Below are 72,089 nucleotides of genomic sequence, written 5' to 3'. Positions count from 1 at the left end.
ATGATGTCAGAGAAGAGATTTTGTACTTTTTCAGGGATGGTAAAGTAAAAAGCTTTGCATTGCAGCAACTCTTAATGAAGACTGTGACATAATTGAAATATATTCACTATCTTCTTAGAGTTGAGAACAAAGTCACCTGAAACTGGTCTTCTATGATACTTGAAGTGATCAGAAGAAGATTCATGACAAAAGATGATAAATACAATGGTGATTATGTTCCTGAGTACAGAACTTATACTGGTCAAGAAATGCAGATGAAAAGGGGAGCTGCAGTGTTACAAGTTTTTCTCAACATTCCTCAGTTATCCTTCAGTTCTGATCATGAAGATGTAAGTTTGAGCTTCATATTGATTGATGATTTTGAGATAAAAAAAAAGCTCAATTTCTAAGTTAAGATCAGCTATCTATCAGCTTGGAGAAGACACTGAAGAGAAGAGAGAGTTGAAGAAAAAGCTTGTTAAAGTCCTACGAGACAAGGAGGAAGAATGATTGAAGAACTTTCTTGGAACAACTGTCAGTTACCTGAAGATACTGAAGTAAGCTTTACTCCTTGTACATTTTGTAGATTGGTTTTGGCATCATTGAGAAGAAATTTATGCTTCATTGCATTAAGCATAAATTGGGGGAGATTGTTACATATTGAATTCTCAATGATCAAAAGAAACTCAGGATCTGGCTGTTCGGATGTCATCAGGATCTGATTTCCGTCAGGATTTGGCATGTCATCAGTATTTGAATGTCATCAGTATTTGAAGACAGTCAGCATTAGAGGATTTGTTTTGTTCCTTATAATGTGGAGCAGATATCTGTTACATCTGAGTTATAGGACTTTATCTGTTTAGTTTAAGATATGTATCAGTTTCAGTTAGTTTTTGATGATGCATATCTTAGATTAATTTGTTGTAGCTGTGTAGTATATAAACACAGTTTAGGTCATCACTTAGTGTGTCACACTCGAGGATCATTCGACCTAGCAGCTCTCAAGAACATTAGTATTTCTTGAGAGGATTTTGTAACAGTTTTTATCAGAAATATAAAAAGCTGTTATATTTTATTAATTGTTAGAAACATTTATACAATTGTATCCAATCCCCTTAAACAATTGTATCTTTACTGGGCAATAATGGCTGGTCATCTTCTACTCATAATCTCGTTTAATTTTTGTCCCACTTGTATTTATAGTAATAACTAGATTAGTTCATGGGCATATGCCCGCTTATATTATTATTTTTATTAAATTTTATTTATTTAAAGTATAAACTAGATAAATTGACAATCGCAATATATAATTCTAGGTAGAACGTCACTTGATAGTTGCGTGTTGTTTAATTTGAAGTAATATATATCACCTGAATTAATAATATAAGGTATAATTTAGGTTTGATACATAATTTTAAAAATGGTTACAAAATTGAAAATTAAGGGGGAAAGAGAATTAGTGAGATGAGAGAGTTTAAATCTCGATGCCAAGTATCATGTTTTAACGATAGAGTGATATTTGGCGTATGTTGGACTCTCTTTTAGCATAGAGTACACTAGAAGATTAGTTCGAATGAAGATGTTCCGTTATATTTAGTATTAAATTAGGTAAATTAATAATTGTAATATGTGCAATTTAAGTAAGTAGTTTTTAGTATAATATGAATAGTTGTAGCTTGTGTAATTTTAAGTAGCGGGGGTCATTAGGTCTATATATATATATAATGTATATATATATAATGTAGAATTTAGAATTTAGATTTTATTGATATTTTTCAAAAAGTGTTTTCAAAAAAAGGTTAAAAATTTGAAAAAAAGGAGAAGAAGAGAGGGAATGTGTGAGATGAGAAAAAAAAGTATCATTAATAACAGTAATAACATTGTTATTAATGTTAACATGTCAACTAAATTAAAATTATATCTAAATTAATTAAAAAAATGACAAGTTTTCTTGGGAGAGTATGCTATGCTTTGTTTTGTTGTAGTATAGTTAGATTTTGTACTTTAAGATGTACCGTGTGTTTTGTTAATTGTAGATTTGTAGAAATTCATATGTAACTTTAACTATAATAACTAATTGTTAAAATCGAAATTTCTATTCACGTAAATCGAAATTTCTATTCACGTGGTAGGGAAAGTTTAATTATTGTACATGTTAATATGAAAGCTTAACTACAATCCTTTTCTAATTTGAAAAAAATATTTACTATGTTTGTATTCAAAGAGTGAACATTTTATAGCCAGTAAACTAAAATATTACAGAAGTCAAACAGTCCTAAATCACTCATATCTCTTTTTCTGTCTCCCTCACGGCCACACACATCAATTACTGTATTTTCCTTTTTATTCCGATCAACAAAATACACCCCCTTTATCTATTGACGTTGACGTGAAAGCAAAGATATACACTATAAGTCTTCTACTAAAAACAACTGGATAGGTCAACTAGAACCAAAAAAAATCATAAAATTTTAAGGCCAAAAATGACTATTTGATTCACAGACGAAATCCGCAAATGGCAAAATAATATGCGGATTAAGCTATTGACTTTTTTCTTAATCTAAATCATTATAGTAACCCCTTTTCCCCTAATTTTAAAAATGATGAAGAACAAGTATAAAACAAATAAAATAGTTTGGCTTACATTCAGTTGCATTTATTATTTTGTTATCAATTTTCTAAAAATAGCGAAAATAAGTGATAATTAATATAAATTTAACAAAATTTTATATTAAAATTTTTACTTAAAAAATTGGATAAAAATATTTTATCTTTATTATCACTTACTTTCTTTACTTTAAAAACTCAGAAATAAGCCCTAACTCATTCCGAAAGCGGTTCTTTTGTAATTAGAGCTAGTGTCCAGTTAAGTATCATTTTAGTTAAACCAATTAACCAATTACAAGCCCTACCCGGACCAATCTCTTTTTTTTTGTCAGACGGACCCATCTTTCTTGATTAAGAATTTTCTAGTTATCAGTATTTACTACGGTAGGCTCTTTCAAACGGCATATAATTAGGTTTGAATAGTTGATGCATTATACCCCATGACTTGGACAAAGACAATAAAAACAATTTTCTTTGTTAGATCTCGTTTGACAATGACTAATTTTAGTAGTGTAGAATTTAACGTTCTATGCTTCAAAAATAATTATATAATAATCAGTCATTTATCCTTCCAAACACGTCTCCAAAGAAACTAAAAAACCTAAATCAACTTCTATGCTGGCTAAATTAGATAAGAGAAATGTTAGATTTCTCAAAAAAATAATTCAAATGCTGACGTGTAATACACTAGATACCAACTTTCCTAAAAATAATATAAGATTCCATTGTGTATTAATATACTTGCATAAATTAAAATATATAATGTATTTGCAATGTTATTTCATAAAAATTTTAGAAAAGAATTTTGGGAAACCTAATACTACCCATTAGATAATAATTAATTATTGGGATTTTTTCAAAAATGTCTAGTGATGGTAACCTATTTTTCAAAATACCTTCTTTTTTCAAAACATTTTACAAAAAGGATAATTTTAAAAGAAAATTATAAAAGTTCTATATTTGGAAAGAAGATATTTGCAAAAATATATTTTACAGCTTTGCAATCATATTTGCAACTTAAATCAACCAAAATTTACTACAAATAATGCGTTACTTGTTGTCGCCGTGAAATTTACTAAAAAAAATTAATATTATTTTTGGTAAAATGGAAAAAGGAGTTGTACTTAGTTGTAAAATGTATTTTTACAAATGTTGAATAATGAATACAACACAAAGGGTGAATGTATTTTCTTGATTTTTAAGGTTTTTTAAACTATTTTGGACATGGTGAACAAAGCAGTATAATTTCTAGAGATATTGTGTTTAAACAAAATTAATAAAGCATGCATAACAAACACAGTATTTTCAAAACTCACTTAACTTTATATTAAAATTAAGTATGTCTTATTACAAATTTTTGGGTTCTTTGTAAATAAAGAACACAACTTCTATTTTCAAATAGTACAAGAAAAAATAGATCTGTTGGTTACTACTAAAACAAAGGACCAGTGTTTACTTTATAGATTAATAAACACAACTTTACATAACATGTAATAAGATGTACTAAACCCTTTTCTAAGTTGTTACTAATAATTTCCATTTCTGGCTTAGCAAATTGTTAGAAATATGTTGTAGGCTTGTTGATATTTTACCAAAATACCTTAGTAGATTTAATTAAGTGATTTTGTAACTATGAACGGATAACCACACTTGTTCATCTGTTGATAAAGTAGCTTATGTTTAAATAAGTTTTTGTAGCACATTCCTGTATACAATAATGTCTCTAAGAATTAGAAGTTATAGGATCTTCTAAGTCATATTGATTACTAGAATGATATGCAAAATATGTAATATTCGGGACATAGCGTGTAATTATTTTTATTGATAAATAATTATTATGTGATTATATTGTAATTTTTGGTGAATTATTAGATGATTGGTGTTCTTATGTGGATGTTTATATGTGGTAAGGTATAAGTATGTTAATTTTATTATGTCCAGAATAAAATATAGATAATTAAGCTATTTTTCTGGTAATTTTTGGACTGTTATATGATTTTATATTGATTTATGAATTTATTAATTATTTTCTGAATAATTACAAAACTATTTTATAAAGCCCCTCAACCGTTTTTACGTTTTTACAACCCGAAACTCTTCCGAAAACTCCTTCCTAACCTAATCTGGTAATTCCGGACATTTTCCGTGTTTGGCTTTTTCAATCCGGATTACGGTTTGACCCGTGCGCTGCTCGACGCAAAATTTTTGAAATGATAACCCTTTTTGATAACATTATCTTTGTACAAGGAGTTTTATAAAAGCCCGGTTTTGATAATTATCCAAAACAGGATAATGCTTATCCAAAACAGGATAATGCTTATCCAAAACAGGATAATATTTATCCAAAATGTTATCCGATATGATCGTTTTTATAGTTAATTAGCGGCTAAGAAATGTATTTATCGATCTAGAACATACTAATATTCCGTAAATATAAATAGCCAATACAATATTGTATTTTGTACAGATAATCATTTGTAAACAGTAAAACTATATAATTTCCAGAGAAAACCCATAAAATTCATCGCGTTCTTCATAATCAAATGCACAAACGAAGGCGTTAACGAACTCCGATTCGGGCGTGCAATATATCAAAACGAAACTCTTGAAAAGTTCTTTCATAATCAATCATCCATTTCAGTGCAGAAATCAAGGTGATTTTCTTATTTAATTAATTTAATTCGAATTATTTAGTAATTAACATAGGAATTTTTATTCTTGATGTTGTTTGTGGGATTCGATGTTAGAATCATGTAGATATTTTCTTCTTGGTCATTTTGGTATATTATATGACTAATTTGGAGTTCAATAACATGTTCAAATTGTTGTTTGATTCTCGAATTAAAGAATTAGTTTTTATAGCTATGAATATTTGCAATTGGAAATTGGGCGTTTCTCTGTTAGGGGTTATAGTTTGAAATTGATTGTACCAAGTTATAGATCGTCGAAAGACGATTCAAATGGTATATACGTGATAAACGGACGATAGCCGGAAGGGTTTCGACGGAAAATCGAACCCAGGCGGCGGCGTGTTTTTCCGGTTAAAATTCCGGCTGATTTATTGATGGTTTGGTCGACTTGTTGTTATATTCGAGTTCCTGGTGATTTATTCTCGAATTCTGCAATTTCTGGCATATTTCTGGGGGATTTCCGGCCGCCAGGAGGGTGGGGATGACAACAAAATTGCTGTTTGACCCCCTGGTACGCATAGTTTTATATTTTGGTCCCTGAAATCTTCAGAAAATTCAAAAACTAGATTTCTGTTTTAATTATTTACAAGAATTGTATTTTCTCTTTATAATATTTTCAGAAATTGATTTTTATTTATTTTAAAATTCAAAAATTCCTTATTTATTTTCTGAACATTATTTTTAAGTTAAAAATAAATCTTAATTATTTAATTAATTAATTTTAGCTGATAATTAATTATTTAATTAGTCAATTAATTTAAATATTAATTAATTAATTAATGAGTTATTAATTGATTATTTAATTAGATTTAATTATTTTTTTGGGTTTAAAAATTCTGAAAAATAGTTCGAGCTTTAAAATATTATTTTAAATTATTTTCAAGGCTCGATAATTATTATAAAATTATTTTAAAGTCAGATTCATGTGTTCGAACCCTATTATTTAATTATAAAATGATTCAGGGGCCCATTTTAATTCCGAAAAATGTTCAAAAATTCGTATTAAATACCTGGAAAATCATTTTGACCCAGAATCTTCTTTAAAAAATTATTTTAATCGAATATCTTACGTGCTATATGCTATGTGCTACTTGATTGACGAGTTATATGCCTATGTGGTTATTGTTTGGCGGTTTTTGCTGTAACTTTCAATCCGTAAATCGGATTTGGGTAGGACGAAGGGTAGATAAAAGCTTTTGACGTCTATGTGATGATTAGAATGATATGAGATTGAGTATTGATAGATAATTGTGATGCCTAGCAGAGTAAGAGAGGCATAGAAAAAGAAAGTCAGTGATCCGTAAATAGAATTGAAGCGTAGAAAGAGAAGGCAAGTGATTGACGAATAGAAGAAGGCATAAAAAAGAAGGAAAGTGATTGAAAAGTAAAACTGTTAGATGAGTACAAGTAAAGTTGGAAGTCATCTGTGATAAGGCAAGTCCTTCTGAACCTTTATTCAAGATATAATGCAAATATTTCTGAACTTTCTCATAACATGTTGCTAGTATTCAAAATAAACTTTTTTTACATTGAAAGTGCTTTAAACTATTCAACCTTGAACCCTGATCATATCATTGAACTTGAGTTGTAAGCTTTATTTCTTGTAAACCACCAACGGTTGATTTCTCCGATATTAAACCATACCAATACAATACTACTCTGCAAATACATACACACCATAAACCAAGTATTTCAACAAAATTTCTTGAGCATACAGAAACTTATACACCCTGGAATACCCTATCACATCAAAGATCAATACCCTGTATTATCATTGAACCATTGTTCTTCAGATACTTGATTCTTCATCAGGCTTGAAGCCGTTCTTCATATCTACATCTTGATACACCCTGGTGATACCTGTGAAATGTTTTATGCTCTGAGATAAATATTTTATCAATGTTAATCATGATTATGCTTTTATTGAATTGCAATGGTTATCATATTGAATCATTTTAGAATTGGATGGTTTTATAAATGTGGACCAGATTCTTGGTCAGACCAGATTCGTGGTCATATTAGGCCAATGCATGCCTTGGAACCAGTATATAGAGCAAAGCTGGGAGCTTTGCTCGGGGTTAGTGCGTGACTAATCAGCATCCTAACCTTGGTTTTTAAAATGAAAAGAGAATATCCAATTCTATTCATTGATTATCCGGAAACTTTATTCTTCTGAATTATTTCAACTGATAATTGTTGAACCTCAGATATTGCTATTATGACTTGCTGAGCTAGTTAGCTCACTCTTGCAAATCCGTTATGTTATTTTACAGTTGAAAAGGAAATTGTTGGTAACGAGGATTCTCAGTCCAGTGTGCGAGCTAGGATTCCAGGATAAGATGGACCGATTTAGCAGGAGCTTTATAATGTAGATGAGTTATGTAAGATTGTAAGAATGATATCATTATCAGTTGTAAGTGGAACTAGTTGGAATTTGGTATGATGTAATAAAAGTTAAGGTTGTGGCTTGTTTTCATACTTTAACCTGTTGCGATCCATGGTTATGGTAAGTAGGCTCTTTACATATATTACTTTCATAAGCAGGTATATATATATATTAAGTGTGTGTGTGTGTGTGTTGTGAACCCCAAACTTCTGACCCGGGTTCGGAAGGCATCACAGGTTTAGTATCAGAGCTACATGTTAAAGTCACTGAAACAAGCCTAGATTGTCGGGAATGGATATAGGGTTAAGATTAGGGGTAATAAATAGAAAGATGGGACATTGAGAGGTTGAGTGTGACGGTATAATAAGTTTTGATAGGATTTGTGATGAGATTCGAGATTCTTATCTAGCGACGCGATTGTCAGATAGCGGCGATGGCAGATTCTTTTATCTCAGGATCGTCTGATCATTCGGAGCCTTCAGTCGGAGGACCATCATTTGATTCGTACCCTGCTCGTCCGCCGGTGTTAGCCATATCACCTCATGTTGCGACTGTTGCACCTTTTCAAGCTAGTATCTCATCCCCTAATGCGAGACTACTTATTCGATAATTCCCCACATGTTGATTCTGGTTCTACCGGATATTCAGTTGTGAGCGCATCTTTTCTGTCTACCCTACGCCTTGTTCTATACCATCAGTTTAAAACTCGTCTTATGAAGTAATTGCACCTCAGAGGATGGATTCGAGAACTACAACATATGGTGAGTACGCGAGATATTAAGAAGGGTGAGAAGAAACCTAAAGAGAGGATTCGTGTTCCGGAGAATAACTGCTACCAGGTTATATGGAGCTACTAGTAAGTATGCCACCTATGATTATCTTGTGGAGTGAGCTAGATAGATTTTTAAAGGAGTTTGAAAAGATTGGAAATCGAGAGTTTTCTTAGAATTAGATGATGATGTTATGACCAAACATGATACGTATAGAAGTAATGTGATATGAATCGACCTTGTGTTATAAAATAGATCTGATGGTTACTGGATAGATTTGTTTTACTTAGTAATCGTAAGAGATAATGATAGGAATGTTACCAGTATGGAAGATTAGAAGTGAAGCAACGAATAAGATAATATGCAACGGTAACTGGAGTTTTTATTGACCAATGAAGATAAAATAGACCCAATAAGGAGTAGAAGACATATGGAAATGAATGGGCTTTTATCTGATTGCTTCCCTGATTTGATACCTTGAAATTATTAAAAATGACAACAACTAACTCATATAGTAATGACGACCAGGTGTATGAATTTCAAAATTTTAAACAGTTTTTAAAAGAGATTTTTCTTCACAAAATTTTCTAAAAGTCCTTTAAACAAAACAAGTTTTAAAAACTTGGTTGTCAAACTACAATTTGAGTTTCTTGTTTATTATAAGATTCAGTTTATCCAGAAGAATACTTTTCTAGAAGTTAGTATGGTTCATTTAAAAGGCTAAGTGGACCCGCTATTATGGAAAAGATTGGATTGTTCCTAACAGAAGAGTGCAAATATTGTTTGACAAGTTTAACGACAGAACCAATGTACGGAGAAACTATTCATCCAATTTTTCAGACGATTAGAGTTCAAAGAATACGTTGATTCACAAGAAACCGAGTATGAGCAAAGAAGATTGAGAAAATCTCTAGACTTTTCTAAAGGAAGAATGTTATTAGCAAAGGAGTTGATATGTTGAATAATCAGTAGCGTAAGCGAAATTTGAATTATGATTGTAAATCTCGTAAGAGTGCAAATAGGGTCGAATTATAAAAATATTGAACATGGAAGTGCGACGCTAAAGATACAAGACCTAATATATGGGAATTTATTCTAATGATCGATTGAAGAAGGCATTTCAGAGAACTTTTAAAAGTCAATATATGACCCAGAATGGGATATATTGATCGAACCAGACGTTGCAGCTATAAATAGATGAAATATGGATGGCGACCAATGTTATCATTCTTTTCTATAATACCATACATTCTTATGAATCTTGATTAAAGTATGAACTTCATTCACAATCAGCTCTATGAGGTGATAAGGAAATTGTTGTATTCATTTCAAAAATCATTTTTCCCTCAAGACTTATTTTTTGATTTAGACAAGCAGTGTTATGGTGTGACTCTTTGTCGGAATAACGAAGAGTCTGGGGGGACGTACCTAATCATAAGTTGTATGCCATTTAGTATGAAAGACTGGCCATCTTGAGTACAAATATGGTTGTCTCATTCATATCTACACCATTATTCATCCTTTCTTCTTCAATCATGATTTGTTGATTTATGGAATCCTTCCGATTGTTTCCTTGTACTCTTATTCTTTACAAAAGGTTTCGAATCAGAATCATATCTACAAATTCCCTTCTGGTGGAAGGTCCATTCTTTGAATATTTTAAAAGGAAGTGAAATGAACCCGTGTAGCAGATGGGGTTATATGATAAGTATAGTAAATTGTAAGCCAATAAATGGTGGACATATACGTGCAAAGAAGAACCCTTATACCAACACGTGGTTGTTACGAGGACATCAAATTAGAAGCGGAAATTTGTATACATGATACGTTTCAAGTCTGAGATTTTGGCGTGAATTGAAGTAATTAGTGAACCGTGTGAGGTAAATTAACTAGAGAAACAAGAAAGTAAAGTTGCGTATATCGGATAAGGCAAATGATTGATTGAACAACAGAAGCGAATGAAGAAATTCTTAATAATAACCAGATAATCGATTAATACATTGTGAAGATGAAGCATACCTCAATCATGTGAGAGATACTTGTCATGAAGGTTCAAGATCGAAGAAATGCTAGTCACGAAAAAACTTCAAAGGTGTTCTTCAAGGAATGGTTGGGTTTTCCCACTTAAGTAAATGAGTTATGGTAAATTTGATACTCGTAACTGAGCCAGTGAAAGAAGTTCAGTATGAAAAGACATAAGGGGAGATGAAGATATGGTGATTCAACTGAAAGGATTTTTAAGAAGTGATGCTTTTAAATCAAAGGAATTCTTTCACAAGATTATGAGAGTGTTGGTTGAGACCATATGTTGGTTATCAGAAGTTGAACGAGTTAACTAATAAGAACAAGTGTATATTGTCAAGGATAGACGAATTGTTAATGAGAGAGCTTGAATTAAAACATGAACTAGAAGAATTTTAGAATAATTTATAATAGTACTCAGTAGTGATATTCGGTTATATAATCAAAGGATATGAGAAATGGTAAGATATAATAAGAATTGTTCGCTATAATCTTAAGTTGAACTAAAATATGGGTTATATTGGTAGAAGATAGAAGTTGATTGGTCTACTTGTGAGTTGATTGTTGGTTGTTTGATTGATTGTTGGTGTCGGCTTGAGTCCGGCTAGTAGCCAATAATATAAAGGAGATGCTGCCCAAATTTTTGGAAAATACCCTACTTTTAAAGATAGAAAGTATACTTCCGTGTGTTATTGATATTCATGTTAATACTCCAAATGATTGTGATCTCGGTTCTTGAAAGAGGTTGTTACAGCCAATCCGACTATATATAATTGGTCTTTGATTTCATTTGGCTAGTCATCACTTGGTGTAATTGGTCAATTAAGTTAGTTAATTAGTTATTTTACCAATTAATGGTTAGTTAGATGGAAATCGATTCCAATTAGATTAAGTCGAAGTTTGATGTGACTTTCAAATCCGAAATCAAGGCAATGAGGAATTTGGAGAACGTAAGGACACCAGTAGAATTCAGAAATTGCTACAAGTGTGTGAAGCTTTACTCGGATGAATATGCCCTTAGTAATGGAAAAGAGAACTAGGAAGTTATTTATATGCACAGGTGAGAAGAATGCTTTTAAGAAATAAAGATTTAAGATAGAGCAAAGAGAAGAAAGGAAGGAAAGGAAGAAGGGATGTGGAATAAAGAAGAGATTAGTACCTACACCAATAAGGAATTTATTAGACAATCAAAGAGATTTTATCATCTTCAATAAAGTTTTATTGAAGGACGTCTTGTTTCCAAATTGTTTTGATAATCATACAATAAATGATTTATCAAGTATTTCTGTTTTGGATAAAATGTGAGATACAGTTTTGGTTCAGTTTCTAATTGATATTGATACTTAGGTTGTTGTTAAATATCAAAAGTGGTATTAATATAAATGATTGATGTTTAATTCGGTATGGGATGTTATGAGCATCAAAGTTCGTATTGATATCTAATTTGATATGACATCAAAATAAGTATTAATATCAAGAGTTCGGTTTTGAATGAGCTATGAGAATGAAGAGCAGAAATAGGAAAGAAAGGGGAATCAAGAGGATGATAAAGAAACTTTATAAAATGCCATGATATACGTATGATATGGGTAATATGAAGGAAAGAAGTAAGGTGAAAAATTTAGGAAACATTGGTAAATTGAGATAGGGAATGCATCCAAGGAGTACGATCAAGTACCGAGGGCTAAAAGAAAATATCTAGTGACCAGACATGAAGAGAAAATGGGGGGGGAACATGTAAATAAATGTTATACCTACCCAATAGTTAATGTTAGATATATTTGACAATGTCATGTGTAATATGATTTGTGTTTAGTTTTCAGATCTTACCTTACAGGATAAATCAATACTTAACTGGAAATCAGCACTTATACTGAAGACAGAACTTAAGATATCAGAACTTAAGGTTCAGAAGATATTTGTTAGGAGATAATATCAGGACCTAAGATGACTTTCAGATAAGGCAGGAGGCTGATTGAAAGGAAAGAAGATCGAGACTAAGACAGAAAGAATTGTGCATGAACAAGGATTTCTATGAAGAATATAATACTTGGAAGAAAAGATAACTGGTTGATATATTTTAGGAAGCAGAATTATATTCCATATCAATTAGAAGATTATCTTGTAACTGTGTAGTATATAAACACAGGCATAAAGTTTACACTATAAGTTTTACGATTATCGAAGTTATTATTCTTTGTAACTCTAGCAGATCTCATGATAATTTATTCATCACTGAGAGAGGACAGTTCCATATTGTAACAGAGTTTATTGTATTGAATAAAATCTATTTTCTGTTACTTGAGTTCTTATATTCGATTTGATTGTGCTAAACACTATATTCAACCCCCTTCTACAGTGTGTGTGACCTAACAAGTGGTATCAGAGCCTTCTGTTAACACACAAACAGTTTAAGATTCAAAATCAATCATGTCTGAAGAAGAAACTCCAACCAAGCCCACTAAAACTGAAGAACCTCCAAAAACAGTAACTCATAGTCGATATAAGACTATAAGAGTTCCCATGTTGAAACCTTCTGAGTATTTCATATTGAAAGTGAAGATGGCTATGTTTCTGGAAGCTACAGATCCTGAATATCTCGACAGGATTTAAGAAGGACCATATAAGCCAACCAAACTCTCTATGGAAGTTGCAGGACAGCCAGCAAAGTCTGTACCAAAGGAGAAAAGTGATTACACTGCTAAAGATATCTCATCGATTGCAAAGGATGCAAAGGTAAGACACTTGCTGCATAGTGCCATTGATAATGTCATGTTAAACAGGGTAATTAACTGCAAGACTGCAAAAGAGATATGGGATGCTTTGGAAACAAGGTGTCAGGGAACTGATTCAATCAAGAAGAACAGGAAGACGATACTCACTCAAGAGTATGAGCACTTTGACTCAATGCCTGATGAGTCATTAACTGATTTATATGACAGATTTGTCAAACTCTTGAATAATTTGTCACTAGTTTACAAAGAGTATGATATTGAAGATTCAAATCTTAAATTCCTGTTAGCTCTTCCTGAAAGATGGGATTTGAAGGCCACAATAATAAGAGACAACTATAATCTTGATGAAACAACTCTTGATGAAATTTATGGGATGCTCAAGACTCATGAACTTGAGATGGAACAAAGAAGCAAGAGGAATGGAAGAAAGTCAAGAACAGTTGCCATTGTGGCTGATGAGGAAAGTCCCAAAGAAGCTGCATCAAGGAAAGGCAAGGGAAAGGCTCTCATCACAAAGTCTGATACTGAGTCATCAATTTCTGATAGTGATGATGACTCAGAAACTAAAAGTATACCAGAGATGGACCCTGATGAGGAGATGATGAAGTTGTGTGCTCTTATGGTGAAAGGGATCACAAAGATTGCGTACAGAAAATTCAGGAGAGGAAAGAATTTTTCCAGGAAAGGTGCAAGTTCTGAAAAAAAAGGTTTCAGAAAATTTGAAGGCAACGGAGGAAAGTCTAACAGGGGAGATTACTCAAATGTTAAATGCTACAATTGTGGTGAGAAAGGCCACATATCTCCAGATTGTAGAAAAGGGAAGAGTGACAAAAGCAAGGCTTTTGTCACAAAGAAGAAAGGCTCTTGTCAAACTACTATTTGAGTTTCTTGTTTATTATAAATAAATAATTATCAGCCATTATTAATTAATTCCTCCACCATTAAATCATTCTCTTTTATGGTGTGACCCTGTAGGTTCAATATTAAGCCGGTAGTAGAAATAAATAATAATAAAACTATTTTATCATTATTTATATAAATTCTCTAATTCATTAAATATGATTAATTAATTAATCATATTTATTCTACATCGTGAGGGATACTTCTCAGCATATCGCGACTATCCGGATAATACGAATTCACTGCTTAGAATACCAAGAACCTATTCCGTGAGTAGTTACTGTACAATTAATTCCTTCTACCCTGCAATGTCACGATTAAATACAAGGCATGGAACTTGTGTCAAACCTATCTTATTTAATTACTTGCTTTCCCATTCACTATGCTTAGTTCTATTAAATGTAAATTAGAAACTCCTTTCTAATTTCATTCATTCTGGCCAGATATTCCTGAACTAACATAAGTGGATCACCATTGAACATTCTCTTCCTACACTGGAAGGGGTAGATCCTTTATTGATCATACACTATCTTCGTGTACAAATTCCTATACCCAGTAGAGCCCTTATAATTGTCCCTTGAGACTAAGAACTAAACCAAAGCATAGTTCATTGTACACAAGATGACTATGATGACCTCAAGTCTAAGGATACTTGTACAACTATCACTAAGTGAACAACTGCTGAAACGTGAGTGAACTCCATCAGTTGTTCAACTGTGTGAGTCATGTTCAGTGAACTTATTCTATAATACGCACCTACATACTAGCTATAGTGTCACCACACAAATGTCTATGAGAACAGACATCCTTCATAATGAAGCAAGCATAGTATGTAATGACCTTTGCGGATTATTAATTACCAGTTAGTAATCCTACGACCAGGAACTATTTAAGTTTAGAGTTATCATCTTTTAGGTCTCATTATAATGATCTCATCACAATCCATAAAAAGCTTTACTCTAAACTGTGGTATATCTTATTTAAACATTTAAATAGATAGAGCCCGTAATAAAAACAAAACAAGCCTTTTATTAATATCAATGAAATCAAAACAGATTACATAAAAGTTATTCCTAAATCCTCATACATGATTGGACTTAGGACATATCTCTTTCAATCTCCCACTTGTACTAAAGTCAATCACTCTGGTATCTAATACCCATCTTATCTTTATGACGATCAAAGTGACTCTGAGAAAGTGGCTTTATGAGTGGGTCTGCTACGTTGTTATGTGTGTCAACTCTCTCGACGTTGACATCTCCTCTTTCAATAATCTGAATTGCACCACCATTCAGAGTAAACACGTACCCTTACATGGATTTGCTATCACTTTCTGATTGAAAATTAGAGTCAGTATAACCCTCTATTTTCAACTCAGATTCACCACCAAAAATAAGAAAAATGTCCTGAGTCCTTCGTAAGTACTTAAGGATGTTTTTCACTGCTTTCCAGTGGTCTTCACCTGGATTGGACTGATATCTGCTCGTCACACTAATTGAATAAGCAACATCAGGCCTTGTACACAACATCGCGTACATGATAGATCCTATTACTGAAGCACAAGGAATCTTACTCATACGCTCTATTTCCTCAGGTGTCTTAGGAGACATTTTTTTGGAAAGGGACACTCCATGGCTCATCAGTATGAGACCTCTTTTGGAGTTTTCCATGCTAAACCTTTTAAGCACTTTCTGGATGTATGTACCCTGGGTAAGACCTATCATTCTTCTAGATCTATCTCTATAGATCTTCATACCGAGAATGTAGGATGCTTCTCCCAAGTCCTTCATGGTGAAGTTCTTTGATAGCCATACTTTGACTGATTGTAGCATCGGTATATCATTTCCTATAAGAAGTATGTCATCCACATACAATACAAGAAATGTTACCGCGCTCCCACTAACCTTCTTGTAGACACATGGTTCATCTATGTTTTTGATAAAACCAAACTCTTTGGTTGTCTCATCAAAATGGATGTTCCATCTACGAGAAGCTTTCCTTAAACTATATATGGTTCGCAGCAGCTTACACACTAGGTGTTCATATCCCTTGGAAAGAAAACCCTCTGGCCGTGTCATATACACTTCCTCCTCAAGTTCCCCATTGAGGAAGGCCGTTTTCACGTCCATTTGCCAGATCTCATAGTCGTAGTAAGCAGCAATCACAAGCTAAATCCGAATTGATTTTAACAGGGCTACAGGCAAAAAAGTTTCATCAAAGTCAATTCCTTGCCTTTGTTTGAATCCTTTTGCCACGAGCCTGGCCTTATAGGTCTCCACCTGGCCATCTGCTCCAATCTTTCTTTTGTATACCCACTTGCACCCAATAGGCTTAACACCTTCAGGCCCCTCAACTAGAGTCCATACTTGGTTGGTATACATAGATTCCATTTCGGATTTCATGGCACTATGCCATTTCTATGAGTAAACACTACTCATAGCCTCATTATAGGTCACAGGGTCGTCATCATCAATGATTGAGAACTCATTGCCATTCTCAATGACAAAGCCATAATACCTCTCAGGTTGGCGAGACACTGTCCCTGTCCTACGAATGGGCTATTCCACAGAAGGTTGTCCAGTCTGAACAGGTGTTTCCACTTGATCCGTAGTAGTTTGTGCTTCTTGAACTTCATCAAGTTCAATTTTGCTCCCACTGTTTCCTTCAAGGATAAACTCCTTTTCCAAGAAGGTAGCATGTCTGGAGACAAACACCCGATGATCGGTGTAAAAGTAATACCCTAAAGTCTCTTTAGGATATCCCACAAAATTACATTTTACGGATCGAGATTCCAGCTTATCTGGGTCAACTTTCTTGACATAAGCTTAACATCCCCAAATCTTAACGTGTTTAAGACTCGGTTTCCTTTCTTTCCATATCTCATATGGTGTTTGAGGAACAAATTTGGAAGGCACCTTATTCAGTAAATATGTTGAGGTTTCCAATGCATAACCCCATAGGAATACTGGAAGATTCGCATAGCTCATCATGGACCGAACCATGTCTAACAAAGTTCGATTTCTCCTTTCAGATACCCCATTTAACTGTGGAGTATATGGAGGAGTCCACTGGGAGACTATACCATTTTCTTTGAGATAATCTAGAAACTCTCCATTCAAGTATTCACCACCTCGATCTGATCGAAGAGTTATAATACTGTCTTTGGTTTATTTCTCCACTTCATGTTTATATTCTTTGAACTTTTCGAAGGCTTCAGACTTGTGTTTCATCAAATACACATATCCGAATCTAGATCTATCATCTATGAAAGTAATGAGGTACGAAAATCCACCCATGGATTGCGTAGACATTGGTCCACATACATCTGTGTGTACCAATCCTAGCAAATCTGCAGCCCTCTCTCCATGTCCACTAAATGGAGATTTGGTCATTTTACCCAATAGACAAGATTCGCATGATGGATATGATTCAAAATCAAAGGGGTCAAGTAACCCTTCCTTATGCAGTGTCCGCAGTCTATTTTCACTAATATGACCTAGCCTACAGTGCCATAAATAGGTCAGATTTTCATCATCTCATTTTCTTTTATTAGTTTGTTCAATCTGAAGTAAATCATGCTCTACGTCATATACATACAGACCATTATTTATAATACCACGTCCATAAAGAACATTATCTCTAAGGATAGAACATTCATTATTCTTAATAATAAATGAAAAACCATCCAAATCCAACATAGGGATAGAAACAATATTCCTCACAATAGAGGGAACGTAATAACAATTATTCAGAATAATAGTCTTGCCCGTAGGCATATGTAAACTAAATGATCCTACAGATATGGCCGCAACCCTTGCTCCATTGCCCATACGTAGAATCACCTCATCTTTTTCAAGAGTCCTACTTCCCTTTAGTCCTTGCAACGAATTGAAAATATGAGAACCATAGGCAGTATCTAATACCCAAGTAGAAATTTGACCTAGTGACATATTAACTTCGATCATGAACATGCCTGAATCAGAAGCGATAGTCTTACTACCCTTCTTCTTCTTCAATTCTGCAAGGTAAACCTTGCAGTTCCTCTTCCAGTGCCCCAACTTGTTACAGTGAAAACAAACAGCTAAATTAGGACCAGTAAACTTGTGAGCATCTAGTATGCTTCGGAGTGATAGTGCAGAAGACATGACGAATATAGTAAATCTGTAAATGATAAACACATAACAACACTTAAAAAATATTCAATTTCATTTCAAAACACTATATGAATCGGGTTTTTATTCATAAGTGTCTCCCACTAGTTTATCTAATTTATTTAACTCCCTAAGTGAAAATTAAGCATTCATAATGCTAGTGGGAATAGGGATCCTACATTCCATCACACAACCTCGGTTGTGGCACGAAACGTCATGTGATGTTCAATAGGCAGACAACTCTTGTCAATTACATCTTAAGTTATTCCCTAATATAACTTTAGCCTCTTGAATAATTGAGTCACGGCTGTGGCACGACAAATTCAATATTCTAAGTCAAGTCTAACCCAACATTTCATATAATTGAACTAGTCTCCAACGGCCCACGGCTGTGGCACATACCGACCTTTAGATTCTAATTCAATGTACACATCTCTATGTAATAGACAAGTATTTCTTATTTCGAAATCAAAGCCCTCGGCTGTAGCATGAAACGACAATAATTTAAAATAAGAACCACTTTCTACCATGTTGGAAGGCTATGACCGACACAAGCCCGTTGTGTCATTGGCCAATTACTACTTGATATTATTTAATTTTAGAGGGATTATATTACGTCAATCATAATCATATTATAAAGAGATTCTTCCTTTTAAATTAAATATTTCAAATCAATAATCGATAATCAGATGATTCCTAGATCGGGTGGAGCATTGTCAAGAGGCGTCACTTAATAACCCTTTCTTACAAATAGAAATCTGTTGTTGACAGAATCATCCTTTCTCTCAATATTGAAAATTCATATTCAATTACGTGTTTCATAAACACAAGAATCTCATGATCGTATTCATAATATTTATTGTTAAGGCAAGAAATGATTCCTATTCTAGATTTTCTAGAGCACGCCTTATATTGATTTAAGTTCACCTAAATCTATCATCGCATGGTAAACATAGGCATATATCTCATATATAAAATTAAATAAACAAGTAAATGTAAAGTGCAATAAAGTAAATGTGTTTGGTTATGGCCCCATCCTATGTGATCTTTATCAAGCTCATGATAAAGATCAAGGTCAATCTAATATGGTGATGGAAATAAATACAACTACTTATTACATAAGTCTTCTTGTATGCCTCGTCTTCTTCTTTGTATCACCTCCATTGGATAGCCTTCTTGAGTCTTCAATTACATTACATGATTGAAAGTAAAACTAATCTAATGAACTTACAAGAATAACTCGAGTTACATTCGAGATTTATGATTATAAAGATTGACGACATGCAAGTCGTATTTAAAACCAAAACCAAAACCATTACACTAAGGTCGAAAGGCCATAACCATCCACCATGCTCATACAACACATAAAAGCATGTTAAAACACATAATCTGATCTTAACATATCATATTATCCATGATCTAATCATACAAAGAAAATATGACAAAAAACAGAAAAATCAAAATCAAATCGGAATAACAAGAATCACTGTTTACGGGTAGTAAACAATGTCAAACGCCTTACATACGAGTCGTTGATAGCTTTGGCTATCAGTTTTGTTCAGACGCTCGTTTACCTATGGAATAGGGCATTCGTTTGCGTAAATCGGACACCAGACCAAGATTTCAGCAAATCTGCAGCAACCAATTCAGAATCCGTATCTAATATGATTCTCATAATTAGAACAAACATAAATCATGTATATATCAGTATATATACAGATGACATAATCATCTTATGATTATACAACTCACATGAATATCATATATTCAAAACTATACATATATAAGCATATTATATCAACATCAAATCATGGCGACTCACGTACATGCTCATATATCGAAAACAGTTAAACACATAAACGAATTAAAAACTTTTCGCAAGTAGCTCTGATGCCATTGAAGGGTTTTTAGTACATAAACGCAGCGAAAATGTAAATTTAATCTTAAAAAAACCGAAACCCTCCGCAGGATCCATCCGAAAAATAATATTTAATTCGTAGTTCAGTATGTTTACCTTAAGAAACTTTACGTTAATGGAAAGATGGAGGTCTTTAATAACGATCCAAGAACGATGAACGGAGATCCTTAGCAGCTGCTCCTCAAGTGTGAAGCACTCCACCGGTATCCACCAAGAAAACGATGTAATGAAGGAGGAGGAGATGGAGAGAATTAGGGTTTTGTAAATCTTTTTGGTTGAGGCAAAAATAGGGTCTATAATAGTATATTTATAGGCAAAATTTTCAGCTGAAAATTTTCCCATAAAATATTATTATTATTATTAACCCTTTATTATTCTCATTAATAATTAAAACACCTTTTAATTATTAATCCTTTTTCTAAACACTTTAGAAATAATTCTCTCTCATGATTTAATTTCCAAAAATTAAATTCTTAATTAATAATATTAAGAACCTTTTCTTAATTAATTTATAATCAATTAAATATCATTTAATTAATTATTAAATTTTCCAATTAATTATTTATTTCATAAATAAATAATTATCAGCCATTATTAATTAATTCCTCCACCATTAAATCATTCTCTTTTATGGTGTGACCTTGTAGGTTCAATATTAAGCCGGTAGTAGAAATAAATAATAATAAAACTATTTTATGATTATTTATATAAATTCTCTAATTAATCAAATATGATTAATTAATTAATCATATTTATTCTACATCGTGAGGGATACTTCTCAGCATATCGCGACTATCCGGATAATACGAATTCACTGCTTAGAATACCAAGAACCTATTCAGTGAGTAGTTACCGTACAATTAATTCCTTCTACCCTGCAATGTCATGATTAAATACAAGGCATGGAACTTGTGTCAAGCCTGTCTTATTTAATCACTTGCTTTCCCATTCACTATGCTTAGTTCTATTTAATGTAAATTAGAAACTCCTTTCTAATTTCATTCACTCTGGCCAGAGATTCCTGAACTGACATAAGTGGATCAGCATTGAACATTCTCTTCCTATATTGGAAGGGGTAGATCCTTTATTGATCATATACTATTTTCGTGTACAAATTCCTATACCCAGTAGAGCCCTTATAATTGTCCCTTGAGACTAAGAACTAAACCAAAGCATAGTTCAGTGTACACAAGATGACTATGATGACCTCAAGTCTAAGGATACTTGTACAATTATCACTATGTGAACAACTGCTGACACGTGAGTGAACTCCATCAGTTGTTCAGCTGTGTGAGTCATGTTCAGTGAACTTATTCTATAATAAGCACCTACATACTAGCTATAGTGTCACCACACAAATGTCTATGAGAACAGACATCCTTCATAATGAAGCAAACATAGTATGTACCGATCTTTGCGGATTATTAATTACCAGTTAGTAATCCTATGACCAGGAACTATTTAAGTTTAGAGTTATCATCTTTTAGGTCTCATTATTATGATCTCATCACAATCCATAAAAAGCTTTACTCTAAACTGTGGTATATCTTATTTAAACATTTAAATAGATAGAGCCCGCAATAAAAACAAAACAAGCCTTTTATTAATATTAATGAAATCAAAATAGATTACATAAAAATTATTCCTAAATCCTCATACATGATTGGACTTAGGACATATCTCTTTCACCAACTACATCTCAAGAAGCATCAGAACCTACAACAGGCTCTTCAAGTTCTGATGGGTCAAGTTCTGATAATTCTGGAAACTCATGTTCTGATATTTCTGGAAACTCAAATAATGAAGGATCCAACTCAGAGAGCATAATTTCAGGGGGAGCATCAGAAAATGTTGATGGAGACAGCATGGATCATGGGGGAGCATCCGGTTCAAGAGAAAACCTTCCATCTGCAAGGAAGTGGACTAAAGCACATACACCTGACTTAATTATTGGAAATCCTGATGCAGGTGTCAGAACTAGAACAACTACATCAAATGAATGTCTTTATTATTCTTTTCTCTCTAAGACTGAACCAAAAAAGTGGAAGAAGCTCTTCAAGATGCTAATTGGGTGCAAGAAATGCATGAATAGTTAAATGAATTTGAAAGAAATAAAGTCTGGACCCTAATGCCAAGACCAAGGAACAGATCAGTTGTTGGTACAAAATGGGTGTTCAGAAACAAAACTGACAGTGACGGCATAATTACAAAGAATAAAGCAAGGCTGGTTGCAAAAGGTTACTCTCAACAGGAGGGAATTGATTATGATGAAACATTTGCACCAGTTGCTAGATTGGAAGCCATAAGGATATTTTTGGCTTATGCTGCTCACAAGAAGTTTAAAGTCTTTCAAATGGATGTGAAAAGTGCTTTTCTTAATGGAGAATTGGAAGAGGAAGTATATGTTGAACAACCTCCAGGCTTTGTAGATCCCAAATTTCTCAGTCATGTCTACAGGCTTGATAAAGCACTTTATGGCCTTAAGCAAGCTCCAAGAGCATGGTATGAGACTTTAGCTCAGTTTCTTCTGGAAAGTGGATTTAACAGAGGAATTATTGACAAAACACTGTTCTACCTCAACCATGGAAAGGACTTACTTTTGGTGCAAATATATGTTGATGATATCATTTTTGGTTCTACAAATGATAGACTTTGTAAGAAGTTTGCCAAAATGATGCAGTCAGGATATGAAATGAGTATGATGGGAGAACTTAACTATTTTCTGGGCCTTCAAGTCAAGCAGAATGAAGAAGGAACTTTTATTTGTCAATCTAAGTACACCAGAAATTTGTTGAAGAAATTTGGAATGCAGGATTGTTCAAGTGCATCCACTCCTATGGCCACTGCAACTAAGTTGGATAAGGATACTGGTAAATCAGTAGATATTACTGATTACAGAGGTATGATTAGCTCTCTACTCTATCTAACTACAAGTAGACCTGATATCATGTATGCTACCTGTCTTTATGCAAGATTTCAAGCAGATCCAAGAGAACCTCACTTAACAGTTGTGAAAAGAATTTTCAAGTACCTTAAGGGTACAGCTGATCTGGGATTGTGGTATCCTAGAGAATCAGACTTTAAGCTAATAGGTTACTCAGATGCAGATTTTGCAGGATGCAAAATAGATAGGAAAAGCACAAGTGGAAGCTGCCAATTTCTTGGAGGCAGATTGGTTTCTTGGTTTAGCAAGAAACATAAGTCAATTTCCATATCAACTGCAGAAGCAGAAATCATTGCTGCAGGAAGCTGTTGTGCATAGATTATTTGGATGAAGAATCAGTTACTGGATTATGGGTTAGAATTTTCTAAAATCCCTATTTACTATGATAATCAAAGTGTTATTGCTATGACAGGTAATCCAGTTCAGCACTCAATGACAAAGCACATCAGCATTAGGTACCACTTCATAAGGGAACATGTTGATGAAGGTACAGTGGAATTGCATTTTGTTCCCACAGATCAACAACTAGCAGATATCTTCACAAAACCACTGTGTGAAGCTACTTTTACAAGATTGGTAAATGAACTTGGAATAGTTTCAGGTTCTTTCTATAAATTTGCTTAGTTTATGTTCTGATACATCAGACTTTATGATCAGTATTTATAGATATTACTATCTTTGTATATTCTGTGCTTAAATTGAAAATTACTTAAGTGTTGATTGCTGTCTGATGTGAATTTCTAAACTCTGATAGTGATATGAATATTTCTGTGACTATTCAATCCAATGAGGATAATTGTGCTAGATGCTGACCTAGTAATCTTTAATATACTAAAGATCCCATATTTGAAGTAATTATTTATGTGGAAATCTTTTAACACAAGCAAATTCTGATATTGAGCTTAGTTAAGTTTATTTTGTGTATCTTATTACCAAGTCAAAAACTAGAATAGTGCTTCTTATCTGTTAAGTTCTGATGTTAGTAAATCTGGTGGATGTACTAAGTGCTGATAAGCCTCACTTATCAAAAGAAAAAGAAAAGAAAAGTAATAAAAATCAGGTACTCCTTTGAGATCTAGAGTAAAAATGTGAAAGGGAAGACCCAAGTACATTGCTGAAATTAAGTAATATGCATTAGAAAAGCAAAACAAAATTTTCTTGGTGTCTTTTCACACTCTATGATTACTGGAGAAATACTCTGATAACAGTATAAATTCTGATAAGCAGTCGTGACTCACTTACACTGAGAAGCCACTGTAAAATAGAATTTCAAAAGATGCATAAAATGAGCATAAAACAGTTGAGGTGGACTCATGCACGAACTCATTCTAAAGTAGACTTCAGAATAATGACAGATTCTGAGCAAAATTCTTAGTTATGCCTTATTTCTCAGATGTACCGAAGTGAATCAGACTTTACTCTTTGTCTGATATTTAGCTAAATGCACAAACTTACACTCCATATGAATAATGAAAATTACTGTGGTGATCAATGTTATTTTAGATGAACAGTTTATTTGTCAGATTGCATAAATTCTAAGGACAAGTTTTGATGGAAGTTCTGATGATTAAGTTCTGATGAAACCATATCAGTATTTGTGTGAAGAATTACAGGAATACACATTCACTTTTCGAGTTAAGAAGCCATATTCTGATGACCTTTAAATCCTGATAATAATCAAGTTTTGATGCTTATGTGGCAGTATTTATTTACTTGGTTTATTTTTGGTCATTACTTGAACGATAATACTTTTACAGAATATTGGTTAATGTGAGATAAAACAGTCATAATCATTATGGGTTAGTAGTTAGCGTGTATGTCTTAAAAAAAATGCATGCGCACAGTAATTATTATCATATCTCGTGCCCATTAACTCTGGCTTTAGATCTTTTACTGACTGTTATTATTACACATCAGTCTAGGGAGTTGAGGGGTCATTATTTTTACTTGAACTGTTTAACCAGTCCTCGCGTCCCTTGGTATTCCATTGGCTATTTAAAAAAACCATTCATTCCAGCTAAAATATCTTTCATTTTCTCACAAACTCACTCTCTTTTCATTCATACCAACAAAAATGGTCCATTTCAACATATTTCTGAACTATGAAACCTTTCACATCGATTTGAGTTGTGATGAATGGCAACAGGAGTGGCATGTCACCGCCATTCCTGACGAACTTTGGAACTCATTTCCACAAGAGGTTCACACAGAACTCTTATTCTTATCAATGGAGTATCATCTCCATCTTGATAGGTTGGAAGAGGAAAGGAGAGAAGCTCTCCGACAGCAAGAACGGATCATCCGTCTTGCAGTACTCTTCGTCAGCAACAGAAGGAATTAGTCGATAGGGCTTCTTAGCTTAGGACTAAGGCTATTGATGTTAGGAATCGTAGAATAGGACTATCTTGTAATTTTTGCATGTAATTGATAAATTTCATCGAATGTAATCATCTGATATATTAGTGAAATTTTCTTTAAATTGCAAGATTTGTTCTTTGTTTCTCAAATTATGTGACTGTGCATGTTTAATTGCAATTATTAATCTTTACTTCATCGACTTTTAACTTTATTTTGTGATAAATGTTTTGATTAAATTCTGTTGATTTGAGAACACAACTGAGGAACAGGTTCCAATATTAGAACCTGTTATGGTAGAAGCTGAGAAGGTTTCTTATCAGAAAGATACTGTAACTGGGAGTTCTAGGCCCCTCAAAAGGCTTAGAAAATTAAATTCTGATGATAAAACTCCTACAGTGTCTCTACCTTTGAGGAAATGAAAGAAACATAGAGCTCATAGGGACATAGTTGAGTCATATTCAGATGTAGTGGAAGCAGCTAAGGAAGGGGATCAGGAATCTCTGATCTCAACAGACCCAGTTGTTATTGAATTACTTCCTTCTACACAAACAGAAACTTCACAACCAGAAACTGTTCAATCTAAGATACCTACACCTTCTATGTCACCTATAGTTGATCCAGTACATATTGAAGAACCAGGTACAAGTGCTGAAACTGATATTCATAACTTGATTGTACCTGAGGTTTTGTACTTGGAAGCTCCACCAATTCAACTCATTCCACCAACAACATCAATTTTGGATGTTGATCAGAACCTGGATGCAGATCATAATTTAGAGGAAAATGTTGAAGCCTTTATAGCCTCACATACTGCTATTTTATCAGAGGATACTGATACTGCAGGATCTACAAGTTCTGATGTTTCTAATAAAGAAACTACTAGTGAAGCTGCTGAAAATTTAGATGCTGATGTAGCTGGTCCATCAGGACATGCACCTCAACAAACTGTTCATAAAGCTGATTTAGTCAAGAAGTTTGTTACAGGGGAAGCACCAGTACCTTGGAGTGAAACTCCTAGAGGAAAGGAGTGGACTAAAGAATGGAACTTGGTTAGTTTTGTTCCTTTTGAAAAGATTCTTGCTGAGCATCTTGCAAAAGCTGATGAAATGCTGATAAATGATGATTTCAAGGCACAACTGAGAGTTACTGCATTGAGTACAAGGCACCTACAAGGTCAACACTCAATAACTCATGACAAGGTGAATAAAATTCAAGAAAACTTGATCCAGCAAGATATGAATCTGAAACTTGAAAAGAACAGATTTTTCAAGCCAGCATTTGACAGAATTGCCTACATTGAGAAAACTCAGGAGAAGCAACAAGCTCAAATTGAAGAAATTCTAAAAAATCAATCTTCTCACCAAAGTCAACTCAATGAGATCCAATCCTCGGTGGAATTTCCTGTCTCTCTTCTATTACCTGCTGATGCCAAAAAGGGGGAGAAAGTGATTAAGTCCAAATGCAAATCTATTCAGATACTGAAAGGAAAGGATGATGGAAATGATGACCAGGGAAACTCTGATAAGGGAAGCTCTGATAAGGGAAGCTCTGATAAGGGTAGAGGTAAAGGTCAAGGCAAAGGACTTTCGTTAAGTAAAGCTAGAATTACAAGTCAAGGAACAAGTTCTGATACTGGGAGAAGAATAAGTTCTGATACTGGTAAAAGGATAAGTTCTGGTGGATATCTAGAACTTGATGAAGAAATTTCAAAGCAGTTATTTCTTAAAGAAAATCCAGGAATGGACTTTGAGAGTCTAAAGGAAGAAGAAGCTAGACTCAAAGCAGAAGGTGTCAAGACAAAATCTGAAGCTTATATTGTTGAAAAGAAATTTCCAAAACCTAAGGGTATTGTGATAAAGGAAAGAACAAGTTTTGAGGCAACCAAGGCCAAATCACAAATGGAAATTGATCCAAGGTCCAAGAGCAAAGAAAAAGTTGATGAACCTGTAAAGGTTTATATGCTAGTTATGGATGAAAAAATAATTGATGAAGAAGCAGATGCTAATCTTACTCTGATGCATAAGAAGATTTTTCAAACAACCTCTGACATGGCTCATGTTGTTCAGAGTCAAGATATAGTAAGTTCTGATATGACAGTGAAGAGAGCAACCTTTGACATAGCTCAAGTTGGCTTGATACCAGAAGATAAGGAAAAGGAAACCTCTGACATTGCTCATGTTAAACCTTCAAAGATACTCCTACTAGGATTGACTAAAGCTAAACAGGCTCAAACTTTGAAGACTGCAAAAAGTGGTTTTGAAGCAAGAGTTGTTACAGGAAAGGAAGCAAGAGATAAATCTGGGTTGGGTAGTTCTGATGAAAGAAGAGTACATAACACTACCAATGATCCAACTTCCTTAAGTGAACCAGGTGTTAGAGCAACTCCTGAAAGATTGAATCGACTTGAATCTGTACAAATGATTTAGCATACCTTCTTGAAAGAACATATCTTGTTATATTTTATGACAGATGGAAGGGTATACCAGATTAAGAAGAATGTTATACCACTGAAGTATTTTGAAGAACTGGAACATGTTCTATTTCTACTTCAAGTGAAAGACAGATTAACAGATAGTGTTGCAGGATATTTAAAGTCTCAAATTCAAAGACAGAAGAAGCGTTATTCTATAAAGTCTGACATCACATACTGTCCCAAGTACAGAGATCACAAGGGTGATATTATCGATATGAAGCCTAACTTTGCTAGGATTATAACTACTTTTCTGGGTTATAAGGCTGTGGAATTCAATCTAGAGTCTGACAAGGCATATCTGATAAGACTAGATCAGGAGATAAGAAAAGCTAAGATAAATGATCTCGGTGTAGCTATTTTTCAAACTGGAGAAGATATAGCTGAATTGATAAATGCTAAAAGGAGGATGATCAATGAACTTGAATATGCAGAGAGATGTTTGCTGAAGAACTATCTCAAGACAACTCCTGATATCAAAGAGATCAGAAGAAATTGAAAATTGAATCCAAGTCAAAGATCTACAACTACTTAAATTCTGAAGTTTATGCAGACTAAAGCGGTTATCAAAAGTTAAAGATGGTAAAGCTGAAAGGACTGTAAGTTGTAGTTATCTAGTCAAATTCTCATGCATTTGTACTTAATGTTTTTGACATCATCAAATATCTGTTGAACTTGTATATTATGCTAATTTACAAGTTGGGGGAGATTGTTAGATATACTTGATAACGTCATGTGTAATATGATTTGTGTTTAGTTTTCAGATCTTACCTTACAGGACAAATCAATACTTAACTGGAAATCAGCACTTATACCGAAGACAGAACTTAAGATATCAGAACTTAAGTTATCAGAACTTAAGGTTCAGAAGATATTTATCAGGAGATAATATCAGGACTTAAGATGACTTTCAGATAAGGCAGGCGGCTGATTGAAAGGAAAAAAGATCGAGACTAAGACAGAAAGAATTGTGCATGAAGAAGGAATTCTATGAAGAATAGAATACTTGGAAGAAAAGTTAACTGGTTGATATATTTTAAGAAACAGAATTATATTCCATATCAATTAGAAGATAATCATGTAACTGTGTAGTATATAAACACAGGCATAGAGTTTACACTATAAGTGTTACGATTATCGAAGTTATTATTCTTTGTAACTCTAGCAGCTCTCGTGATAATTTGTTCATCACTGAGAGAGGACAGTTCCATATTGTAACATAGTTTATTGTATTGAATAAAATCTATTTTCTGTTACTTGAGTTCTTATATTCGATTTGATTGTGGTAAACACTATATTCAACCCCATTCTACAGTGTGTGTGACCTAACTGTTAAGGCGGGACATCAAAGACTAGATGGATACATTTCACCAGGAAACGTCGTAGTGAAGTCACCTGAGAACCAAAGTTCATCCAATAAGTGGGTTGGTTGCTGCTTGAAGAAATGGTGGTACGTCATCAGATCCAGAAATTGATTGTAGATGATCAATATTGTTTGATGTGAGATTTGACAGGAGTATTCAGAATACGATGAATTATGTCGAACCAGAATAGTATATATCACTCCTATATGAACGGGCATTAAGTAAGTTGGAACTAAAAGATAGGAATTTGGCTACGATAACTCAAGAGATTCCAGCTACTCCGAGAAAATGATACGAGACATAGATATCAAAGAAGACTTTCTGATAGTATGTTACAAAGAAAGAATAAGCGTTATATGTGACTAGAAATCAAGGAAGAGCATTGCAGTCAGTTCGTATGAGAACTCCCTAAAACTAAAAATGATAATATGGATTAGAATAAGTGGGTGATGCCTCCAGATTTGTATATTTTCTTTTAAGTAGTAAGAGAATTTCGCTCGGCAAATCTACTCGATTGTGATTCAAGGAAATTAAGGTATGATGATACGGTTGTGCGCCAATCATATCCGGTCGAGATTTTCTCATTAACTCTTAATTCTAAAGTAATTTTGAGAATGTTAGAAATCGAATACGCCCTGGTTTCAATATATCATTCGCAGATGGACAAGAAGATTAAGGGGACGATTAAAGAGCCTCGAATGCGATTGGGAGTGATTACGAACTAGGTTGATTGAACAGAGAAACATGTGGGAATGAGGTTCAATAACCAGTAACTATTGGAAACGTTCATGAGCACAAATTACTAAAATTAGAAAGAAAAGAGAATTAATAGGCATTATGCTGGTCCTTTTAAAATGGTAAAATATGCAAGATAAGTGTAAGTGAGTTGGCTTCACCGCCACACGTATAGATGGTTCATAAGGTGTTTATATGTGTATATTCAGGAAAAGTAACTAATCTCCATTATATATAAAATGGAGACTTGAGTTGAGTTATAGGAGCAACTAATAGAATATGATGTCAGCGGGAGGCTGTTAAGTAATGAGTGATGCTGCAAATAAAAGTTTATGAAAAGTTATAAGGTTGAGAGATCAACCTGAGAAAAATGGAAGTGAGATACTGAAATATATCATTATCTGATCCTTAGTGTGATTCTGAAGACAGAATCCTTTTAAGGGGGGAAGGATGTAATATTCGGGACATAGGGTGTAATTATTTTTATTGATAAATAATTATTATGAGATTATATTATGATTTTTGGTGAATTATCTGATGTTTGGTTTTGTTATTTGGATGTTTATATGTGGTAAAGTATAAGTATGTTAATTTTATTATGTCCAGAATAAAATATAGATAATTAAGATATTTTTCTGGTAATTTTTGGAGTGTTATACGATTTTATATTAATTTATGAATTTATAAATTATTTTCTGAATAATTACAAGACTATTTTATAAAGCCGGGAATCGTCCAACCTCAACCATTTTTACGTTTTTACAACCCGAAACTCTTCCGAAAACTCTTTCCTAACCTAATCTGGTAATTTCGGACATTTTCTGTGTTTTGACTTTTTCAATCCGGATTAAGGTTTATCCCGTGCGCGGCCCGGCGCAAAATTTTCGAAACGATAACCCTTTTCGATAACATTATCTTCGTACAAGGCATTTTATAAAAGTTTGGTTTTGATAGTTATCCAAAACAAAATAATGCTTATCCAAAACATGATAATGTTTATCCAAAACGTTATCTGATATGATCGTTTTTATAGTTACTTAGCGGCTAAGAAACATATTTATCGATCCAGAACGTACTAATATTCCGTAAATATAGATAGCCAATACAGTATTGTATTTTGTACAGATAATCATTTGCAAACAGTAAAACTATATAATTTCCAGAGAAAAACCATAAAATTCATCGCGTTCTTCATAATCAAATGCACAAACGAAGGCGTTAACGAACTCTGATTCGGGCGTGCAATATATCAAATCAAAGCTCTTGAAAAGTTCTTTCATAATCAATCATCCATTTCAGTGCAGAAATCAAAGTGATTTTCTTATTTAATTAATTTAATTCAAATTATTTAGTAATTAACATAGGAATTTTTATTCTTGATGTTGTTTGTGTGATTCGATGTTAGAATCATGTAGATCTTTTCTTCCTGGTTATTTTGGTATAATATATGACTAATTTGGAGTTCAATAACATGTTCAAATTGTTGTTTGATTCTCGAATTGAAGAACTAGGGTTTATAGCTATGAATATTTGCAATTGGAAATTGGGGGTTACTCTGTTAGGGGTTATAATTTGAAATTGATTGTACCAAGTTATAGATCATCGAAAGACGATTCGAATGGTATATACATGATAAACAGACGATAGCCGGAAGGGCTTCGCCGGAAAATCGAACCCAGGAGGCGGCGTGTTTTTCTGGTTAAAATTCCGGTTGATTTATTGATGGTTTGGTCGATTTGTTGTTATATTTGAGTTCCTGGTGATTTATTCTTGAATTCTGCAATTTCTGGAATGTTTCTGGGGAATTTCCGGCCGCCGGAAAAGCTCTATGGCGGCGACCATGGAGTCCGGCCGGCGGGAGGGTGGGGATGACAGCAAAATTGTTGTTTGACCCCCCTGATATGCATAGTTTTATATTTTGGTCCCTGGAATCTTCAAAAAATTCAAAAACTAGATTTTTGTTTTAATTATTTACAAGAATTGTATTTTCTTTTTATAATATTTTCAGAAATTGATTTTTATTTATTTTAAATTTGAAAAATTTATTTATTTTCTGAAAATCATTTTTAAGTTAAAAATATATCTTAATTATTTAATTAATTAATATTAGTTGATAATTAATTATTTAATTAGTCAATTAATTTGAATATTAATTGATTAATTCATTTAATTAGTTATTAATTAATTTTAATTGATTATTTTATTAGATTTAATTATTTATTTGGGTTTAAAAATTCCGAAAAACAGATTCCAACTTTAAAATATTATTTTAAATTATTTTCAAGGCTAGATAATTATTATAAAATTATTTTAAAGTCAGATTCGGGTGTTCGAACCCTATTATTTAATTATAAAATGATTTAGGGGCCCATTTTAATTCCGAAAAATATTTAAAAATTCGTATTAAATACGTGGAAAATTATTTTGACCCCGAATCTTCTTTGAAAAATTATTTTAATCGAATATCTTCTGTGCTATGTGTTATGTGCTATCTGATTGATGTGTTATATGCCTATGTGGTTATTTTTTGACGGTTTTTGCTGTAAGTTTCAATCCGTAAATCGGATTTAGGTAGAACGGAGGGTAGTTAAAAGCTTATGACGTCTATGTGACGATTATAATGATATGAGATTAAGTATTGATAGATACTTGTGATACCTAGCAGAGTAAGCGAGGCATAGAAAAAGAAAGTCAGTCATCCGTAAAAAGATTTGAAGCGTAGAAATAGAAGGCAAGTGATTGACGAATAGAAGCAAGACATAGAAAAAGAAGGAAAGTGATTAAAAAGTAAAACTGTTAGATGAGTACAAGTAAAGTTGGAAGTCATCTGTGATAAGGAAAGTCCTTCTGAACCTTTCTTCAAGATATATTGCAAATATTTCTGAACTTTCTCATAACATGTTGCTAGTATTCAAAATAAATCTTATTTTAAATTGCAAGCGCTTTAAACTATTCAACCTTGAACCCTGGTCATATCATTGAACTTGAGCTGTAAGATTTATTGCTTGTAAATCACCAACGGTTAATTTCCCCGATATTAAACCATACCAATACAATACTACTCTATAAATACATACACACCATAAACCAAGTATTTTAACAGAATTTCTTGAGCATATAGAAACTTATACACCCTGGAATACCCTATCACATCAAAGATTAATACCCCGTATTATCATTGAACCATTATTCTTCAGATACTTGATTCTTCATCAGGCTTGAAGCCGTTCTTCATATCTACACCTTAATACACCCTGGTGATACCTGTGAAATGTTTAATGCTCTGAGATAAATGCTTTATCAATGTTAATCATGAGTATGCTTTTATTGAATTGCAATGGTTATCATATTGAATTGTTTTAGAATTAGATGGTTTTATAAATGTGGACCAGATTCGTGGTCAGACCAGATTCGTGGTCATATTAGGCCAATGTGTGCCTTGGATCCAGTATATAGATCAAAGATGGGAGCTTTGCTTGGGGTTAGTGCGTGACTGATCAACAGCCTAACGTTGGTTTTAAAAATGAAAAGAGAATATCCAATTCTATTCATTGATTATCCGGAAACTTTATTTTTCTAAATCATTTCAACTGATCATTATTGAACCTCAGTTATTGCTATTATGACTTGCTGAGCTAGTTAGCTCACTCTTGCAAATCTGATATGTTATTTTTCAGTTGAAAAGGAAATTATTGGTAACGAGGATTCCCAGTCCAGTGTGCGAGCTAGGATTCCAGTATAAGATGGACCGAGTTAGCGAGAGCTTTATAATATAGATTAGTTATGTAAGATTGTAAGAATGATATCATTATCAGTTGTAAGCGGAACTAGTTGGAATTTGGTACGATGTAATTAAAGTTAAGGTTGTGGCTTATTTTCATACTTTAACCCATTGCGATATATGGTTATGGTAAGTAGGGTCTTTACATAAATTATTTTCATAAGAAGGTATATATATATTGAGTGTGTATGTGTGTATTGTGAACCCCAAACTTCTGACCCGGGTTTGGAGGGCGTCACAAAATATGTTGGCTAATTATAAATATTAGATGCCTTGTAAATTTGCATAAATGAAATTGAGTCAACTGCTATAAAAATAATTTCAACGGATGTTACTGCAAGGCTTCGACGGATGACCCAAGTCTCAATCAACGGATGATCCAAAAGAGTCTCAACGGATAAACTACAGAGTATCGATGGATAACAGATTCAAATAAGAGTTGATAGTGACTTGACAGTCACATGGGTTGATTATATACAAAGGAATGTGGCAGCATGTAATCAGGATTATAAAGATTAAGAAACATTTCCATTTTCATGCAAAACAGGGACGTTCAAAGATGCCATATCTATCTGGATTGCATTGGACAGAAAAATGAAGAAACATGTTATTAGACCTAGATAATAGACTTATGTTTTATCTTACTATACATGTAACTTGGTGATATATAAACCAAGCGTATGAAAGAGTTAATTATCGATTGACACAGTAAAAACAAGCCAGAACAAGAGAGCATTTGTAAGCTATATCTTAAAGAACTCTCTAGTTCAGTTTGTAAGAACTCGTGTAAGCAGCTGTGTGCTTTTACAACACAGAGATCTTCTATATATATATATATCTGGTGGAAATAACAATCCACCAAAAAGTTTTAAACATCCTTATTTATTTACTTTGTGTTTGAATACTTGAATATTTCTTATCCGTAATTAGCCTATTCACACATTTTTATATTCATATTTGTATGAAGTTTTAATTTCCAAAAGAAACCAGAATTCCATTCAACCCTCCTTCTGTAATTCTATAGTTAGCTTGTTTGGGAATAACACAAATCTTTCCATATCTTGTAGATCTGTGACCTTCATTTGTCAGATAATCTTTGCCCTTGATCTTGTACCCTTCAAGTTGCTTTTGTAGACTTTTCAATTCAGTGATTGAACTATTTGTTGATTGATAATCTTGGATCTTTAACTTGTCTGCATTCTGTACTTGAAAAGTATGTCGAGATCTCCAGTTTGATATGCAGAGTAGTGACATCTCGATAAGTATAATGACTTATCGAGATCTCTGAGTTCTTTATAGGTATACTTGACTTTTCAAGGTCTCTAAATACTTGCACTTGAATTGACTTGTCGATATGTCTGAGATCTCTACATATGGAACTGACTTGTCGATATCTCAAAGATCTCTATATACATTTTGACTTGTCGATATTTTTGATATCTATATGTGAGAAACTGACTTGTCGATATCTCTAATCTTCATATCTTCATTTTAACTTATCGATATCTCTTAGTTCTCGATATGTAGAAATAGCTTGTCGATACCTCCAATCTTCACATCTTCATTTTTAACTTGTCGATATCTCTTAGACTTCTCGATAAGCCATTCAGGACTTCTCGATAAGTCATTTTCGACTTCTTAAATGACTTCTCTATATGACTTGATTTGTGACTTGTTGATATCTTGACTTAGAATATTTTACATAAAACATATTTATTCAACTCTAAGCTTCTGTATCATTTCTCTGAGGCATAATTTGTCTTGATCTTCTTCCAGAGTTTATTCCTTATGCTTGAACTATTTACAAGAAAATACTCCAGTCTGATCTTTTAACCATTTTATAAACTCAAGTAATACAATACAGGATACAAATTTAATTACCAATACAACTGGATCTTAAGGTTGTCAATTTGACTTAGTCTTTTTATTGTATAGGCATATCTTGCACAACAATATCCTCCAATTTGTGAGAAGATCGCTTATCACAAATTCATGCCTGATAACAAGACTAACCCCAAGCTAAAATCGAATACATGAAAAATTGACAAACATTACAATTTACACATTTTCATTAAGTCAATACATTTGTTCAACAGTACAGAAACTAGTTGAAGTTTTCATAGCCTGGCTCTTTCCTAATGAGGTCTTTGAAATTTACAAGTACATTTAGCTCTTCAATAATTTGAGTCCCTCTTAAGGCTTCCACCATCTTGAGCCATTCATCCAGTATGTAGTTGTTTAAGTAATTTACCAAGAACCTTGAATGAGTGCAAATTTTTGTATTAAAAAGATCTCCATCCTTTGAAACTCTGCTCAGCCCCTTTGCCTTTAACTTATTTGATCTTTGTTCAAATATAGCAATTTCTTCTGCATACTTCCTATCCCTTTCTTCCTTTTTAGCCGTTCTTTTTACACTTATATCATCCCTTCTTCTCAACCAAACACACATTACAGCCCTCCATGCCCTTGTACTAGTATCCTTATCCTTCATTAAGCAAATCATCCTCTTGAAGTCTGTGGTTGAAATTGAATCCATTAAATCCCTGCCAAGTAGAGTGAATGATCCATCTTGATAGTAGATCCTGACATCTCTAAATGATTCAACACAAACTCTGACTATTTCTTCAGATAATTGTTGAAAGTAGTCCTCATCTGTTGTGAACCAGTTTAGAGGTAGAAAATCATTTTGATTAAAACAGTTCTAGATAGCCCACTCATTAAATTACAGTTTCTTTGGTTTTCTTCCAACATATTTGTAGTGAGTCTTGATTGGTGGCTTGAATTAGGGTAGATTTATGATTTTCTTTAAGTGGATTGACTAGATGTGATTGGTATTTTGAGTAGGGTGTTTACAATTGGCTTGTATAAAAACTTGGGCTTAGTGGTTAAAGGTGGTTGAATGTTTTAGTGTTTAGGATTAGGGGTATGATTAGTTTGAGTTTGGATTTGTTGGACTTGGACACCTTTCTTCTTAGAATCCCCTTCTCCCTCCTTCCTGTTTCTTTTCCTATCTCCCTTCTTATCATCTTGACATCTCCTCTTTTCATACACCTTGCTTCCATCTGCCTTAGAGGATTGACTTGGATTTGAGCCAGAAGGTTTTTGATCATCTTTCTTCTGCTCATCATCATCCAAATTATCCTTAGTGTTATTTTTATTTAAGGCAACATAGTTTCAGCATTTCTTAAGTATCTCCCCAAAATCTTTATCATCTCAATATCTTCAACTATCTTGTTCTTCTTAGTCTTCAAACCAGTCTCAATGATCATTATCAGCTTCTTATTTGCCATGACACATTGCTTTGGAATTTAGAAATATTTGCAATGTTTGATGGTTGGACAGATGTATGCCACTCCCTTGCATGGATGTAGATATGCTTCTGGAAAAGCATCTATTTGAGCATTCTCCAATTCAGTTAGCAAGAGAGTGTCTTCAGGAATCACTCTGTTTACTTTATTAATCAGAATGTCCAGCTCAAATTCCCTCCTAGATGTGAGAAAATTTATGGACACCTGTAAACATCTATCCACACCAGAGTCATTTATGTTAACCACAATTCTCTTTTCCCTGACACCATCTTTGGTTACTTTCTTAATCATCCTTAAGAAGTTAATAGTCATGTCCAAAGCTTTCTTGTATGTGAAGTGATAGTTGGATAGAGAGTCCCTGAGAGCCTTTAGCAGTTGTTCAAGTTCATTGCTCAGACTTGGCCCCTCAGCTGCATGGATTAGTCTCCATCCTAACATCAACTTGCAGTTATTGATCATTTCCCTTAGCTTTGGCTAGTTCCATTTCCTTAGCTTTCTTGAGTTGAAGTGATGATTTTAGCAACCTTTCATGTATTTCCCCCTTAGTTTTGGTAGCAGGCAAAATGAGAGGTGAAGGTATTTCAGGCCTCACAGCTTCAGGTAGGACTAGTAATGGAATGTTGAGTGCACCCATGATAGCTCCCAAAGAAACTGAATTCTGCATTTATAGATGTTTATGGGAGTCTACCAGGGTTTTAATGTCATCATGTTGACTCTGCACCAAAGCTATGAGTTGAGAGACTTGTTTTGTGAGTGAGTCATTGGAGTCTTGAAGAGTAGAGACTTGTTGTTGAAGAGATCGGATCTGTAGATTTGTAGAAGTGGAGGATGGCATGTGTGAGCTAGAAGGCATAGCAGCACGAAATGTGGCTTGTACAGACTCCTTGATACCCTTCATTAACAGAGATGAGGGCTCATATATGCTTTGATGGAGTTGATTCAACTTGATTCTGGTGTCATTTGAATTTGTAATATACTGTTGAACCACCTCATGCAGAGCCATAAATGATTGCCTTAGATTTTTTATACATGTATCCACTCCAGCTAGATCAAATCTTGCCATCTGTCTTGCAAAGGTGCTAAAAATTGATTTGATCTCTACTTGTCAAGGGATAATCTCATCCAGCTTCTACCTCATTTTTCTGATTTTGTCTGGATGACAAGTCAAAGTCACTTCTAGTGCTTTACCAAAGAGGTGAAAAGCTTTGATTTGAGCCTTGTAGACTTCATTAACTGCATCATATACTTCCTGTGGAGTGAGGGTCTTGACATTACTCCCTAGAATGGTGACATATTCCTCCCTGAACCTTGCCAAGACCTCATCCATTTCCAAAGTAAAGTCCTTGGAGAGCCAAGCATTCACATTGCCATCCTGCTCATCTTCATTCACTATCTTCTGCTTTTGCTTCTCAACATCTTCATTATAGGAGAGCAGAATGGTCTGATAGTCCTGATTGGATATATCTGTAGTGAGCAGGTGTTTTGCGATATTTGCAAGGCCAAAAAGTTGTTCAACCAGAAGGTCATCCATGGTGTTTGGGTGGGATTGAGCATTCTGTAGCCACTGTTGAATTAGGTGAGAGGGTTATTGTGTGGGGTTGGATGTTGAAGGAATGTTGGTAGGGTTTGAGGTGGAGGGTTGGGGTTCTTGAACATCACTTGTGACAGAAGCCACGGTTGGACTCACAATAGGAATTGTGCTTGTGACAGTGTGTTCACCAACTATGGGAACCTCCAATTGAATTGGAGGGGATTCGATCAGGTTACTGTCATGTACGATGGCCTCAAACCCTTTCTCATTTTGCAGTGAGCTTGCACCTGAATGTGCTAAACTTGCCTCCCCAATAGCAGGATCATTAGAAATTGAACTCCTAGCTTCAATTGTGAGTGCAATTTCAGCTAGGGTTTTGAGGGGAATTGTTCCTTCAAGAGGAACCTCCAATTGAATTGGAGAGGATTTGGATAGCTTCCCCTCGGGAGTACTACCCTCAAACCTTACAAGCTGTGCAGGTTGATTTGCACATGAAGGTGCATTAGTGACTACCATAGGGTCTTCCGTAAAAACTGATGGATCCCCCTTATATGTGATGGTGTCATCAAGGTCTATCCCAGCTAGTAGCCTCTCACCATCTAAATGTGGTGTCTGGGTTGTGATCACAGTCTCATGAACTATGTCACTTGAAATTGGAAATACTTGAGATGTAGATTCAAGTGTTTCATTGAAAGAAGAAGAAATTTTAGAAATGAGATTTGTGATTTCAGAATTGAGTTTTGGCAGCTCCCCTTGAATAGATGAGGGAGCTTGAAATGATGTGCTCTCAATTTGTGTGCCATCCTTATTTCTTCTTTTATACACTTGGGTTTGCTCAAGAGTTGGTTCAGACTCATTACTAGGTGCATTAGGGTAAATTCTATGTTTAATAGAGACATCCTGTTGAGAGGATGCTTCTAGAGTCTTTTTAATTCCCTGTTTTACAACTACATCCTGTTGGAAGGGTGCAGTGGTGGTCAATTGAGTGGTCAATTCAGCTTTCTTAACCTTCTTTGGTTTTCTGACCAGGTAAGACTCAGGTTCTGTTTTATCCTCACCACTCTCATTAACTACTTTCAAAGGTGCCAGCTTCATCTTCTTTTTACTCACTTCAGCCTTTTTAGAGGATGAAGTGGTTCGTTTCCTATATTCTAGTGGTACAGAATGAAGGGTTTCAGTTTGGGAAGGCCTCTGTTGGTTGTCCTGTGTTTGTTCTTCCATAGGGACATGAGCCATAACTGAATTAGATATTATAGCACTAGACCTCATGTCAGGCATAGGGTAAGGATAGATCCTAAATTTCTCAATCATAAATGGATTCATTTTAAGACCTAAATTTACCATGTTCTTTGTAATAAGTGAGCCAAATAAACTTTGGACACTTGTTTACAGTTGCCTATTAGTGTTCTATCGATACCATTAAGTAAATGAATATCCTTAACTTTATGATTTAAAGTAGACATTATAAACCTAGGAAAGAAGATTTTCTTACCTCTTGTAGCTAGGGGCATTGTGAGCCTGGTGCTAAGTTCTTCTAGGATCAATAAGCCCACATTCATGTGACTATTGTGAGCCATGTAGAACACCAGCTTCTTGACCATACTTGATATGTTGTCATACCCTGTCTTTCTGCAAGTGAAGACCCTTATGATGGAGTCAAATAAGAATGACCATTCCCTTCTCGGATTGTTCTTGTTCAGGATGGACAGGTTGATCTTCCCACTGTAATTGATGAAGTCCATGAACTCAGCCATCTCTTGTTGAGTAGGATTCTCCACCATTTTCTCAGTTGGAATGCCCAAATCCTGGTTCACATCTTCCTCATTAAACTCCACATGTTGGCCTTGAATGGAGTAGTTCACCACCAAAGAAACTGAATTTTTATGCACAACTGTCCTCACCACAGCTGGTGTCCAGAACTCATGCAGAACATCCAAGTAGAGGATTGGATTAGTAATTAGAGCTCCTGCAAGATAAGTCTCATACAAAAACATAACAAACCCCCTGAAACTGTCAGGAGCTTGATTAGCATCTGTAAAAGCGAGAAAGTTGGTTCCTTCCTTGAGGATTGTAGTTCTAACATTGTTTAGTGCTATTTTAGAGGAGTAGATTTGAATGGGTAAGAAAAATTAGGGAGAAAGAGTTTGAAACGAGAGAGAGCGGTTGAGAATTGGAGAAATTAGGTCAATTGAGATCTCGAAAGCGTAAAGAGTCACTCAATCGAGAAGTCTGGGTATTTATAGACTTGTGAGTATGACTTATCGAGAAGTGGATAAAATGTTTGTTATTTGTTTATCGAAAAGTCACGTGAATTACTGAAATACTTATCAATATGTCTCTATCTTGACTTTATTCGAGATCTAGATAGTGACTTATCGAGATGTCAAATAAATACCCCGTTTGTCTAGAATGGACTGAAATATTCTAAATTTTTATTGATTAAATTAATATAATCTTAGAACGAATTTATTTCAATAGTATCATACTGAAAATAATTTATTTAAATATAATTATTTCAGTCTGAGTTAAAGATCAGTTTAAATTGTACTTGTAGAGAACTCAAAATAATTCACTCAAGATCTCTACAATATTTATCGAGAAGTCATAGAGTGACTTATCAAGATATATATTCAGGAAGTCTAGTAATAACCTTATTCGAGAAGTAATTCAAGAAGTCATAATAACTTATCGAGATGTCCACGAGAAGTCTAACAAAGACTTATCGGGAAGTCAAAATAACTTATCGAGATGTCCACTCAAAAATTTCAAAACTGACTTATCGAGAATTACTTCGAGAAGTCTCAAAATGACTTATCGAGAACTCATTTATACTTATCGAGAACTCATTTCTCTATGTACTTTTGCTGCTTTTCAGGTCTGTCTTTTATTAACTTCATATATTGAAAATATGAATTAACAAATAGACAGTTTACTTAGAATTTGAAAATATCTAAGTTAACAAAAGTAAAATGAAAAATAAATATGCAGACAAATTTGAAATATTTATAATTCATATTCCAGTTAATTTCTAATTAAATAAATGAATTTTGATTTATCAGAAGTTAATCTACTGCAAAACATTAGCCGAGTTCTTGCCTTTGGGGTGACAAATTAAGCATACCAATTTCACCTACAAGTCTAGTGAAAGTAGCTTCATCCAAAGGTTAATAAATATGTCAGCTAATTATTTTTTTGGAACAAGGATTAGCTCAATGGTACCATTTGCAGCATGTTCTCTAATAAAATGGTACCTTACATTTATGTGCTTTGTCCTAGAATGATTTACTGGATTATCAACAATAGATATGGCACTAGTATTGTCACACATAATAGGAATTTTTTGTAACACTAGGCCATAATCCACTAGCTGATTTATAATCCAAAGCACTTGAGCACAACAACTTCCAGCAACCATGTATTCAGCCTCAGCTATGGAAGTTGACACAAATGGTTGTTCCTTACTGTACCAGGATACAAGTCTTTGACCATTGAATTGGCAGCTTCCACTAGTACTCTTTCTGTCAACCCTACATCCAACAAAATCTACATCTGTCTATCAAACATCTTCAAATTATGTTCCCTTAAGATACCATATTCCCAAATTTGGAGTTCCCTTCAAGTATCTGAAAATCCTTTTCACAACCATCAAATGTGATTCTTTAGGATTAGCTTGAAATATTGCACACAAACATGTTACAAACATGATGTCTGGCCTACTAGTAGTTAAGTACAACAAATATCCAATCATTCCTCTATACCCTGAAATGTTTACACTTTTCCCTTTATTATCTTCATCCAATTTGGTAGTTGTAGACATAGGTGTGGATGTAGGTGAACAGTCAACCATTCCAAATTTCTTCAATAAATCCTTGACATACTTGGTTTGGCTGATGAAGATTCCATTACTTCTTTGACTAACTTGAAGTTTAAGAAAGTAACTTAACTATCCCATCATCCTCATCTCATATTAACTCTGCATGAGTCTTGAGAATCTTTGGCATAGTTTTTCATTTATAGAACCAAAGATGATATCATCCACATAGATTTGCACTAGGATCATATCACCACCATGTTTCTTATAGAACAATGTTTTGTCAATTGTGCCTCTTGTGAATCCATGTTTGAGTAGAAAATCTGACAGTATGTCATACCAAGCTCTTGGTGCTTGCTTCAATCCATAGAGAGCCTTGAGTAACTTGTAAATAAAATTTGGAAACTATGGATCTTCAAAACGAGGTGGTTGTTGTACATAAACCTTATCTTTTAACTCGCCATTAAAGAATGCACCCTTTACATCCATTTGACATACTTTAAAATTTGAGTGTGCAGCAAATGCAATAAATATCCTTATAGCTTCAAGTATTGCAACTGGAGCAAAGGTTTCATCATAATCAATTCCTTCCTCCAATGAGTAGCCTTTTGCAACCAACCTTGCTTTGTTTCTTGTAACAATTCCATTTTTCATCCATTTTGTTCCTGAACACCCACTTTGTTCCAATTACACTTATGTTCTTTGGTGCAGGAACCAATTCCCAAACATTATTTCTCTCAAACTGATTAAGCTCCTCTTCATGGAAGATATCCAATCAGGATTAAGTAGAGCTTCATCAACTTTCTTAGGCTCAATCTGTGAAAGAAAGCATGCATGTAAACATTCATTTGTATTTGCACTTCTAGTCCTTACTTCAGCATTTGGGTCACCAATAATAGCATCTGTATTATGAATCCTATCCTATTTTCTGGTGTGAGTTTGTTGACTTGTGTTTTCTATATTTTCTTCACCATTGGCATGACTTACAGAATATTCTCTTATTTCCCCCCTGAGTCTGTGCCATCAAATTCTGGTATTTGAGATGAGTTTCCATTCTCATGATTCACTAGTTCGGTTGACTCTTCATCCATTCTGTTACTTGTGTTGACTTCAGCCTCATCATCAGAATCACTATCAATGTTAAGGTTTTTAAATTTTAGGGCTTCAGCTTCATCTTCATCATGGTATTCCAAGCCTGGACACTTGTCATCATCAAATGTCACATTTTTAATTTCCATAATTTTCTTCTGTTCCAGCACATAGACTCTGTAGGCAGTTCTTTCCAATGAATATCCCAGAAAATTGCCTCAAAAACCTTAGAGTCAAATTTTCCCACATATTCAGAGTTGTCTTTAGTACAAAACACTTGCTTCCAAACACATGAAGATGCTTGACAGTAGGCTTCCTTTTTGATAAGATTAAGTATTGTAACTTGCCAAGACTCTTGTTGATGTGATATCTGGTTTGAGTGTAGTATGCAGTATTGACAGCTTCTTCCCAAAAACATGTTGGCAATTTGGCATCTTTTAGAATTATTCTAGAAGCCTCCACTAATATTTTTATTTCTCCTCTTAAAAACACCATTCCGTTGAGGTTTTTTAGCTGCTAAAAATTCCTGAATAATGCCTTTGTCCTTGCTGAATTCATTCAAGGTGGCATTCCTGAATTCTGTGCCATTATCACTTCTCAGCCTTTTTACAGAATTCTAATCTTCAGTCTCTTTTTCAATCTTCTTAATGTGTTCAATAATGATGTATGGAGTCTCATCTTTTAAATACATGAATTCTACGCATGTATACCTTGAGTAGTCATCCACCATCACAAGTGCATACTTCTTTCTTGAAATAGAAAGGACATTTACAAGTCCAAACAGATGCATGTGAATAAGTTGCAAAGGTGCACTTATGGAATTCACAGTTTTACTTTTGTGATTTGATCTTTTCATTTTGCATTTCTGACAAGATTCACAGACTTCATTTTGAGCAAACTCTAGTGGTGGCATGGCTCTCACTAATTCCTTTATCACCAGGGTATTGATTGCCTTGAAGTTCAGGTGAGAGAGTTTCTTGTGCCACAACTTGCTTTGCTCAACATATGCCTTGGTGTTGAAGCAACATATGCCATCCTTTTTTGTTGACTAGGGATCTGTAACAAACAAGCTTCCTTTAATTGCTCCTTTCAAAGTAATTTCACCAGTCTTTTTGCTGATTATTGAGCAGTCTCCCTTGTCAAATATAACATTGAATCCTTTGTCTGTGAATTGACTGACACTCGGGAGATTCACTTCTAAACCAGCAACCAGTGCTACATCATCTATGACAATATTTCCAGAAATCAGTTTTCTATATCCCATTATGAATCTCTTGATGTTGTCTCCAAAGGTCACCAATGGGCCAACCATCTCCTCAAATTATGATAGCAGGGCCTTATCACATGTCATATGTCTGGAGCATCCACTGTCTATGATCCATATGACCTTCTTCACTTTGTGCTGCACATAATAAGGATTAAGTGTGTTTAGAAACCCAAGCAATGTTGGGTACTTTCTTTTTGTTTACAGACTTAGTAGAAGTACAGTTTGAAGATTCAGAAAGAATAATGTTCACTGACTGTTGTACATTCTCCCTTTAGCTGCAGACCCAATACTAACTTCCTTGAGGTCTACTCTCAGCTTATGGAAACTTTTCATCACTTTCAAGTTACAAGGAATGCAGACAAATTTGTCACAGAATGAGTAGGGATCATTAGCCTTGGCTTCATTGTACTTGAAGGCTCCCACTTCTGGCTTACTTACAGCCTTTTTGCAAAGGTAAGTTAGATGATTCATAAAGCCACATTGTTGACATTGTTTCCTTAGAGCATCTGCAACAAATGCAAAATTATTGCTTTTGTTTATCCCAATATTCCCATTTCTATTCCTTCTCTTCTTCCCATCTTTCTCAATTTTGATTTCCTTGACCGGAGTCTTCAAATCTTGATTAACCATGGGCTTCTTGTTAATTTCAGCAACACGAGTCTTTTCTTTATTTCTATTTCCAGCATCCTCGTCTGCTATCTCCTGTTTAATTACCAGCTCATTCTCACTGAAATTAACTTCACATGCTTTGAATAGAGGTGACTCAACTTTCCTCAGCATAACTGGGCATCTTCATTTGCAATAGTTTTGCCTCTGTCACCTGCAACTTTCTTGTTGCTGTTTAAAGCATGATAGTCAAGACCAATGGCTATGTTAGCACATGGCTTGTTCTTCTCATGGTACAAACCAACCAACTCAGATGCATTCCTGAAAAACTTCAACTTCACTTCATTTTTCTCTAGTGTTAGGAGCAACACTAGACAAAGGCATATATATAGAACGATCGTCCAACTGTAAGGACATATATGTAGGCTTTGGATCAGGTAAACCCAAATTCTTGAAGATAAACAAAGGCATCAGATTCATGCTAGCTCCCAAATCACATTAACACTTGTCGAATGACAAGTTTCGGATGGTGCAAGGAATAGTGAAGCTTCCAGGATCTTTAAGCTTGGGAGATAATTTCTGTTGCAGCACAATACTGTATTCATCCGTAAGAGCAACGGTCTCTAAGTCATCGAGCTTCACTTTCCGAGAGGGAGTACCTTTCATAAACTTTGCATAGCTAGGCATCTGCTCAAGAGCTTCAGCAAAAGGTATGTTGATATGAAGTTTCTTGAACACCTCTAGAAACTTAGAAAATTGCTTATCCAACTTTTGCTTCTGCAGCCTCTTAGGAAAAGAAGGTGGAGGATAGACCTGTTTCTCCCCTGTAGTACCTTTAGGAGGAGTGTGTTCCACAGTTTTATTTCTTGATTCCACTTCTGCTTCCTTCTGCACATCTTCTTCAGCCACAACTTCAGATTCAGGAAATTGAGATTTTTCAGGGCGTTTAACCTTCCCAGACCTCAATGTAATTGCCTTGACCTGCTCTTTTGCTTCCCTCTTTCCTGGAACTTCTGTATCACTAGGGAGTGTACCAGGTTGACGATTCAACAAAGTATTGGCAATCTGCCCAATTTGATTCTCCAAGATCTTAATAGAAATCGCTTGGCTCTTGCACATGAGCCTCAACTCCTCCAATTCAGATTTTTCATTAGATTGACTTATACTTCCATGCGGTAGTTGTTGGAGTTAGAGTTGTTGTCTTGGTGCATATTGCGGTTGTTGAAAACCAGGAGGGTTGAATTGCTTTATCGCATACTGCTGATAAGGCTGTTGTACCGCATTCTGATTATTGCTCCAGCTGAAGTTAGGATGATTGCGGTTGTTGGGATGATAAGTGGCTGGAACTGGTTGTTTTGACCTCTGAAAGTTGCTCACAAATTGAGCTGATTCACTAGAAATAACACACTACTCAGTTTCATGCACACCCGCACAAAGCTCACAAACACTTGTGATATGATTAACTCCATAATTAGCCAAAGAATCGACCTTTATCGTTAAAGCCTCAAGCTGAGCAGCTATAGCAGTAGATGCATCCACCTCCAAAATTCCTGCTAGCTTTCCTTGAGGTAGTCTCTGAGTTGGGTTCCGGTATTCATTAGCAGCCATTAGTTCAATCAACTCATAAGCTTCATCATAGCTCTTAGCCCATAAGGCTCCACCTGATGCTGCATCGAGCATGGGTCTTGATTATGCTCCCAAACCATTATAAAATCAGTTGATAATCATCCAATCAGGCATGCCATGATGATGACACTTCCTAACCATTTCCTTCTAGCACTCCCAAGCCTCACACAAAGATTCTCCCGATTGTTGCGCAAATTGAGTAAGAGCGTTCCTGATTGCAGCTATTTTTGCCATAAGGAAGAATGTAGTAAGAAACTTCTAAGCAAGATCTTCCCTATTAGTGATAGAAACTGCTGGTAGAGAATGCAACCAACACTTAGCTTTATCCCTCAAAGAGAATGGGAAAACCTTAGCTTAACAACATCTTCAAAAATATTCTTGAATTTGAAAGTGTCGCAAATCTCGATGAAATTCCTAACGTGCATGTTGGGATCTTCCGTTGGAGAACCCTCAAACTGGACTGGATTCTGCACCATCTAAATCATGCTAGCCTTAATTTCAAAAGTATTAGCCGCGATGGCTAGTCTGATAATGCTAGACTGAATGTCATTAATCTTCGGTTGAGAATAATCCATCAAAGCTTTCAGATTTGCTAGTGGTTCTCCTATTGCAATAATCACTTCTTCTTCAACTTTCTCAACTTTTGCAAAACCTTCTTTAACCACTTCAACTTCTTCCTCCGCTTTATCCAGTGTTTTCTTGTGAGATCGAGAACACGTTAGCATAACGCTCTCTAGAGTACCTAAAACACAAACAAGTAAACAAGTAAGTAAAATATCCGAGTCAGTGAACTTTAACGACCACTAATGTCAAGCACATAAACTAAAAATTAACACTGAGTCCCCGGAAGCGGCGCCAAAAACTTATTAGGGTGAAAACACGTGCTAAAATTACACGCAAGTATACGTGATCACAAGTAATATATAATACTTTCTAGTTCGTTCCTACAGAGACTCTTTTAGTTAACTTAAGATTATGCACATGTAAAACAATGGTATGGCTATCACTCAATGCTAAGACAATAACCATTTGAGATGTTTATAACTAAGATTAAACTAACATGTAATTAACTAAGATATTAAAAGTGATTGAAATAACTATATGAGACAAACATTGGATTTTAACTTCATTAAATACTTCATTCAAAGTCATTGTTCTTAATCTTAGCATGCAATGGTGATGATAACTAATCAGATAACACGAAACTAGTAAACGCCAACTGTCGTTGTATGAATAACCTACTACCAGACATCCACAAAAGAGATAGAAGCTGAATAGACACCAATTATGTTGAGACCCTATATTTCTATAGAATTTGACAACACAAAGGTTTAATGCACAAGTTATCTATCGTAATTACATAGGGCAAGTAAGATGGTTAAAATTACTTACGAATCATGCATACCAATTATACATGAACCTATGCTAGCACGACATTTGGCGTTTACTAGTTTCGTGTTATCAAATTTGTAAGTCATATGTCATAGCCTATTTGTATATTCGAGGATTCAACTCAACTCAAATAAGAATGTAATAAGTAAATAGTGGATCGACCGTCAGAGAGATCTCGCAAAGTAATATCTGTCAAAGGATTCAGAACAAGGTTCATCTACAGACTTGAGGAGTTAATTCACTGGAAGAAGTTCAAGAAGTTGATCATGCCTCAGTGATATAAATCAAGATCGTGGATTTAATCAAGTGACAGAGATCTCGTTAGAGTATCATTAATTACAAGGATTTAATCTGAAGAAAATCAAAGCGTCAAAGTCAAGACATGAAGAAACGTCACGGAAGTTAGTCACTCATGAACCAGACAGTACATCGAGTGTCAACGTTGAAGTGGCGGAATTGATTCATAATTCTCAGTGATTTTCAGAAGATATTCAGAAGAATGGATGCTGCTCAGGGTTAGTATTAATTCTCTATTAATTAATTAAGTCATATAATTTAATTAAGTAAATAAATTATATCTGCAAGGATTAATTTATTGATTAATTAAATTAATTGATTAATTAATTCAGAATTAATTTTAGGAATTTTCAGAATTTTAATTGGATTAAAATCTGCATTAAATCAGCAAGACAATTGAAAATGAACTAGCATGACAATCAGGATTGTCATACCGATTGTCATGCTAGGCCATTTTCAATAGTCTCACCGAAAGTTACACTAGGAGGAGGATTGTCTTGCTAGTTCATTCTGATTGTCATGCTAGTTCATTCAGATTGTCTTGCTAGTTCAATCCATTGTCCTACCGATTGTCTTGCTGAGCTTAGGATTGTCTTGCCAGTTCAATTCTATTCTGTTGATTAAAAAGAAGCAGACAAGCAGCAGATCAAGAATATACATCCAGAGAAAAGAAGTCAAGAACATACAGAGAGAAAAAGCAGCCAAATATTTCATCTTATCTGCTAATTCAAAGATCAAATTTCTAGCTTGTAAAGTTAAATCCAATCAACTAGAAATCATTCTCTTGTTCTTGTTTAACAATCTAGCGGATCAAAATCCCTAGAACTTAATCTCAAATCGCGTTTAGCATTTGATTCTAATTATTGCAAAAATAGAAAAAGTTCATGTCGAATTTATTCTAGATTTGTGATAATTGATTTGAGATTAATACCTTGTAATCGATACAGTTGTTGTAACACCTTTCAAGTTTAATAATATTTTTATTTAACTTGAATTTTGTTTCACATTTTTTATTCCGCATTTAATTCGATTATTCGGTGCTGTTTGTATTCAACCCCCCTTCTACAAACACATTGGGACCTAACAATTGGTATCAGAGCCTTCTGATTAACGAACAAATCAAGATCCTAGACTTTTGTGATTTTTCAACTCCTTGAATTTTTATTTATTCAAAAATTCATAATGACTTCACATAAAGTTGGAACCGTTAAAATTCCACAATTTGATAAAGAGAATTATATCATGTGGAAGAAGAAGATGCTATTATTTTTACAAGTTGCAAATCCCAAATATTCAAACTTGTTAAAGAAGGGTATAAAAACTCCGATGGTTATTGAACCGGAGGTAATAATAGATGGTGTGGTGACTACTGAAGCTAGAACCTATCCAAAAGAGCCTGAAGATTTTACTCCTGCTGAGAAGGAAGAAGCCTCCTTGGATGCCAGCCTTCAATTAATATTAATTGATTCCCTTGATCCCTTGATGAACAGACATGTGATGAACTGTAAAAATTCCAAACACATGTGGGAAACTATTGAGGTGATTAATGAAGGCACAGAGGAAGTTAGGGAGAACAAGTTGGAAATCCTAACCTCTGAATATGAACATTTCAAATCAAATCCAGGAGAAGGAATTACTGAAGTGTTTGAGAGGTACAATGCGTTGATCAACAACCTGAACATCAATGGAAAGTATTATTCAATCAGGGAGGTCAACAAAAAGTTCCTTTTAACACTGCCAGCTCATCTTGAACATAGAATCACTGCCATTAGAGAAGCTAGAGATCTGAGTGAGATTTCTTTGGACAGGCTCTATGGAGTGTTAAAAACTTATGAGTTGGAGCAGATTCAACAGAAGGAAGTCTACGGGAAGGATAGAATGGTCAGCACATCTAATGCACTTGTAGCTGAAGGTCAACAACAACAACAATCTCAACAGTTAGAAAGAATGGTACAGTTTTCCAAGGGTGAGGAAAATGAGTTAGTAGCAGAATATGATCCTCCTACTACAAATCAATCAAGTGATGATTTTTATTCCTTGGAAGAGCTGGAGCAATTGGAAGATGAATCAATGGCCCAAATTGTCAAGAGATTCTCCCATGTCAGATTCAGGAGGAATCCCAAGCTTAAGTACAAGTCCAACTACAACAAATTCCAGAAAGGTGGATCTTCATCCTCTAACACCAGCAGTGGTGGGTACAAAACAGGGATGGTTGATCGAAGCACCATTAGATGCTATAACTGCAATGAGTTGGGACACTTTGCCACAGAATGTAGGAAGCCAAAGCAAGTAAGAAAGAACTCTGAAAGGGCTTATCTGGCAAAGGGAAGAAGCTGGGATGATACTGACAGTGAAGATGAAGATGAAGGAAATCTTGCTCTTATGGCTATTGATGGAAAAGCTTCATCGTCAAGAATAGAGGTAAAACTTTCTGATGCTGAAATGGTTTATCATCTAAGAGGTAACTTAGATTGTGCACGTCGTGATAATGAACTGTTAAGTTTACAGATCACAGACCTTGAGAAAGAGGTCAATGAATTAAGACTTGTGCACATTAATCAAGACAAATTAAAAGAACAGGTATCTTTTCTAGAGAATAGAGTTGACTGTTATAGAAAACTCGAAACTATTCTCAAAGACAAGATCACCGGTCTTGAGACTAAGGTTAGAGCCTACTTCAATTCTTGTTCGAAGGCTAAAGAGTTCTACAGTAAGCAAGCTGTTAATCAAACATCTGGAATAGGTTATGATTACAATGCTGCTATTGGAGAATTAGGCATAAACTCCCCTCCTCATGTCTGTGCTAAAGGGAGGGAAGTACCACATGTGCTTAAGGGTGTTGATGAACCCCTCTATAAAGCATCAATTGCTGAACCATTTGATGCGACCTCTTCTGTTATTCAAGAAGAAATATGTGCTGAGGATCATGCTTATGAGAAGATTGTTTCCAAGTCAAGTGAGTCGAAAGTTCCAGTCAAAGTTGTGAAAGCAACTGAGACTAACTCAGACACACATGAGTTGGATAACAATAATGCCATGTCTACCATGCATAAATTACCTGCTGTTAATCACTCTCATAAAGCATGTGGTGTTGCTAATTGTATGTCTTGTGCTTTTAATATGATGTATGCTTATTTTAATGGTAAGCATGTGTCTAATGATAAGACTACTCCTCGTCAGCATGTGAATAACAAGAAGCATGATAGGTCTAAGACTGCTAGTCCTTCTAAGGCTAGAAAGGAGACATTTGTGCCTAAGCTTAAACAGAAATTTGTTAACGCTGTTTACAAGGTCAAATGTTCAGTCATTGAGAAAGTTGAGGCAATTAAAATTAAAAATGTTGTTTTGCCTGACAAAGGACAGTTCTACAAGTATGCCGGACCCAACCAAGTTTGGGTTCCGAAGAAGGTCTAATCCATTTGTAGTGCAGGGCATTAAACAAGTATAACCGGTAGTGTGGATTCTTGACAGTGGATCATCAAGACATATGACCGGAGATAGAGCCCTGCTATCAAATGTGGTTGAGAAAGCTGGCCCCATGGTTACCTTTGGAGATAACAGCAAAGGTTTATCTGAGGGATATGGCTGTTTGCAAGCTGGGAATGTTATCATTGTAATTTTGTATATTGTGCTAGGTTATTATCAGGAAGCAGTATCTAACATATAGCACCAGTGACGAGACTTGAGAATATTACGACATATCAGACACCTGCTGCACATTACACTTGGAATTGTACTCTAGTAAGATGTGTACAAGTGTACTCCTGGTTGGTAAGTCAAAAGAGGAAGTCAATGCACCACAGTTCATGGACTTTGCAGCTGCAGATCTATTGGACTATGCAATTTCTTCTTCACAATCTCACTTCAGGTTGGTATGAACTAGTATACTGCTCAAGCAATCGTCAAGGACATGGTATGGCACTCTAACTGCAGTTACAATTTTATATGAATAAGTAGAGTCGTCATATTTATAACTCTCTTATCACTAGGCACAATCATATTGTGTTATATGTGCAGTGGTATATTGTTTATGCAACATAACAATTAGTATCTAAAGTACTTGACAAGTATCGGTCAATGATATGTTGTTAACATTATGTTGCAGATATTTGTAAGCTTTTGACATGAATGAGAATTACTTAGACTTTACCCTAAGTGATCAATGTTTTATCAAAAACTCATTCATATTGAAAAAAAAAATCAAACTTCTTTCTACATTAGTGATTTCTTATTTCGTGTAAAATCTTTTGAAATCACTATTGTAAATCATTTTCTCTCTATCACCATATATTCTGTGTTACAGGTTCAGTCTCCAATGACTTTCTTTCATTAACAGTCATGAGGTTGAAAACCCATAACGTCTATCCCAGACTGTAAAGACAAACACAAAAACAGAACCAACCAACACTCTCTTACCACTAAATGTAGTATGAATGAGCGTGAGGGAGATAGTGCCTAGTGCACCACATAAGGAAGGTTCTGTAGTCAACCCAGTAGCTCTGTCTCCTACATAGATGAGTAGTATTTAAACCGAGACAACTGCTAGCCCCCATACATCTTCTCAAAAAGATGTAATGGCTGAAAAGGCACAAAAACAGTTACTAGATTCATTCTCTCAACAGGGTGCGTCTATTGAATTTTGCCTGTCGGCCAAGGTATCCGATGTAGTGTCACCACTTCAAACATAATCAATTCTTGATGCACAAGGAGAGGTTACACACACAAAGGATGAGTTGACGGAAACAAGAGTTTCGACCATTTTAAGGTCAGATTCGATTGTTCAAGGTTCGTTAATGGACCAATTGCCTTTACAGGTGTTAGGAGAGGATATTGATCTAAAAGCCATATGTCAGTGGTCAGTGTCTACCTCCCCAGGCTTAAATCCCCTGGATGCATCTGCGGATAGTGGATCTGACTTAGGTGCAGATCGGCAACTTGTTGACAATGATTCAGATATTACCTGATGAGTTACAAGGAAATGTCTTCACAGGCATTAGAAGGGAACTTTGATCTTTATGCTAAATTCTTTGGATCATTGTTTACCTTCCCAGAATTCAAATCTGGAACCCTAAAAGGGAAACTAGCAACTTGTAGATTATGACTCAGATTCATCTGACGAGTTTAACAAGGATGGGGATTTGTGAACTCCCATTGCACCACCTGTGACCTCCTTAAGGATGGCTAAGGTGATTTTCCTTGCAGGTACAGCTGGATTATGGAGCTATGAGAGAAGAGTGATACACTTGTGAGAATGAGTGTAAACACGAGTGGAGAGAAGAGTGAAACACATGTGAGGTACACTAAAACACAATCACACACTCACAGTGAGGAAGAAAGAGAAACTACTTGTTATTTCTTTTCCAACCAAGTGAAATATGAGAACTCCTTCAGACGACGGCATACATTCCTTCTTTAAGGGGGAGATAAAAGCTTAAGTAATAGTTTGGAGGATTCCTCAACTAAGGGGGAGAAATAGCAGGGAGGAAGAAAAAGATCCTAAAAATGTACACTACACCACACCATTGTTGTTTGTAACTACGGATCCTATTGTACGGGAGAGGTGGTAAACACAAGGTGATTTCCTAGTAAGGGAAGAAGCTGTTAGGGGAGTACCATTGGTTTTTATCTGCGGATCCTATTGTACGGGAGAGGTGGTAAAACGAAGGTGATCTTCTTTAATCAGTTGATTCTCATAGGGGGAGAAGCAAGAGATATGGGCGTCTCAACAGGAAATGTGGTTGTACAAATGAAGATGGAACTACTTGAAGATATGTTCAGTCTAGAGGAACATCTACTTGGAATCTGGAAAATGTTAAATCTCATCCAGAACTTTTCTGCTATTTACTTTGCATGTATGTTTATATCTTTTTCTTATTTGTTAGTTGAGTTATCCTCTAGGTATTTGTGTGTTATTGTCTAACAAACAAATAGGGGGAGATTGTAAGTCATATGTCATAGCCTATTTGTATATTCGAGGATTCAACTCAACTCAAATAAGAATGTAATAAGTAAATAGTGGATCGACCGTCAGAGAGATCTCGCAAAGTAATATCTGTCAAAGGATTCAGAACAAGGTTCATCTACAGACTTGAGGAGTTAATTCACTGGAAGAAGTTCAAGAAGTTGATCATGCCTCAGTGATATAAATCAAGATCGTGGATTTAATCAAGTGACAGAGATCTCGTTAGAGTATCATTAATTACAAGGATTTAATCTGAAGAAAATCAAAGCGTCAAAGTCAAGACATGAAGAAACGTCACGGAAGTTAGTCACTCATGAACCAGACAGTACATCGAGTGTCAACGTTGAAGTGGCGGAATTGATTCATAATTCTCAGTGATTTTCAGAAGATATTCAGAAGAATGGATGCTGCTCAGGGTTAGTATTAATTCTCTATTAATTAATTAAGTCATATAATTTAATTAAGTAAATATATTATATCTGCAAGGATTAATTTATTGATTAATTAAATTAATTGATTAATTAATTCAGAATTAATTTTAGGAATTTTCAAAATTTTAATTGGATTAAAATCTGCATTAAATCAGCAAGACAATTGAAAATGAACTAGCATGACAATCAGGATTGTCATACCGATTGTCATGCTAGGCCATTTTCAATAGTCTCACCGAAAGTTACACTAGGAGGAGGATTGTCTTGCTAGTTCATTCTGATTGTCATGCTAGTTCATTCAGATTGTCTTGCTAGTTCAATCCATTGTCCTACCGATTGTCTTGCTGAGCTTAGGATTGTCTTGCCAGTTCAATTCTATTCTGTTGATTAAAAAGAAGCAGACAAGCAGCAGATCAAGAATATACATCCAGAGAAAAGAAGTCAAGAACATACAGAGAGAAAAAGCAGCCAAATATTTCATCTTATCTGCTAATTCAAAGATCAAATTTCTAGCTTGTAAAGTTAAATCCAATCAACTAGAAATCATTCTCTTGTTCTTGTTTAACAATCTAGCGGATCAAAATCCCTAGAACTTAATCTCAAATCGCGTTTAGCATTTGATTCTAATTATTGCAAAAATAGAAAAAGTTCATGTCGAATTTATTCTAGATTTGTGATAATTGATTTGAGATTAATACCTTGTAATCGATACAGTTGTTGTAACACCTTTCAAGTTTAATAATATTTTTATTTAACTTGAATTTTGTTTTACATTTTTTATTCCGCATTTAATTCGATTATTCGGTGTTGTTTGTATTCAACCCCCCCTTCTACAAACACATTGGGACCTAACAAAATTAGTTGTCATCGTCATTGCATGCTAAGGTTAAGAACAATGACTTTGAATGAAGTATTTTATGAAGTTAGAATCCTATGTTTGTCTCATATAGTTATTTCAATCACTTTTAATATCTTGGTTAATTGCATGTTAGTTTAATCTTAGTTATAAACATCTCAAATTATTATTTTATTAGCATTAAGAGATAACCATACAATTGTTGCATAGGTGCATAATCTTAAGTTACCTAAAGAGTCTCTGTGGGAACGAACTAGAAAGTATTCTATATTACTTGCGATCGCGTATACTTGCGTGTAATTTTAGCGCGTGTTTTCGTCCTAACAAGTTTTTGGCGCCGCTGTCGGGGACTCAGTGTTAATTTTTAGTTTATGTGCTTGACATTAGTGGTCGTTAAAGTTCACTGACTCAGATATTTTACTTACTTGTTTGCTTATTTGTGTTTTAGGTACTCTAGAGAGCATTTATGCTAACATGTTCTTGATCTCGCAAGAGAACACTGGATAAAGCGGAGGAAGAAGTTGAAGTAGTTGAAGAAGCTTTTGTAGAAGTTGAGAAAGTTGAAGAAGAAGTGATTATTGCAATGGGAGAACCATCAGCAAATCCAAAAGCTTTGATGGATTATTCTCAACAGAAGATTAATGACATTCAGTCTACCATTATCATATCAGTCATCACAGCTAATACTTTTGAAATTAAGGCTATCACGATTTATATGGTGCAGAATTCAGTCTAGTTTGGGGATTATCCAACGGAAGATCCTAACATGCACATTAGAGATTTCATCGAGATCTGTGACACTTTCAAATTCAATAATATTTCTGAAGATGCTGTTAAGCTGAGGCGTTTTCCATTCTCTCTGAGGGATAAAGCTAAGTGCTAGTTGCATTCTCTACCAGCAGGTTCTATCACTACTTGGGAAGATCTTGCTCAGAAGTTTCTTACTAAATTCTTCCCTATGGCAAAGACAGTTGCAATCAGGAACGCTCTTACTCAATTTTTGCGGCAATCGGGAGAATCTTTGTGTGAGGCTTGGGAGCGCTACAAGGAAATGCTTAGGAAGTGTCCTCATCATGGCATGCCTTACTAGATGATTATCAACTGCTTTTATAATGGTTTGTGAGCACAATCAAGACCCATGCTCGATGCAGCATCAGGTGGAGCCTTATGGGCTAAGAGCTACGATGAAGCTTATGAGTTGATTGAACTGATGGCTACTAATGAATACCAGATCCTAACTCTAAGACTACCTCAAGGAAAGGTAGCAAGAATTCTGGAGATGAATGCAGCTACTGCAATAGCTGCTCAGCTTAAGACTTTAACAATGAAGGTGGATTCTTTGGCTAATTATGGAGTTAATCAGATGACAAGTGTCTGTGAGCTTTGTGCAGGTGTGCATGAAACTGAGCAGTGTGCTATTTTTAGTGAATCAGCTCAATTTGTGAACAACTTTCAGAGGTCACAGCAACTAGTTCCAGCCACTTATCAGCCCAACAACCGCAATCATCCTAACTTCAGTTGGAGCAACAATAAGAATGCGGTGCAACAGCCTTATCAGCAGTATGCGACAAAGAAATTCAACCCTCCTGGTTTTTAACAACTGTAATATGTACCAGAACAACAACTACAACTCTAACAACTACCGCATGGAAGTATAAGTCAATCTAATGAAAATTTTGAATTGGAGGAATTGAGGCTCATGTGCAAAAGCCAAGCGGATTCTATTAAGACCTTGGAGAATCAAATTGGGCAGATTGCCAATGCTTTGTTGAATCATTAACCTGGTACACTCCCTAGTGACATAGAAGTTCCCGGCATGGGGGAAGCAAAAGAGCAGGTCAAGGCAATTACATTGAGGTCTGGGAAGGTTGCAAGCCCTAAAAAATCTCAAGTTCCTGAATCTGAAGTTGTGGCTGAAGAAGATGTGCAGAAGGAAGCAGAAGTGGAATCAAGGAAGAAAACTTTGGAACAAACTCCTCCTGAGGGTAATAAAGGGGAGAAACAGGTCTATCCTCCACCTCTTTTTTCTAAGAGGCTGCAGAAGCAAAAGTTGGATAAGCAATTTGCTAAGTTTTTAGAGGTGTTCAAGAAACTTCATATCAACATACCTTTTGCTGAAGCTCTTGAACATATGTCTAGCTATGCAAAGTTTATGAAAGGTATTCTCTCTCAGAAAGTGAATCTCGATGACTTAGAGACCATCGCTCTTAAGGAGTAATGCAGTGCTGTGCTGCAACAGAAATTGCCTCCCAAGTTTAAAGATCTTGGAAGCTTCACTATTCCTTGCACCATCGGAAACTTGTCGTTTGACAAGTGTTTATGTGATTTGGGAGCTAGCATCAATCTGATGCCTTTGTCTATCTTCAAGAAGTTGGGTTTACCTGATCCAAAGCCTACATCTATGTCCTTGTAATTGACCGATCATTCTATTACTTATCCACGACGCATTGTGGATGATGTCTTGGTCAAGGTGGACAAACTCATCTTTCCTGCTGACTTTGTAATTCTTTACTTCGAGGAGGATAAAAAGATTCCCATAATCTTGGGAAGACCATTCTTAGCTACTGGCCGAACCTTAATTGACGTGTAGAAGGGTAAGCTCGCTATGCGAGTACTGGATCAGGATGTCACATTTAATGTTTTCAATGCCATGAAATTCCCTATTGATAAAGAGGAGTGCTTAAAAGTGGAAATGGTTGATGCTATGGTTACTTCAGAACTTGATCAAATGCTAAGGTGTGATGCCTTAGAGAAAACATTGATGGGGAATTCAGATAGTGAAGATGATGATGGAGATGAGCAGTTGCAGTATTTGAATGCTTCTCCTTGGAAGCGAATGCTGGATATTCCTTTTGAATCTCTTGGATTGTCAGAACTCAAAAATGCTGAGGGGTGTCTCAAGCCATCTATTGAGGAAGCTCCTACACTCGAGCTTAAACCTTTGCCTGAACACTTGAGGTATGCGTTTTTAGGTTATGCATCTACTTTTCCTGTTATAATTGCATTTGACCTTTCGAGTAGTGATGAGGAAAAGCTCCTGAGAATTCTGAGAGAGTTCAAATCGGCAATTGGATGGACTATAGCAGATATCAAGGGAATCATCCCTTCGTATTGCATGCATAAAATTCTGCTAGAGGAAGGAAGTAAGCCGATTGTCGAGCAACAGAGAAGGCTAAATTCGATCATGAAGGAGGTTGTGAAGAAGGAAATTCTCAAGTGGCTAGACACGGGGATCATTTATCCTATTTCTGATAGTTCCTGGGTGAGCCCGGTTCAGTGTATGCCAAAGAAAGGAGGCATCACCGTGGTTGCTAATGATAAGAATGAGCTCATTCCTACTCGAACAGTCACGGGGTGGAGAGTTTGCATGGATTACGGGAAGCTGAACAAAGCCATGAGGAAAGATCACTTCCCTCTTCCTTTTATTGATCAAATGCTTGACAGGTTGGCTGGGCATGAGTACTACTGTCTTGTAGATGGCTATTCGGGCTATAATTAGATCTGTATCACTCCAAAAGATCAGGTAAAGACTACCTTCACTTGTCAGTTTGGTACTTTTGCCTTCAGAAGATTTTCTTTTGGGTTATGTGGTGCACCTGCCACATTTCAGAGATGCATGATGGCCATCTTCTCTGACATGATTGGTCAGAATGTGGAGGTGTTCATGGACGATTTTTCTGTGTTTGGGGATTCTTTCGACGAGTGCTTGTAAAATCTTGGCACAGTTCTAAAAGGTGTATTGAGACCAATCTGGTTGACAACTGGGAAAAATGTCACTTTATGGTGCAACAGGGCATCATTCTTGGGCACAAGGTCTCGAGGTGGACAAATCCAAGGTGGGGGTCATTGAAAACCTTCCTCCACCAATTTCTGTTAAGGGAATCCACAGTTTTCTTGGTCATGCGGGTTTTTATCGGCGGTTCATCAAGGATTTCTCTAAAATCTCTAAACCATTGTGCAATCTATTAGAGAAAGATGCACCTTTCAAGTTTGATGATGAATCTGTAGATGCTTTTGAGAGCTTAAAGAAGAGCTTGATCACGACATCTGTCTTAACTGCACCTGATTGAAATGAGCATTTTGAAATGATGTGCGATGCAAGTGACTATGCAGTTGGAGCGGTTTTTGGGCAAAGGAAGAACAATATATTTCATGTGGTCTATTATGCTAGTAAGACTCTCAATGGTGCTCAACTGAACTACACTACTACTGAGAAGGAACTCTTAGCCATTGTCTACAATTTTAAGAAGTTTTAATCTTATTTGCTTGGGACGAAGGTGACAGTTTTCATTGATCATACTGTTATTCGCTATCTCGTCTCGAAGAAGGACTCGAAACCTAGATTAATTAGATGGGTTCTTTTACTACAAAAGTTTGAACTGGAGATCAAGGATAGAAAAGGTACTGAGAATCAAGTTGCAGATAATCTCTCTCGGTTAGAAGATCCAAGTACAGCTTCAAAGGACAAGACATTGATAAATGAGTCTTTTCCCGATGAGTAGTTGTTTGGGGTGCAAGAAGAAGAACCGTGGTTCACAGACATTGTGAACTACCTTGTCAGCAACATTATGCCTCCATACTTGACTTCTTCACAAAGGAAGAAGTTTCTTCATGAGGTGAAGTGGTACATGCGGGATGAGCCATTTTTCTTTCAGCAAGGAGCTAATCAAGTCATCAGGAGATGTATTCCGTACATCGAGACGGATGTTATCTTGCGAGACTGCCATTCAACTATTTATGGAGGCCACTATGGTGGAGAAAAGACAGCAACTCGTATCCTTCAAGCAGGATTTTTCCGGCCTACATTATTTAAGGATGCGAATTAGTTCGTTTTGAAGTGTGTTCATTGCCAGGGTGTTGGTAATATGTCAAAGAAGGATGAGATGCCTCTCAATGTGCTTCTTGAGGTTGAGGTGTTCGATGTTTGGGGAATTGATTTCATGGGGCCATTTGTCTCATCCTGCAATAATCAGTATATCTTGTTGGTGGTCGATTATGTGTCAAAATGGGTGGAAGGTAAAGCTTTGTCGATAAATGATGCGAAGGTAATGCTCAATTTTCTTCACAAGCAGATATTCACAAGATTTAGAAATCCAAGAGTCATAATCAGTGACGAGGGATCATATTTCTGTAATCACAAGTTCACTGCTATGATGCAGAGGTATAATGTGAATCATCGCATTGCTACAGCCTACCATCCTCAGACTAATGGTCAAGATGAGGTGTTTAACAGAGAGATCAAGCATATTCTAGAGAAAGTTGTATGTCCATCAAGAAAGGATTGGTCTTTAAAGCTGGATGAAGTTGTTTGGGCTTATCGAGCAGCCTTCAAGACTTCGCTAGGCATGTCGTCGTTTCAATTGGTTTATGGTAAAGGATGTCATTTGCCCATGGAGCTAGAGCACAAGGCATATTGGGCTTTGAAGAAACTAAACCTTGATATAAATGCAGCTGGTAAGAAAAAGGATGTTTCAGTTGAATGAACTTGATGAGTTTCGACTTCAAGCGTATGGAAACAACAAAATGTACAAGGAAAAAGTCAAGAGGTGGCACGATAGGGGTCTAGTGCTCAAATCATTTGGGCCGGGGCAACAATTTCTTTTGTTCAACTCTCGTCTTCGTCTTTTTCCTGGAAAATTGAAGTCAAGATGGCCAGGGCCGTATGTTGTCAAAACTGTGTTTCCACATGGAGCGGTGGAGATTTTTTAGAATGATCCAGGCCAAGCATTCAAGGTGAATGGGAAGCGTTTGAAGCATTACTATAAAGATACGGAAAACTGTGAGGTGGTTAGTGCCATTTTATTGTCAACTTGTTCTCAAAATTCTACGTCAAGCTAGAGACGTAAACAAAGCGCTTCTTGGGAGGCAACCCAAGCTTGTTATCAATTAGTAGTTGAGAAAAGAAGATACAAGGAAGAAAAACCAGAAGAAAATACAAAAAAATCAGAAACAGAGCAACTTGTCCAGGAGCACGGCGCGCCCGCGCTGAAAAGCGGGGCGGCCGCGCTGAAACAACAGGAGGTGTGCACGCCCGTGCTGAGAAGCGGGGCGGCCGCGCTGGAACAACAGGAACAGAGCGCGCCCGCGCTCCCAGGCAGGACGGCCGCGCTGGTGCCCAGAAAAAGAAAAAAATATATAAGAAAACAGAAAATTAAAAAAAGAAAGGGGATATATACAACAGTTATATAATCTACTTCTACCCGATTTTTAGCCCTAAAATCACCCCCATTATCCCCACTAACCCCACAATCATATCCCATAACCCTAATCTAATTCTAATTCTCTATATATACATACCCCTACATACATCCCTCTCCACCTTACTCTTATTCTCTTAAACTCTAAATCTCTCTACACATCTCTCTTATCTCATTTTATCAATTCCAATGGCACCAAAGAGAGCCCGCACTCAAGTAAGCAGCAGCACTAATCACGCCACTACCAATTCTTCGAGTGTTGGGGGTACGAGGCCATGATTTGTTACTCCGAAGGCTGAAGCGGAGTACACAAGGTTGTTGTCAAAGCAGATAGCGAAGGAGATGGTTTTTTACTTCGAGAGAGGATGGTAAGCTTCTTGAGATGGTCTTGGAGATGGGATGGGTTTTGTTTTATGAGGCACCTACGGCTGTGCCTATGAGTGTCATTCACAAGTTCTATGCGAACGCAAAAGCCGATAAGAATGGGTATTCGATGGTGCGTGGGTTGACAGTGGACTACACTCCAGAGGCTATTCGCACGGTTATCAACCAACCTAAGAGAGATCCTACTTAGGAGGAGTGGGTTAATAAGATGGGGGAGGACTTTGATTTGGATTTGATTATGGCTACGTTGTGTATCCCGAAGACAAAATGGAAATTTAAGAGGGGATCGAACGAGTAACTCAATTTCCCCGCTTCATGCATGAACAGGTTTGCTCGTGCTTGGAATGCTTTTATTTATGAGAATATCATGCCTTCTTCTCATGTGCATGATGTGACTGTGGATCGTGCAAAGTTGTTATGGGGGATTTTGCAGGGAGATTATGTGGATCTCGGTTCTGTTATTCATCAGGGTATTCTGCGGTTTTTGCGTGGAGGAACTACGGGGTCTATCCCTTATGCCTCGATTATGACCAAGCTTTGTGTGAAGGTGGGTGTTCATTGGCCCGCACACGAGCAGCTTCAGTTACCGAGTGCCCCTATTGATAGTTCGACAATCGCGGTCATGCAGGAGTGGTATGGTGGAAAGGCTGACGAAAAAGGACTTGGGTACACCTATGATCATTTGTCGGGTGGCCACTCAGCCAATCCGACATATGCTTGTGGATCGACTTAGGCACGCAGAGCAGTGTGGAGACATCAGATTGGTGAGGCTAGTTCTTCGCAGCAGGAGGCAGAGGATAGTGTTGGTTTAGGCTCGATGCAGTATAGGCGTTTGACGAGGCGGATGGATGCGATATATGAGTTGCATAACAGGTTTGCGCAGGATCTTACTCAGGCATTGGGTACAGCTTTTCGAGCCACGGGGGGTGACATACAGTGGCCAGTTTTCGGAGAGGATTCTGTGTACCCGCCTCCTGACACTCCACCAGTAGAGGGTGATGATTCTTCTTCTTCCGAGTAGGTATGCCTTGATTCCTTGAGGACAGTGAAATTTTTAAGTTTGGGGTTGATAGTTAAGGAATATTTGTGTGTGAGTGCATATAGTTTACATATTCATGATAGTTTAGTTCATATAGTTTATATATTTGTCATGTAGTTATTTATTTTTATTTTTGTTTTGCATAATTGTTATCATGTTAGTATGTTGCATATAGTTGCATTGGCATTATATCATGATCCCTTAGGTTGCTTTTCCGATTAATTTGTGATGTTGATTCGAGTGTAGTGATGTCGTATAGAGGAATGTTAAATCTTAATGAATCAACTTGCATGCTAGAAACAAGAAAATTTTCACTAAGTCTTATAGGTTGCTTGAGTGCTAGATCATGATCATGGCTTGTTTATTTGTTGAGATTTAATCACTTATTTATGTCTATAATTTATGATATTCTCTTAGTGACATAATAACATGGATTTTTAAAAATTGGAGAAAAATATTGGTCAATGCTAGTTGTGGCTAGGCGTCAAATGGCTAGTAGCCGACTCATATTTATATGAGTAGTCTAGGGTTGAGTGAGATGGAGCGAAACGCACTCGTTCAGATCATGAATGAAAAAAATGAAAAAAAAATGTATGTTATTTATAATTGATCACGAGTGAACTCTTTAATACTCAAGTTATTAAGTTCTAGGGGACTTTGTGCCTAGTGACGGAAGGCTTTTATAGTATGTGATCCGCTAACCTAACTCTCGCTACATGGGTATTATTGCATAAGTCTTTTGTGAACCTCACTCATTGCACGATAGAATAAGCATGTTTGTGTTTTTTATGTGTTATCAATAAAAGCATGAGTCCTTGTATAACTCTGATAAAAATGAAGTGTTGTCAGTCATTTTGAGTTTATCATTTATTTTTTTATAACCTTGTGATTGGCTTGATAAGAGGTGAGTTATGGTCATTGATCTAGTTTTGAGAGTATATCTGTTAAGCAATTGCACACACGCACGTTTTTGGCTTGTGAGTAGATTTGTGGGATTCAATTGAACTTTGTGTGAATAATTGTATTCTTTGAGATGTTGCTTATTGATTGGTTTAGTTATTCTAAGGGGATCATTGCATTCATGTTAGTTACATTCATGCATTTTTATTTCTTGTTTTTGGGTATGTTTGATGCTTGAGGACAAGCATCGATTCAAGTTTGGGGGTGTGATAAGTGGCATTTATATCCACTTAGAACGCTTCATAAAGGTTTGAATTGGTATTTTGTACTCAAGTTATTTGTGTTTTTGAAGTGTTTTTGTAATGTTTTTCATTTCAGTTTGGAAGAAGGAAGAGATTTTACTTATTTCTATGTTAAAAGAGTGTTAGGATGGAGCCTCGATCGATTGCGTGAAAGAAAACAGCAAGTGAAGTCAAGAAAACAGAAAATAAAACCAGTTTTTCAGTTTAAGCGATACCCATACAATTGTTGCATAGGTGCATAATCTTAAGTTAACTAAAAGAGTCTCTGTGGGAACGAACTAGAAAGTATTCTATATTACTTGCAATCGCGTATACTTGCGTGTAATTTTAGCGCATGTTTTTGCCCTAACAACAGATGATGATTCCAATGGATGATGATGTCAACGGATGATGAAATCAGTATTTGAAGAGTCTCTTTGAAGAGGAAAAGAAAACAGGAACTCAAGTTGGTAAAGGACTTTATGTCAAAAGTAATAGTATAGGTTTCCTTGTTATTAATAGAATGGAATTCCTTATACATTGGTAGTTGTGCTCAAAGCATTGCGACATTGTTATATCTTTCGTATAACCTAGCAGCTCTCAAGGATATTTGTTCATCCTTTCGAGAGAGTACATGTGTAATAAGTTTTATCAGTTAATATAAAAACTGTTGATTCTGTTAAAGCTTTGTCGATTAGATTTTATTAACTGTATTCACCCCCCTCTACAGTTGATTAAAGGGACTAACAATTGGTATCAGAGCTTGCTCTTAACGTACAAACACTTTAATATCTGAAGATCAATCTACAATGGCAGACAAAAAATAAGAGGCACAGAATCTTGATCTGAAGCCACAACCCCCAGCCGGATCATAAATAAACAGCAACATGAGTAGGTATGAAGCAAATAAGGTGCCTATCATGAAGATACATGAATATCCAATCTAAAAAGTCAGGATGGCCATGTGTTTGGAAGCCAGAGATCCTGAATACCTAAGCAGGATCTATGATGGTCCTCATAAACCAATGAAGGTAGTTGTTTCGCTTGCAGGAGAACCAGAGAAGATGATAGACAAAGACAGGAAGGACTATACTCCTGAAGATATCTCATCTATCATGAAGGATGCTAAGGTTAGACATATCCTGCACAACACTCTTGATAGTGTTATGTCCAACAGAGTCATTGAATGTAAGACAATAAAAGAGATATGGGATGCTTTAGAAGTAAAGTATCAAGGTATAACCGCTATCAAGAAGAACAGGAGGACAGTACTTACTCAGGAATATGAGCACTTTGACTCAAGGGATAGTGAGTCCTTAACTGAGATCTATGACGGATTTCAGAAGTTGCTGAATGACTTATCCCTTGTCAACAAAGAATATGATTTGGAGGACTCAAACCTGAAGTTCCTACTTGCTCTTCCTGAAAAGTGGGAGTTTAAAGTCATATCAATCCGGGATAACTATCAACTTGATATCACACCTCTAGATAAGATCTATGGAGTTCTGAAAACTCATGAACTAGAGATGGAGTAAATGAGCAAGAGGAAAGGATCAAAAGCTAGACCAGTTGCACTCAAAGTTGAAGAGAATCTAGAGAAGAAAGCTAGGAGGAAAAGCTACTTCAAAGGGAAAACCATGATTGCTAAGTCAGATACCGAATCATCAAATTCTGATGATAACTCAATTCTTGATACTGAAACAGATACTGATAGTGATCACAACAACAATGAAGATATGGATCAAATGGTTGCTCTACTGGTTAAAAGTTTCAAAAAGATGGTCTACAGAAACTTCAAGAAAGGGAGAAAATTTTCCAAAAAAGGTTCTAGTTCCTAAAACTCTGATAAGAGGAACAACAGAAGAGATACTGATTTGAAGGAAGCTAGATCTGGAAAACCTGACAAGTCAAAAGAGAGATGTTACAACTGTGATGGACTTGGACACTTTGTAGCTGACTGCAGAAAACCCAGAGCTGAGAAGAAATAAGCTTTGATCTCAAAGAAGAGAAACTGGGATGATTCATCAGACTCAAATGATGGGATAAATTATGCTCTCATGGAAAATGCTGATGCTGATGGTTGTTGGGGATAAGCAACCCAGGAAATCTTAGAGATGATTTTTGGGGAACAGGATTAGGAAATTTAGCTAGATCTAATTCTGATAAGAAAAATTCAGAAGAAACTGAGAAAACAGAACCAATAAAAACTGATAGTCAGATTAAATTAAACAAGGTTCAAATAAAGACCATTAAGTTTAATCCAAGTACTAATAATGTTAAATCAATCCATGAGGAAGGTACTACCTCAGCACCTAGATCAAACTTAACTACTGAAAAAAGTGAACAAGTTCACACAAATTTAGTAAATATTGGTTTAATGACTCAGAAATAGCTTAAACAAAAGCTGAAGGACTTACACATGAAAGACAGGAGGAAAAGGTCTAGGAAAAATAGGAATGGCAAGGTAGGTGTTAATAAGAATGGAAATTATGTAACCCCACCTAATGCACCTAGAAAGACCTGTTCAAACTGTGGTAGCACTAATCATCTTGCTAATTCTTGAAGGAAGAATAAAGAGATAAAAGTTGTTCCTTCTAAATTAGAGTTTAGGAATAGAATAACTAGGTATAAACCACAAAATCCTTATTTTCATTGTGGCAGTGTTTGGCACTCTATTTATACATGTTAAGAATATCACAGTTTGTATTATGATTTTTATAAACTGAAACCCTCTTTAGTTAAAGTAAAATCTGTTTCTGCATGTATAAATACTGATAGAAAAAATGTTAACATAAATTCTGATATGAAGTCTTCTGCTGCATATGTTAACAAACTTAAAAAGGCCAAAGGATCCAAGCAAGTCTGGGTCCTTAAAACACTAAATAATTCAAATTACTGATTGCAGGGTAATAGGAGGAATGCTCTAGTCTTGGACAGGGGATGCTCAGGACATATGACTGGTTATAAATCCCTGCTATCAGAATTTGAGGAGAATGATGGCCCAAGCATTTCTTGTGGAGATGGCAACTTAGGAAAAATCTTGGGATATGGCAAAATCAAAGCTGGAAATATCATCATTAAAAATGTAGCTCTAGTTGCGGGACTCAAGCATAATCGGATTAGTGTGAGTCAAATATGTGACAGAGGTTACCATGTCAACTTTTAGAAGGAGCATTGTGAAATTGTCAGTAACTCTGATGGCAAGATCACATTGACTTGTGTGAGACATGGTAGTTTATATGAATCCAAGGTCTCCACAAGAACTGATAATTCAGAAGTTTGTTTACTGAGTAGAGAATCTATGGAAGACAGCTGGAACAAGTATAAAAGACTTTCTCACCTCAACTTCAACAATATCAATGAACTTGTGAGGAAAGATCTTGTAAGAGGATTGCCCAATGCAGTGTTTACTCCTGATGGCTTATGTGATTCATCCCAGAAAACCCAAAAAAGGAATACATCTTTCAAGAGTAAAACTGAATCCTCAATTCTTGAACCATATCATCTACTTCATATTGATCTCTTTGGTCTAGTAAATGTTATGTCTATTGCCAAGAAGAGGTATGCACTTGTGATTGTTGATGAATATACAAGATACACATGGGTGTATTTTCTACACACCAAGGATGAATAATCATCCATTCTTCTTGATCATGTGAGGGAGCTGGAAAAAGGGTCAACATAAAAAATGAAGATCATTAGAAGTGATAATGGAACTGAATTCAAGAATAGCTCTATGGAAGAGTTTTACAGACTCAAGGGGATAAAACAAGAGTTTTCTGCTCTTGGAACTCCACAAAAAAATGGAGTTGTTGACACAAAGAATAGAACTCTAATAGAAGTTGCAAGAACCATGCTAGAAGAAGCAAAATTGCCTACATACTTCTGGGATGAGGCTGTGCAAACTGCTTGCTTAACACAAAATGCAACATTGATCAACAAGCATGGAAAACACCATTTGAGATGGTGAAAGGAAAGATGCCAAATTGGAAATACTTTCATATATTTGGTTGTAAGTGTTTTGTTCTCAAAACTCATCCGGAGTAGCTTACCAAGTTTGACTTAAAAGCTTATGAATGAATCTTTGTGGGATATCCATTGTCTACAAAAACCTTCAGAATTTACAATCTGAGAACAAGAACTGTCATGGAGTTTATACATGTATCTTTTGATGACAAGAAGATAACAGGTCTAGAAGATGAAGATGACCATGTCAAGTTGAGATTTGAAAATGAAGTACCTTATGATGAACTTATAAATCCTGACTCTGATTCATTAAATCCTGATATCACTCGAAGCTCTGAGGTTCCACATAATAGTGGAAATTCTTATGACAGAGAAGCATATGTTAAGGGGGAGCAACATGACACAAATCCAGAGACTAGTTCAAGTGATTCAAATCAAGAAACATCAGTAGAAAGATCATCAAACTCATATTCCTTAAACTCTGATGGATCAAATACTGATAACAATGGGGATACTGATTCAAGGGGAGCATGAGGAAACAATAGTGGTACTACTCAAGGAAATAATAGAGAATTCATGGATCAAGGGGAAGGTTCTTCTTCTACGAGTCAACTTCCATCTGCAAGAAAATGGTCTAAGTCACACATACTTGACTTAATCATTGGAAATCCTGATAGTGGTGTAAGAACAAGAAAAGCCACTCGGAATGAACCTAAGAAGGTTGAAGAAGCTCTGTAAGATGCTGACTGGGTCACAACAATGCAAGAAGGAACTTAATGAGTTCGAAAGGAATAAAGTCTGGACTTTTATGCCAAGACCAAAGAACAGATCTGTAGTTGGCACAAAGTGGGTGTTTAGAAACAAAACTGACAGTGAGGGCATTATTATAAGGAACAAAGCTAGACTGGTTGCAAAGGGTTACTAACAACAAGAAGGCATTGATTATGATGAGACATTTGCTCCAGTTGCAAGGTTAGAGGCAATAAAAATCTTTCTTGCCTATGTTGCTCACAAGAAGTTTAAAGTGTTCCAAATGGATGTAAAGAGTTCATTCTTAAATGGAGAACTCGAAGAGGAAGTTTATGTTGAAAAGCCTCCAGGGTTCATTGATCCAAGGTATCCAGATCATGTCTACTTACTGGATAAATCACTCTATGGTTTGAAGCAAGCTCCAAGGGCCTCGTATGAAACACTTGCTCTATTTCTGCTAGAGAGTGGTTTCACAAGAGGTACAATTGATAAAAATCTTCTTTATAAATACCATTGTAAGGACTTATTATTAGTATAGATATATATTAATGATATCATTTTTAAATCTACTAATGATAAACTCTATGAGAGATTTGTAAAACTAATGTAGTCCAGGTATCAAATGAGTATAAGGCTGTAATTCGAGTCGGGCGGCTCGCAAGCTCGCCCGGCTCGAAGTCGTTTAAGTGGGCTCGACTCGGCTCATTTAGTTAAACAGGCGAGTTCGGATAGAAGTTTTGGCTCATTTAATTACCCGAGACGGCTTGACTCGACTCATGAAATTAAAAGATCCGAGTTCGGGTAGAGTTTTTGGCTCGATTAAGTGTAAAATTAAACGAGCCGGCTCGCCCGACTTGTTAAAATCTACTCGTTTAGCTAAATAAGTTGGCTCGACTCGACTCATGAAATTAAACGAGTCGAGTTCGGGAAGAGGATTAGGCTCGATTAATTAAATGAGCCAGCTCGGCTCGACTCGATTAATCTCGGTTCGAATTACGCTCGGCTCGAAACTCGGCTCGCTCGGCCCAAATTACAGCCCTAAATGAGTATGATGGGAGAATTGAGTTACTTTCTGGGGTTACAAGTTAAATAGACTGATGAAGGAATTTTCATAAATCAGTCCAAATACACCAGGAACTTACTCAGATGATTTGGAATGCAATACTGTTCAACTGCATCAACTCCTATGGCCACTGCAACCAAGTTAGATTTATATACTGGTTCTTCAGTAGATATAACTAACTATTGAGGTATGATTGGATCACTCCTATATTTAACTGCTAGTAGACCTGATGTCATGTATGCTACCTATCTCTATGCAAGGTTCCAAGATAGCCCTAGAGAACCTCATCTATTAGCTGTGAAGAGAATTTTTAAGTATCTCAAAGGCACCATGAATCTGGGATTATGGTATCCTAGAGATTCAGACTTTAATCTAATTGGATATTCAGATGCTGATTTTGCAGGATGCAAAATAGATAGGAAAAGTACTTCTAGAAGCTGCCAATTTCTTGGAGGTAGATTAGTTTCTTGGTACAGCAAGAAACAAAAGTCAATTTCCACTTCAACTGCAGAAGCAGAATACATTGCTGCTGGAAGCTGTTGTGCTCAGATTCTATGGATGAAGAATCAGCTGCTGGATTATGGGTTAGACTATTCTTCTATTCCTATATATTGTGATAATCAAAGTGCTATTGCAATGAAAAGAAATCCAATACAACATTCAATGACTAGGCACATCAGCATCAGATACCATTTCATAAGGGAACATGTGGAAGCTGATACAATGGAATTGGTATTTGTTCCAACAGATCAGCAAGTGGCAGATATATTCACCAAGCCTCTCTGTGAAGCCATATTCACAAGATTGGTGAATGAATTAGGAATGATTTCAGGACAATTCTCAAACTCCGATAATTAATTCTGCTGTTATTTTTGAAGCGTGATATCTTAATATGTGTCAATACTTGTTAGATACTGATTTTTTGTGCTAAATGCTTGATACCATGATAACATGCAATTGTTCTAAATGATCTTACATGTAAATTGTATGTTGAACTATTGATTATGCTTATAAACTCTGTTATTAGTTTAACTTTTTTTGACTAATAGTTTATGTCAGTAGTTGATAAATCCTTATACTAGTATTTAAGATATTGATAATGGTCAAACCATGATTGACTATTATACTTCATTGATTATTTTGAATTTATTCAAAATAAATTGTTAACATTATTTTTAATTAATCAGTGAGTGAGTGGAATATCTTTTCATTGCTTAAATGGGTTAGCTACTGATGCAAGTATCCGTTGATACTTGAGTATTTATATTGGGAATAAGAATATGAAGAGAGGGATTACTTTTTGCTTGCCTAGATACGCGTAAACATGTATGCTTATTATGTCTAATTATTGCATGGTCAATCAAAGAGTCTCTTCAGTTTCTACTTTCTTTCTATAAATACAACCCTTCACCCTCAAAACTTCTCACTGGCCTTTCACTTCAAATACTCATATTCCTCATTGAGAATCTATGGCCATCTATTCCCTTTCACATGGAGTCTACCATCCAGTAGTAAATCCTGAT

At 35.5% G+C, this 72,089-nt stretch overlaps 2 non-coding genes across 2 annotated transcripts; one reads left to right on the top strand and one right to left on the bottom strand.

Moving 5' to 3' along the window:
- The first annotated feature begins 47,160 nt into the window (after positions 1-47,160).
- LOC141662151 (small nucleolar RNA R71) lies at positions 47,161-47,267 on the top strand. The gene has a single exon (XR_012550279.1). It is a non-coding gene; the product is annotated as a small nucleolar RNA R71 (small nucleolar RNA).
- A 9,692-nt stretch (positions 47,268-56,959) lies between these two features.
- On the bottom strand, positions 56,960-57,066 carry LOC141663092 (small nucleolar RNA R71). Its single transcript, XR_012551177.1, has one exon. It is a non-coding gene; the product is annotated as a small nucleolar RNA R71 (small nucleolar RNA).
- Between the last annotated feature and the right edge of the window lie 15,023 nt (positions 57,067-72,089).

Source organism: Apium graveolens, chromosome 5 (assembly GCF_009905375.1).
Source record: "Apium graveolens cultivar Ventura chromosome 5, ASM990537v1, whole genome shotgun sequence".
NCBI classification, from domain to species: domain Eukaryota; kingdom Viridiplantae; phylum Streptophyta; class Magnoliopsida; order Apiales; family Apiaceae; genus Apium; species Apium graveolens.
Note: the sequence above shows the minus strand (reverse complement) of the source record. Positions and strands in the feature narration are given on the sequence as shown.